General features: G+C 39.1%; 2 protein-coding genes across 6 annotated transcripts; both read left to right on the top strand.

Moving 5' to 3' along the window:
• The first annotated feature begins 22029 nt into the window (after nt 1-22029).
• LOC107765859 (3',5'-bisphosphate nucleotidase AHL) lies at nt 22030-27920 on the top strand. Of its 3 annotated transcripts, none has more exons than XM_075242256.1 (5): nt 22030-22361; nt 25824-26508; nt 26805-27166; nt 27373-27481; nt 27572-27920. In XM_075242256.1, the coding sequence occupies exons 1-3, from the start codon at nt 22202-22204 to the stop codon at nt 27106-27108; spliced, it is 1149 nt and encodes a 382-aa protein (XP_075098357.1). In that variant the 5' UTR covers nt 22030-22201; the 3' UTR covers nt 27109-27166; nt 27373-27481; nt 27572-27920. The 3 variants fall into 3 exon arrangements, with proteins under 3 accessions (XP_075098357.1, XP_075098358.1, XP_016440044.1); XM_075242257.1 differs by having other exon boundaries at nt 27320-27481; XM_016584558.2 differs by having other exon boundaries at nt 27373-27920.
• A 3907-nt stretch (nt 27921-31827) lies between these two features.
• Nucleotides 31828-43722, top strand: LOC107765860 (peptidyl-prolyl cis-trans isomerase CYP37, chloroplastic). 3 transcript variants are annotated; one of them, XM_016584559.2, is made up of 12 exons: nt 31828-32139; nt 33060-33317; nt 33399-33488; nt 34376-34471; nt 34969-35076; nt 35697-35746; nt 40694-40796; nt 41560-41613; nt 42642-42800; nt 42896-43018; nt 43138-43187; nt 43297-43722. In XM_016584559.2, exons 1-12 carry the CDS (start codon nt 31948-31950, stop codon nt 43409-43411), a joined length of 1398 nt encoding a protein of 465 aa, XP_016440045.1. In that variant the 5' UTR covers nt 31828-31947; the 3' UTR covers nt 43412-43722. The 3 variants fall into 3 exon arrangements, 2 of the variants coding, with proteins under 2 accessions (XP_016440045.1, XP_016440046.1); XR_001643523.2 differs by having other exon boundaries at nt 31843-32139; nt 43096-43187; XM_016584560.2 differs by having other exon boundaries at nt 31873-32139; nt 33052-33317.
• The last annotated feature ends 28367 nt before the right edge of the window (nt 43723-72089 follow it).

Below are 72089 nucleotides of genomic sequence, written 5' to 3'. Positions count from 1 at the left end.
ACGCTATTTCTTGATTAGACTTCCGTCTAGATGGTTTGACGGAATAGCAAGTGACATTTGTTGGTCCTTCCCATTATTAACATAGGATGAGCCTTCCAAATGTATTAGTTTGAACCTTAATTAGTATGCATGCCTAACATGTCATGGTATTCATGCCTCTCTTTCAAAAAATGAGGCATTAGTTAAGGGACATGGTTGATGTGATTTCTCAAACAAGACTATTTGCACTGAAGAAACACCTTACACGTGTAAGAAAGTGTCATCCTATACCGTTTTATTAAAATTCACTATTTTTTCTTCTTTTTATACAAAAATTCACTATTTAATATATATTTCAAGTAATATTTTTTGAAAGAACAAATATGACCATATATAATATAGGTCAATGTTGCTTGAAAAGAATATATGATAAACATTAATTTGGGATGAATATTAAACCCTTAAAACCTAAACAACCTTAAACTAAACCTGCATATCAATTGAATTGTGAAAATAAACCGATATTGGTTATATTAGATTCATTGCATATGCGGTTGGCTAGGGTCCCAACTCCCAATTCCCCAGCACGTTGCTCCTACCGGTGGTGGAGTCATATGAAATCAAGAAAATTCAATTGAATTCTCTTTATGAAAAGTTATACGACGCAAATAAAAATTGTTATACATATGTAAACTTTTGAATCCCTTTAAAGTAAGAGAAGTACGATTTCGAATCCCAAATATGAAATTTTGTTTTTTCCTGAACCCCTTATTAGAATCGAATTTTAAGCCGAACATCACACTACTTGAGAATCAAAAGAGTTGTGTAAGGGAGTGCATATAGATTCCTTATAATGTAATTAGAGATGTACTACGTATTGTGTACATTTAATGACATATTTTTCATTCATGGCTGCCTGGTCATTTGCAGCCAACTATAGTACATTATAGTTGGAAGAGGCATTGGTTTGTAACGTGACTTTGTCTGATCAAATGTGGGAATTAATTTCATATCTAATCTTACCGAATTAAATTCTGAAGATTAGTAAAGGAAAAACCAAGACTTTTCTTTTTGCTAGTCAATTTTTGATTGGTTATTTATAGCTGTCCAAGCCAAGCAGTCCTCCATTGCAAAAGTTACTTGTTTAATACCGTGGAAGACCGGAATAGATGATAATTGATAAGCTGATAAAGATAACAATTAATGGATCTACTTACATATAATTCCCTTTGTATTTTTTTCTTTTAAAATATATGATATTATCAAAAGGCGAACTTAAGCGATTTTTTAAATTCAGCTGAACAAATTACTTTCTATTCGATATAATATATATACATGCGTATATGAACTCACTAACACTAATTTTTGAATTCCCAATTATATGACAATTAGCTTGTCCTTTTTGGAAAAGTTCCATTTTAAATTTAAAAAAACCATGTCAATCGGAAAAGTATGATCGTTGGAGAATTTCAAACCAAGCCAACTTATTTTAAATTTGAAAACAATTCAAAATAAACAATAAAGTTACGGTTTAATTTAGTTTTATTTTAATTTAAGGGCTAAACAAAACTAAAAAAAGAGGTATAAAAGCTAAAAGAAATACTTACATAGACACATATAGTTACGTGTGGTTTTGGGAGAAGTGTGAAAATTGATAATAAGTAATTAAAGCCTTTGGTAGCAACACAATTTTCTTAAAATGATTTAAATATCTTTAAAGCTATTTAAAAAATATAAATTCAAAATATTTTTACATGAAAAATGACAATTAGTGGAATTTGATGTCACGACCCAATTCCACGTGACCCAAATCCACGTGAATGACACCTAGCATACTATCTGATCCTCGTTTAAGAATACTCATCTATATGCCTCTTACATGCATACAAAAGCCTTTTAAGAAAATATAATTATTTTAAATGATTAAAACTATGAATGAAACATCATCTTTAAACCAACCATTTTCAATTGAACATACATAAAAATAACAAGGTTTCTTTATGCATGCCACATGAATATCCTTAGATTACAATCCCAAAAGAATTTGAAATGTCTATGGAATCTCTAAGACACAAGTATAAAATAAATAACTGAGACAAGTCCCTATGACTCAAAAACATAAGGTAAATATCTCTCCACGATTACAAACGGGTCTCACCAAAAGTGTAGCTGAAGATATAAAGTTATCTTATCCATGAGATTCAGGTTGTTCAAGACCGATTCCTAAAATCAAAAAATAAAAATTTGGCCAACGAGCCTAAGCTTCACATGCCTAATATGTATCATGAACCGTTTCTCAGAAGTCGGACAAGATTTAAAGAAAATATGAGATATGCATAGACATTGTTAAGAATAAAATATTTATATCAATTCACAACTTAATTAGAAAATGATATGAAATTTTATTAAAATAAAACACATTTCAAAGTCCTCTTTTAGCTTTAAAGCTTAATCTAAAATCAAGTGAGATTTGTTTTTTAATTGTAGCATTATACCATCACTGACACGAATGTAAGGTTAACTAGCTAGGCTATGTACCTGGCGGTAAGTATTATATGCCCTACTTGCTCAGTCATCTATCATTTATCGTATGAATTGACTGAGCCATGATAATCAAGTAGCACAATAGTATCCTCTCATGAGGATTTTATTTTGTAGTTTCAAACTATAAGGTATGCCCTACACCTACACCGACACGTGTAGTTCTATAGATAAATACAAGTGACTCCCAAACTATTTCATTTATCATTTATGGCATTCATAGTCAATCCAGTCATTTGTGAGCATTTAAGTGTAAAATCACAAATCATGTATTTTATTTAGCAAAAATACTACAAGTGGTATTTTCCTTTTATTTAGTTTTTAAAACAAAAACAATATTATATTTTAAAATATAATAATAATATCAATAGTACTTAAATATTTTATGCAAGAGATAGTGCAATCCAACCTGCTCGTCTCCCACAAGCTAGGATCCAAATTTAGAATTTAATTGTAAATTATTTTCTATATGAATTTGGAGAAAAAGCTTCGATAATAAGTCTCAACGTACCTTAAATCATTTTTCGAATCTTACTCCAAATGTAGCAACATCACTAATGATTTACAATCCACATGTACGAGTGATAAGTGGGGATTTTGACTACTTATTAGTGCCTTTTAACTTTTGTTTTAGTTTAAAAGCATTGAATTACGTTCCCGAAACTAATGAAATGTGCAAAATTACAGGAATATTGGTAGTTGGACTCTCGAGATGAAATCCAGCTCAAAGAGGAGTAGTCCGAGCACAAGGCAACAAAAGGGCACTGAAGCATACAAAATGTGGTCCGCAGAAGAAATTACGGTCCGCAGAATTCCATCTACGGCCGCACCCAAAGAAGGAAAATTCAGCAGAGCTTTACGCAAATTGCGGTCCGCACATGAAGTGTACGGCCGCAAGAGTGGGGCTAGGACTCAACTTCAGAGAGTGTGTAAAATTCCAAGTCCAGAGTCCCTGAGAATTGCGGACCGCACAAGAATTGTGCAGTCACAGAAGAAGTGCCTTGAAGCCGCAAACATAAATATGCGGACCGCAGAAGACTGGATTGCGACCGCAGACATTATCTACGGACCGCAAAAATGTTGCCTCGTGGCCGCAACTCAGAATTGTGCGGCCGCAGAATCCCAGCTCCTGCAAGTTGAAGACATCTGCGGACCGCACATAGAATTGTGTGGCCGCACAATCTCCTGAAGGGCATTTTTGTCTGAAATTTCTAGCCTTATATAAATAAACGGGTTTCACAAAATTAGGTCAAGTTTTGATATCAGCAAGTACTGTAGCTGTTTTTCTTTGCATCTTTTGAAAGTTTACTATATTCTGGTGTATTTTACAATAGATTTTATTATTTTAAGCTTACATTATAAGTTTAATTAGTCTTTCTTCTTCTTCTTCTTCTTCTTCTTCTTCTTCTTCTTCTTCTTCTTCTTCTTCTTCTTCTTCAACCCCAAGCATGAATAGCTAGATTTTTACTAGAGTTGTGACCCAAACCTAGTGTGATGACCCCCCATGTCACCATGCCACATAGGCACCATTTGGCATATATTAATACCATGTGAAAGCTTACATAGGAGGAAATCTAGTATTTATAAGAACATTCTAGAGAAGTATGGATATTTCCTTTGGAAGACCCTAGATGCTTATGGATTTACTAGGAAAGCCCTTGAAATCTTCTAGGCTTGTAGAGAATTCTAGAGAAAGCCCTTATCTTGTAAATATTAAGGACTTGTGTAACAATTAATATTTACACTCTAGTCCCTAGGAGACTGGTATATAAAGGGGGCCATTTATTTATAATTCATCAAGCAAACAATTCAAGTTCTCTCTAATACAAAGCTTCCTTTGACAATTCTCTTGTGTTCTTTCTACCATTCTCTTAGTGATCTTGAGTGTAGTAAGGCTAACATGGCACAACAAGAACGTGAGCAATTTGTGCAAGATCGTGAGCGAGTTGTCAAGTGCCGCATGTGTACTTAGTTAACGACTAAGGACGTGACAACGTGATATCAGAGCAAAGGTTGAAACTAAGGGAATGGCAGACGACGGAGAAATTAATGCTGTCAAAACCCAAACCAATGTCATCCAGGATGCTGCTGGCAAGAGCGGCCGTAACAAAAAGAGGAATGCCACCAATAAGAGCCAGGAGGTGCCACCCGAGGTTGTGTCAAATGAAGGGCTTACATCCCAAGGACCATCTACCACTGAGACAAGCGAGGATGAAGTGGAGGTCCTTCCCGAGGACGTCTCGCTCGGTAAAGAGTGGGTGATGAAGATGAACGCGGGGATGGACGCCGTGGAGATCTTTGGCCAACGCTTGGGGAAGGTAGAAGGCACCCTTAGCATTATTGAGGGGCATACTCTTGAAGAGATTGAGAGTATCCGAAATGACTTGGAGGGACGTACACAAACCGAGATGGAAGTAAGGCAAACCATCACTTTCTTAGACTACAGACTCATAGAGGCTTTGAGTACTATCGATGTTATGAAGGCAAAGATAGAGTCACTCGAGGAGCATGTCAATGTTGGCTTGACCGAGGCAGCCGGCAATGTTGTGGTGACGAGAGAGGCCAAGATCGAGGCTCCCAAACCCCGGTGTTCAAAGGTGTTCATGATGCACAAGAAGTGAAAAACTTCCTTTGGCACTTGGAGAACTACTTCAAGCATAGCAAAGTGAGGGACGACGAGGCCATGATCAATACTGCAGTGTTGTACCTCTCAGAGACTGCCATGCTATGGTGGAGAAGGAAGATGTCCGATATGGATAAAGGTCTATGTACTATTAGCACGTGGGATCAGTTCAAAGTTGAGTTCAAGCGACAGTTCTTTCCAAACAATGTCTTATATGAGGCAAGGCGCAAGCTTAGGGAGTTGAAGCAAACAGGGAGCATACGTGTCTATGTCAAGGAGTTCACTATCCTTATGCTTCAAATCTGCAACCTGACCAATGATGACTTGTTGTTTCACTTCATGGACAAGTTACAAAATTGGGCTAAGCAGGAGTTGCAACGCCGGCAAGATGCAGATATAGACCAAGCCATAGTGGAGGCCGAATCATTGATGGATTTCAGGCATGACTAGCACGAAAAAGGCAAAGGCAAAGGATCAAAGGTTAATAATGTCAAATGTGGGGGAGACCATGGCAAAGGCAAGGAGATACAACAACAATACTACAAGACTCAAGATTCCAAAAAGTCGAGTGGTCATTAGGGCTACGTCGAGAAGAAGGTGCAGGCCGAGAAGAAGGGATGTTACATATGCGGAGGGCCGCACAGCTTCAGGAATTGTCCCGACCTAAAGAGCCTCAGTGCCATGGTCTGTGAAGGGAAGGAGCAGCCGCAAGGAGAGAGTTTGGGAACTGCACAGTTGGGTATAATCGGATTATGTGGTGCTGTCATGAAGCAAGCTATCCAACCTACCGAAAATGGAAATCAGTACGTGGATCTCACCATCAACAACAAGCCTGCTCGTACAATAGTGGATACTGGAGCAACTCATAATTTCGTGACTGAGGTTGCCGCAAAGAGACTAGAATTGAATTTTGCTCCCACCAACTCTCACGTTAAGACTGTGAATGCCGAGGTACAGAATGCTCGTGGGGTAGCTAATAGAGTTGGTGTCAAATTGGGAACTTGGAAAGGTATGACAAACTTTACCGTAACCACTTGGATATTTTTGACATTATATTGGGGCAAGAGTTCTTTAGACGTTGTCATACTTTGATCGACCCCTACCTCCAACGTCTCTTGGTTATGGAGCGAGAAGGATCTTGCATGGTACCTATGGTGACTATGCCACATGGACAGAGCCAAGCACAACTTTCAGCTATGCAGGTTGTCAAGGGGATCAAGAAGGGGGAGCTGACGTTCGTAGCAACCATTGCAAGTCTGGAGGAAGACAAGGGTTTTCAAGAGACACTGCCACCTTGCATAGAGAATTACTTGAGAAAAACAAAGATGTCATGCCCGAGGAGTTGCCTAAGCACTTGCCGCCTAGGCGAGAGGTGGATCACAAGATTGAGTAGGAGCCAGGGGCTAAGCCGCCCGCATTTGCCCCATATCGTATGGCACCTCCAGAGCTAGAGGAGCTCAGAAAATAATTGAAAGAGCTACTAGATGCTGGTCACATTCACCCATCAAAGGCACTTTTCGTCGCACCAGTATTGTTCCAAAAGAAGAAGGATGGATCGTTGCGCTTGTGCATAGACTACCGAGTACTTAATAAGGTCACAGTGAAGAATAAGTACCTGATCCCGCTCATTGTTGACTTGTTCGATAGACTTAGGCAAGCCAAGTACTTTACCAAGGTGGATCTTCGCAAGGGCTACTACCAGGTTCGCATTGCAGAAGGGGATGAGCCGAAGACAACATGTGTGACAAAATATGGAGCCTTTGAATGGTTGGTGATGCTCTTCGGCTTAACCAATGCACCGGCCACATTTTGCACCCTTATGAACAAGATTTTTCATCCCTACCTTGATCAGTTCGTGGTAGTCTACCTAGACGACATAGTCATCTACAGCAACACCTTGGAGGAGCATATGGAACACTTAAGGAAGGTTTTCCATGTCTTGCGGGAGAACGAACTATATATCAAGAGGGAGAAATGCGAGTTTGCACAATCAAAGGTGCACTTCTTAGGCCATGTCATTAGCAATGGCGAGCTACGTATGGACGAGGCTAAGATACGTGCTATACATAAGTGGGAGGCACCCATATAGGTAAATGAGTTGAGATCCTTCCTTGGCCTTGTTAACTACTATCGTCAGTTCATCAGTGGCTACGTAGCAAAATCCGCACCATTGACTGAGTTGCTAAAGAATAACAATCCATGGGTTTGGACGGAGCATTATCAAAAGGCGTTTGAAGGCCTTAAGGCAGTTGTAACAGAGGAACCAGTCTTGGCGCTACCTGAATTTACCAAGACATTTGAGGTGCACACAGATGCCTCAGACTTTGCCATTGGGCGTTTCCTGATGTAGGATAAGCATCCCATAGCGTTTGAGAGTCGTAAGTTAAATGAGACAGAGAGGCGTTACACGGTGCAAGAGAAGGAAATGACTGCCATTGTCCATTGCCTTCATACCTGGCGACATTATTTGCTCGGGTCGAGGTTTGTATTCAAGACCGACAATGTAGCTACTAGCTACTTTCAGACACAGAAGAAGCTCACACCAAAATAGGCTAGGTGGCAGGATTTCTTGGCCGAATTTGATAATGTGCTGGAGTATAAGTTGGGAAAAGGCAACGTTGTAGCTGATGACTTGAGCTGGAAAGCCGAGCTTGCTGCAATCACTTCAATAAGATGAGACATTCGTGAGGCTATAAAAGAAGGCATTGCATGATCCAGCATCCAAATAACTTATCGAGTTAGCCAACCAGTGCAATACGAGACATTTTTGGGTCGAAGACGGCCTACTGCTTACCACAGGTTGGCGGGTCTATGCACCTCAGTTTGGAGACATTAGACGGTGGATCAAAAGGGAGAGTCATGACACAATATGGGCTGGATCCAGGCCAACGTCGCACTAGGACCTTGGTTGAGTCAGTCTACTATTGGCCATGTATGCGAGATGACATAGAGTATTATGTGCAGACTTGTATTGTCTGTCAACAGGACAAGGTTGAGCAACAAAAAGCCGGAGGACTTTTGAAGCCACTACCAGTTGTAGAAAGTCCATGGGAGAGCGTGACTATGGACTTTATCACTTGCCTACCGTAGTCCGATGGTTATAGTACTATTATGGTAGTGGTGGATAGATTTTCCAAATATGCCACCTTCATGCCCGTCTCACCAGGTTGCACTGCCAATGAAGCCGCCAAACTATTCTTTAAGAACGTGGTGAAGTATTGGGGCTTACTAAACCATATTATCGGTGATCGAGACCCCTGTTTTACTAGAAACTTTTGGCGAGAGTTATTCGACATACTTGGTACGAAACTGCACTTTTCCACTAGTTTGCACCACATATGGAACGGGTCAATACCTTACTGGAATGCTACTTGAGGCATTATATAAATGTGCATCAAAAAGATTGAGCTAGGCTCCTATATATTGCCCAATTCTCTTATAACTTGTAGGGGAGTGAGTCCACGGGGCGGACACCATTTGAGCTAGTCATAGGCTAACAGCCACAAACTCCACATTCATTACCAGTTGCGTTTGAGGAAAAGAGTTTAGGGGCTTAACATATGGCCAAAGGATGGGAGGATCAGCTTGACACTACTAAGTCCTACTTGGATAAGGCAGCTAAGAAGATGAAGAAGTTTATGGACTCTAAGCGGTGTCCCACAGACTATAGAGTTGGGGACATGGTAATGGTAAATTTTAACCCAAGACAGTTCAAGGAAAAATGGGGCATGCATCAAAATCTAATTCGCAAGTATGAGGGGCCATTTAAGATCGTCTCTAAGGTAGGCAAGATCTCATAAAAGCTTGGCATGCCATCGTATCTTATGATCTATCATGTCTTCCATTCCAGCATGCTTAAGCTATATCATGAAGACAAGGATGATCCGAGTAAGAGCCAATCAAGTCGAGCGCCTATTACTATCACCGCCTTACATGACCGGGAGATTGAAGCTATTATTGATTACCAGGCCAGGCGAAAACAAGGGCAGAAAGCCACCGCAATGTTCCTCGTCCATTGGAAGGGGAAATCTCCGGAGTAGGCCACGTGGGAACGATATGAAGACTTATGAAAATTCAAAGATAAGATCCGAGAGTTTATGCAGCAACATTGCGCCACAGTCGTCGCAACATTAGGTGGGGGGAGAGTGTGATGACCCGCCATGTCACCATGCCACATAGGCACCATTTGGCATATATTAATACCATGTGGAAGCTTACATAGGAGGAAAGGTAGTATTTGTGAGAACATTCTAGAGAAGTATGGACATTTCCTTTGGAAGACCCTAGATGCTTATGGATTTGCTAGGAATGTCCTTGAAATTTTTTAGGCTTGTAGAGAATTCTTGAGAAAGCCATTATCTTATAAATATTAAGGACTTGTGTAATAATTAATATTTACACTCTAGCCCCTAGGAGACTAGTATATAAAGGGGGCCATTCAATTGTAATTCATCAAGCAAACAATTCAAGTTTTCTCTAATACAAAGCTTCCTTTTACAATTCTCTTGTGTTCTTTCTACCATTCTCTTAGCGATCTTAAGTGTAGTAAGGCTAACATGGCATAACAAGAACGTGAGCAAGTTGTGCAAGATCGTGAGTGAGTTGTCAAGTATCGCACGTGTACTTAGTTAACGACTAAGGACGTGACAGTAGTGTGTTAACCTTATGGGTAATTAAATTAGTGATTATTTATGATTGGGTATTTATTATTTAGCCTAGTTCATACTTTAATTTGTGGAATTAATGGTTGCAAACATTAGTTCATGCTTATTTGACTTAGTCTCTACTTGATAAAGAGAGACTTAGTCTAGGAAAACTTGGCTAACAAGGAATTGGGTCAATTGAGAGATTGATTAACCCAATTAAAGGGTTCAACCTAGAGATAGTAATAACCCGGCTTGAGCTTTATCAACTGTATTGTGTAATACCCATTTGGTCTTGAGAAATCCAAATTGGATAAAATCACTCTCTGACCGAAAGGTATTAAGTAGGTAATTGAGAGTTGATAGCTATAACACACTCTGATCAACAAAACAAGCATTAAGTTATTTATCCCATTATACAAACACTTAGGTAATGGTCACAACCCTAGGCTTTTTACCAATTTGAAAAACATCAAAAACAATCATCCTAGTCTTATTTCTTTGTTCTGCAAACTTTAGTGTAAAATTAGAAATAGAAACAAAACCTTTTTGTGGAAGTGCAAATTAAGATAATTCAACTTCACGCATTAGAATATATACCCCTAACTCTCATCTAGCTCCCTGTAGATTCGACCTCGGCTCTTCGTTGGGTTACTATAATTTCAATCGACCGTTTCATACCTTGTTTAGAGGTGTGCATTTGGACGCGATCAATTTTTGGCGTCATTGTCGGGGAGTTAAAACGGTGCTAGATATATATTTGGGTGTGTTTTTGGAATATCTTCTTTTCCTTCCGTGTTACTAACATGTTTGAGAAATTGTAGGTGCAACAATGGCAAACAATTAGCTCAAAAATATTGCTTTGGGGGATGTGGACTTTGATGATGATCAAGTGGATGAGGTTCCTCTTGAACCTCAAGCCAATAGAAGAGGCCGAGTACCTCATGACAATGTGCATGTTCCACCCCCACCTCCACCATGAGCGTCTCCACACCGGGTGTTGCCCAATGAAGGATATGCAAGTGCAGTAGTCCCTCCCCTTATTAGGGAGGGCGACTTTCAAATAACTAATGTGATGCTCACTTTGCTAGAGCAACGAGGCTTCTTCACAGGTGCTCCAGGTCAAAATGCATACAAACATTTGAAGGGGTTTGTGGACATGTGTTGGGGGATTAAACAAACAAATGTCTCCGAAGATGCTTTGAGGCTAAGGCTTTTTCCCTTCTCTCTATGGGGGAAAGCTTTAGATTGATTGGAACATTTGCCGAACCATTCCATTCATACTTGGGATGAATTGGCAGAAAAGTTTATTTCTAAGTACTTCTCTCCGGGGCACATGGCTACACTTAGGGATGAGATTCTAGCTTTCAAGCAAGAGCCCAATGAACCACTATACGAGATATGGGAGCGATATAGAACAATGGTTAAAGAATGTCCCAACAATGATATGACGGAGAACATAATTCAACAAACTTTCTATCGTGGGATCAATACAACCAATAAATGTGTAGTGAATTAACTTGCCGGTGGGAACTTCATGACTACGCCTTATGCGGAGGCGTGTGAGATCTAAGATGAAATGGCGGACACATCATCGGCATGGCAATCCCGGGCTAATGTTCTGCAAGGTGATCCCAATGCGATTCACCTCCATAAAGAGTTGTATAACCATGGGCAAGCCATATCTAAATTTACTACTACCATGAATCAACTAGCAAAGTCTCAACTTCAACAAGTGCAAAATCCTAGGCAAGTCAATTCCATGGAGGGAGTAAACATGATGGTGAACAAACGGAAAACCAAGGGTCTACAAGTGCAACAACGAGTGGATAATTTTGTGCTAGAAGATAGTGGGTTTGATCAAGATGATTCTTACCATGACCAAGAAGAGGAGGTACAATATGTGAACAACTTTCAAGGGCAAAGAAACAACTTCCAAGGCCCGAGCCAACAACAATGGCGACCTCAAAACAATCAAGGAAATTGGAGTAACAACAACAACTAAGGGAATTGGAGTTGTGGAATCAATCAAGGGAATTGGCATAAGAACAATAATCAAGGAAATTGGGGAGGTAACAATTAAGGTGGATGGAGTAACAATCAAGGCAATCGGGGATCGAGTTTTCAAAGGCCCCCGATGTATCAACAACCGAGCAACCCGCCTCCTTATCCTTCCTATGGTCCTAGTTCTTCCAACAATGAAATGGGACGTATTGAGAACATGTTTAAGCAAATGATGGAAAAGAATGCCAATTATGATGCCCAACTTGCCTCACACAACACATCGATCCGCAACTTAGAAGTTGAAATGGGGCAAATCTCTCAAGCTCTAAATTCTCATCCTAAGGGGGCACTACCAAGTGATATGGTGGTGGACCCAAAGGGTGAGAACAACAGGGGCAATACCATGGCCGTTACTACAAGAAGTGGAAGAGGTGGGAATGCACCCACCTCAAGTCAATGGCAACTTGTGGATGATGAGCAAGTGGTACAAGAAGAAGAGGTCCCGAACAATGTGGTGCAAGCAAATGATGAAGTGCGGATTGATATTGATGACAATGTGAAAGAGACTCAAGAGGAGGTGAACCCGTCTAGGGAACACATTATTGACATACCGGAGCCGGTAGTGCAAAAGGCTAAGGTACCATTGCCTAAGCGTCCACCTCCATACCCTCAAAGGCTCGCCAAGAAAAATGGCGAGAATCAATTCAAAAAGTTCATTGAAATGATGAAGAATATCTCAATCAATGTTCCCTTAGTTGAAGCCTTGGAACAAATGTCCGGTTATGCAAAGTTTTTGAAGGATCTCGTGACAAAGAAGCGGTCGATGAATTTTGAAACTATCAAAGTCACTCATCAAGTGAGTGCAATTGTGCATTCAATGGTTCCTAAGTTGGAAGATCCTGGTGCTTTCACAATTCCTTGTATCATTAGAAGTGCCGAGTTTTTAAGACTTTGGGAATTAGGCAACCAGGACCCACATCTATGAGATTACAAATAGCCGATCCTACCATGAAGAGACCGTTGGGGGTGATTAAATATGTATTGGTTCGTGTTGATAAATTTATTTTTTCGGCGGATTTTGTCATTCTTGATTGTGAAGTGGATTATGAGGTGCTAATTATTCTTGGAAGACCTTTCCTTGCTATAGGGAAGGCTCTTTTTGATGTGGAAGCTGGAAAACTCACTTTCCGACTGGGTGATTAAAAAGTGGTATTCCATGTGTGCAAATCCTTGCGGCAACCAAATAGCAACGAAGTGTGTTCTTTTGTGGACTTAGTGACCAATGTGATTGTTGATGATACAAGTGCCACGATCAATGTGGGTGATATATTAGAGGCCATCTTACTCAACTTTAATGATGACGAGACGGATGGCTTCATGGAATATGTGAACTCTTTGCAAGGAATGGGGTCGTACAACTATGCACCCCAGAAACTATCCTTGGACCTTGAAAATAGGAAAACTCCTCCAACAAAGCCTTCCATTGAAGAGCCGCCTACCTTGGAGTTGAAGCCATTGCCTCCACTTCTTCGATATGAATTTCTGGCCCTTGTTCTACTTTACCAGTTATTCTTTCCTCTTGTTTGACTAATGTAGAGGTAGACTCTATATTGGTAGTGCTACATAAGAGGAAGAAGGCTATTCGATGGACATTAGCGGATATTTGGATAATAAGCCTCGCATTTTACATACACAAGATCAACTTGGAGGAGGATGCCAAACCATCTATTGAACATCAAAGGAGACTCAATGAGGCTATGCAAGAAGTGGTCAAGAAAGAGATTATCAAGTCGTTGGATGCCGGGGTTATCTACCCCATTTCTGATAGATCGTGAACTTCTCTGGTGTAATGTGTCCCAAATAAGGGAGGCATGACGGTGGTCACCAATGACAAGAATGAGTTGATTCCCACAAGAACGGTGACCGGGTGGAGTGTGTGTATGGACTATCGCAAGCTTAACAAAGTCACAAGGAAGGATCATTTTCCACTTCCCTTCCTTGACCAAAATGCTTGATAGGTTGGTCGGCCATGCTTTCTATTGATTTCTAGATGGATATTTGGGGTACAACTAAATTCTTATTGCTCCGAAAGATCAAGAGAAAATAACCTTTACATGTCCCTATGGTACTTTCGCATTCAAGCGGATAACATTTGATTTATGTAATGCACCGACGACTTTTCAAAGGTGTATGATGGCTATCTTCACGGACATGGTGGAGGACTACCTTGAGGTTTTCATGGATGACTTCTCGGTAGTTAGGGATTCCTTTGATGATTGCTTGGCAAATTTGGATAAAGTATTGGCAAGATGTGAAGAAATAAATTTGGTGCTAAATTGGGAAAAGTGTCATTTCATGGTCGAGGAAGGCATTGTCCTTGGACACAAGATCTCAAAGAATGGCATTGAAGTTGACAAGGAAAAAATTGAGGTGATTTTTAAACTTCCACCTCCAACTTCGGTGAAAGGCGTGTGGAGTTTATTAGGCCACCCGGGGGTTTACCTGCATTTTATCAAGGATTTCTCTAAAGTGGTGAACCCATTGTGCAAGCTTCTAGAGAAAGACGCTAAGTTTTACTTCAATTATGATTGCATGAGAGCCTTTGAATTGTTAAAGTTCAAGTTGACAATCACTCCCATTATCACCGCTCCTAATTGGAGTATGCCGTTTGAGCTCATGTGCGATGCTAGTGACATAGCGGTTGGAGTTGTTTTGGGGCAACATATCAACAAAATATTTCATCTGGTCTACTATGCTAGTAAGACCATGAATGGTGCCCAAGTCAACTACACCGTTACGGAGAAAGAGCTCTTTTCCATTGTGTTTGCAATTGAGAAGTTCTGCACGTACTTGATGGGTGCGAAAGTTATTGTCCACACGAATCATGCGGCACTTAGTTATCTTATGAGCAAGAAAGATTCTAAAGCTCTGTTGATAAAATGAGTGATTTTGTTGCAAGAGTTTGATATTGACATCCAAGATCGAAGAGGGAGTGAAAATCAAGTGGCGGACCACTTGTCTCATTTGGAGGAGGCGGGGAGGCCACATGATGGCCTTGAAATCAATGACTCATTCCCCGAAGAGCAACTCTTGGCTATTTCAATGAAGAAGGTGCCATGGTTTGCGGATCTAACAAACTTCTTTATGTGTGGAATTATCCCGGATGAGTTCTCTTCAAATCAAAGGAAGAAGCTCAAACGGGATTGTCAAGATTTTTATTGGGATGAGCCATACCTTTTCTGGATTGGTACAAATGAGGTAATTAGAAGATGTGTACCGAAAGAAGAGCAAAGTGATATTATTGGGGCTTGTCATTCTTCTCCATATGGTGGTCACCATAGTAGAGCAAGAACGGCAGCCAAAGTGCTAAGTTGCGATTTCTATTGGCCCACTCTTTACAAGGATGCACATGATTTCGTGAAAAGAAGTGATGAATGTCAATGGGGCGGTGGAATCTCGAAGAAGAATGAAATGCTTCCCACTACTATTTTGGAGATTGATACCTTTGATGTGTGGGGTATTGACTTCATGGGTCATTTTGTGAGTTCTTGTGAAAATACCTACATCTTGGTCGCAGTTGATTATGTGTCTAAATGGGTTGAGGCCATTGCTCTACCCAACAACGAAGCGAAGAGTGTGGTGGCGTTCTTGAAGAAGAATATTTTCACAAGGTTTGGTACTCCGCGGGATATCATAAGCGATGTGGGGTCGCATTTTTGCAACAAGGCTTTTGACACTTTACTTAGCAAGTATGATGTTACTCGTAAAGTTACGACTCCCTATTATACACAAACTAGCGGTCAAGTGGAAGTCTCCAATCGGGAGATAAAAAGTATCTTGTCCAAAACAGTGAATGTTAACCAAACGGATTGGTCAAAGAAGCTTGATGATGCAATATGTGTGTGTGTGTGTGTGTGTGTGTGTGTGTGTGTGTGTGTGTGTTTGACCATTTTGACCAATAATACCGACCGATTTCGATATACCAATAAAAATAAAATGTGATTTGCTTAACTGATATATGTGTGTGTCTATATATGTGTATGTATGTGTATGCATATAAATAGATATTCAATTTAGGATGTTATATATATGTAGATTGTAAGTAACAATAATCTATAAGTGTTTGACCATTTTGACCACTAGTACCGTCCGATTTATATATATAACTTATTAAAAATAATTAAATATTTAGTGCTATAAGTTGTAGTTCTATATTAAAACTTAAGTTTTAGCAACAACAACATATACAAATATAAATATATATATATATATATATATATATATATATATATATATATATATACACACACACACACACACATATATACATACACACCTGAACACAGTTTAAATACACTCACGCACACCACACACGCATATATATATGTGTGTGCGCATAAGTGTTTGACCATTTTGACCCCTAATACCGACCGATTTCGGTCAGTAACTTATTTAAAAACAAAATGTATAGTGCTATAAGATGTAGTGTTATATTAAAACATAAGTTGTAACAATAACAACATATACTTGGTCGAATCACACAATTTGAGAATATATATATATATATATAGTGTATGTGCGCGCGCGTGTGTACTGTGGCATGAGTGTGTGCGCATATGTATGTGTGTGTATGTATATAAATAAATAAATAAATATACAATTTACTATTTTCGACCGATATCGATCGAAAAATTTATAATTATATGATAAATAATTATTTATTATTAAATAAAACAATTGACGTAGGGCGAAAAAAATTAAATTAAATATTCCGACCGACATCGGTCGGTATTCTATATTTTTTTTTATTAATTATTATTTTTGTAGATAGTATGCAAGTCTGACTAGTCTTTGGTCAAAGATTGACTATTTTCGGAACGAAGGTGGTCAAAAAATTAATTTATTTTTGTGGGACCACATAAACTATCACGACCCAAAATTTCCACCTTCGGGACCGTGATGGCGCCTAACATTTTACTTGCTAGGCAAGCCAACGTTAGAATAATCTTAACCATTTTAAAACAAATTAAATTAAACGGAAGTCAATTACAGAAATAAAGTGTGGAAGACCATAACTACCGAATCATCAAAATACATCCCCGAATCTGATGTCACAAGTGCACGAGCTACTAGAATAATACAAATAAAGGTATGAATAAAATTCAAGCTGTTTGAAAGATAATACACAGCTAAGATAAGATAGAAGGGGACTTCAAAACTGTGGACGTTGTGCAGTTATACCTCAAGTCTCGTCTGGGTAGCTGAATCCGAGCAAGTCTATGGTACGCCATTGGGACCAACTCCAAAATCTGCACAAAAAGTGCAGAGTGTAGTATGAGTACAACCGACCCCATATACTCCATAAGTGTCGAGCCTAACCTCGACGAAATAGTGACGAGACTATGACATGACACGTACGCAAACAACTTGTACAAGTATATACAAATATGAAGCAACAATAGCACAATAAATAATAATTTATAAATTTGGGAGGGAACATGGGGGATGATATAGTAATTTTAGCAGAAGAAGTGTCACGTAGCAGCCAATTAATTCATCAACAATAAAATGAGCAACTGATAATATGAAATAGCATGGCACCTCCCTTCGTGCTTTCACTCTCATCCTTCCTATAAATTTATAAATAAATAATAAGATTAGCACGACATCTCCCTTCGTGCTTTAACTCTCTTCTGGCATGGCATCACTCTTCGTGCTTTAACTCTCTTCTAGCACGGCATCACCCTTCGTGCTTTTACACTCTTTGAAAATGGCACGGCATCACCCTTCGTGCTTTTACACTCTTCCTTACCATGAAAATAATAATATAAATTCGAAAGAGTATTTAAATGCGGGGATATATACTTATCAATCAATCTAATACCAGAATACCGACTTCACCTTCTAAAATATTCAACAATAATTAAACTAGCAATAATTTCATGAAAAATGATCAAATAAACAATAATAACTTAAGCATGAATATCTTAATAAAATAGGTAATTATTCACAATAAATAAATTTTACCCGCATGTTTTGACTCAATCACAACGCAAAGTACTCGTCACCTCACATATACATTGTACTCGCACATTTAATCACATAGCAAATAGACAAATAAGTCCTACTCCTTCAAGTCAAGGTTAACCATGACACTTCTCTCGATTTGCAACCAACTCAAGATTCCAATAAACCTTTGCCTCGCGAATTGGTGTCCGAAAGATTCAAATCTAGTCACAAACAATTCAATATACTCAACACGATTCGTAGGAAATTAATTCATCATGGAATTTCTAATTTTCTGAATTAAATTCCGAAATTCATCTCAAAAATCAATAGTGGGATTCACGTCTCGAATCTCGAAAAAACTTACGAAATCCAAATACCCGTTCTGAGACGAGTCCAATCATACAAAAATTATCAAATTCCGATGTCAAATGGACCTTCAAATCCTAAATTTTCGTTTTTGGAAAGTTTTACAAAAATTTCAATTTCTTCCATCTAAATCTGAAATAAACGATGAATATAAGCATGGATTTATGAAATATAATCACTTTCGGGTATAGAACACTTACCCAAGTCGAAGTCGTGAAAACCCCCTTTGAAATCGTCCAAATTCGAGACTCAAAACTCAAAAAATGAGTAAAAATGGCTAACTCTCATTTTTATGAGTTCTGTCCAGGCTTTTTCGCATCTGCGAGCATAAGTGCCGCATCTGTGAGAAAAATCTCGCATTTGCAAAGTGAGGCTGCCAGGCCAAATTCCGCATCTGCGAACTTCAACGTCGCACCTGCGACATCGCAGAAGCGACCAAACGACCGCAGAAGCGCTTGGGCCTTCGCAGAAGCGGTCGCGCATCTGCGCCTCCTTCTTCGTAGGTGTGAAACACCAGAACCAGACCTGCATATTTTTATAAAAATGATCTGAAACATGTCCGAAACTCACCTGAGCCACTCGGGACCTTGTCCAATTATACCAACCAGTACCGTAACATAATACGGACTTACTCGGGGTCTCAAATCACATCTATCAACGCTAAAACCACGAATCATACCCCAATTCAAGCTTGAGGAACTTAAAAAATTTTAACTTTTACATTTGATGCCGAAACCTATCAAATCAAGTCCGATTGACCTCAAATTTTGTACACAAGTCATAAATGACATAACGGACCTATAAAAAAATTTTATAACTGGATTCCGACCCCGATATCAATAAAAGCCAATTTGTGGTCAAACTTTAGAATCTATAAGCTTTCAAACTTCCAATTTTTAACAAATGGCGATAACTCAAATTAGGGACCTCCAAATTAAATTCTAGGCATACGCCCAAGTCCCAAATCACGATACGGACTTACCGGAACTGTCAAAGTACTTATCCGGGTCTGTTTGCTCAAAATATTGAGCGAAGTCAACTCAAATAAGTTTTAAAGCACTATTTCACATTTTAATCAATTTTTCATATAAAAACTTTTTGAAAAATTTACGAACTGCGCACGCAAGTCGAGAAAAGCTAAATGGTGCTGTTTGAGGTTTAAGAACACAAAAATAATTATTAAATTTAAAGATGACCTATCGGGTCATCACATAAACCGACCGATATCGGTCGGTATTTTTATTTACAATTTTTTATTTGATTTTTTTGACCATTTTACTTTGTTTCAGACCAATTTCGATCGGTATTTATTTCCGACCGAAAGTCAGTTGGAATGCCTTGGATGAAATTTGCCAATTTTCTAGTAGTGATAATTGGAGTTTGCTGGAAATTAATATTCAGCTTATTAGTATATTAGTTTCTATGTACGTATTTCATACGTAACAACCCAACAAAGAGGAGAAAGATGAAATTAAATAAAACAGTAAAGTAAGTACAATACAATAGACACGACTAAAAATAAACATTGTTAAATTCATGCAACTTATATCTTATAAAATATCACTTGTTTAGCTAATTCATACCATATAGGAGTTTGTTTTATTATCACTATTGCATTTTAATTATTTATATAAACAACGCGGGTAAGGAAGATTGTGGTGTGCATTCATTTACAGATTGGATTATAAGAACTTGTGTTTTGTTGTAGCTTTCTACTATAGGAATGATCAGAGAAGCTTTTAGTCTTTTAAATATATAATAAATTTATAAATAACATGACAACAAACATGTGTGATGAAAAGCCATCTTGCGTTAAAATATTCTAGTATGTATTACTATCATCTTTTATAGAGTCAAAATAAGAAGGATTTTACTTTCACAAAATAATTTGACAATCGATATCTCATCTAGTTGATTGACATATTTATTTTTTCTAGTTATTATAGTTGTTGCCATAATGTATTTTGGAGAACTTATATTTTTATTTAGTGATGAAAATTATTAAAAAAATCTAGCACTACCATGACTGCTGTAATTGACAACCAATTATTTTGAAAGGAGGCCAAATCTCTTATTATACGCTCTTCCATATTTGTCATGAATGCTGAATCTTTTTTATTTGATGCTAGAAGTATTCTTTTTACCATACCTCTATTTACAATCTTCGTTATTGTCGATTTTGGAACTACTTATAACACTTGATGAAATTTACCTCCAAATCTTATTACTTTTCACCAAACGATACATCAATACTCATTATACCTCCAAAGCTTTTGTTAATATTTCGATTGACTGACACTTAACCATAGATGCTTATGTTCCTGTTTAGAGGAATCAATACTTAAGCTTTATACCAAAACCATTAACTATTTCAGGACAAAACTAAAAACACGTGCATCTTGGAAAAGATCCAAAAGAGATATAAAGAATGCGAATTAGGAGTAACGATTAAACAATATAATAGTTAAGCCAAGCGGAAAAGATTTAAACATAAGCGAAGTGGAAGAAATAATACATTTTGATACAGAATTTTGTTATGGAGTAATATACTTCTCAAAAAGCTTATGATGGAGAATACAAAATAGTGGCTTCTTTTATAGAAGTGCTTGAGTCTTTTTTCCTAATGGATGGATTCAGTAATATAATAAGTTCTCAAATTATTAAATCTGTAATAGGAATGGATTCCTAGAGTTATTGGTATTAGTTTAGGATTTGGACAATATAAGTAGAGGTTGTCAAATATATGAATTTTAGGAAGTATAACGTGTTCCTAGGAGGAATTGATATTATGTTTAGGGACAACTGGATGTATTCATGTATTTGTCCTATGGCTAATAGGATTAGAGGACCGACGTTGGAATTCCGGTTATGACCTTTCCTTAAAAGTTATTATATTTAAATTTTAAGGCTATTTTGGTAAACCAATATTATATTCATGCTTTTATAATAATATAAATAGATATAGATTAGTGCCGCTAGAATATTTGCGCAATCTGAATGTTGTTAGTGTTTTTTATTTAGTTTTGAGGTCTAGTTCTAGAGTCCAGATGCACTAGCAATTATAAATTGCTTATACTGGCTGAGTAAAAATATTTCCATTTCGACCGAAAAAAATAAATTGAACCAATCAATTTATATTCAGTACTTTTGGATGTTGCTAGAAAATTTCAGTCACAGAAGCATTATTATAACTCATTTCTAAGCCCAAATTATTTCCTGATCAAGTCGATCTAAATCGAGAACTAAGGATCGCAAAACTCAAATCTACAAGCTTCGCACACAAATAGCCTTCAAAATAAAAGAAATGAGAGAACAATATGTAAAAATATGCAAAATCTGATCAAAGCAACGATACCAAGAAGGATTGAACCTTGGATCACAGTTCTAAACTTTAGTTGCTCTAACAGCATGTACTCTTTCTGTTTTAAGTTATACTTTTTTCTTTGTTTGTACTAAAAGAATGTTCGTTTTATATTGAAAAGTAATTTAACTTTAAAATTATTCTTTTACTAGTAGTGAGATGATTTATGGTCAAATTTAAGAAAATAATAGGCAAGACATGGAGAATAACTTGTGTGTTATTCCAGCACGTGGGAGGTATATATACATATGCAAGGAACTCTAGTTAAAAAAAGCTAAGTAAGAAAAGAATCAAAAGAAATCTTATATATCCTTAGACTATGCACATTACCCTAAAGATGACTACATTCATTCTGTAAACATAAATCTTTAAATCAATAAACTAACATTCAATTTATATTAAAAAAAGATTTATATGTGTTTGATGGTAGGCGGCGAGTCAAAAAAGAAAAAGAAAAAAAGGAAAAAACAAAAACAAAAAGAAGATGCGAAAGGCAAGTGACAACTTTGTGGAGTACCGTGGCTGTGCTTCTCATTTTACTTTCACGAAACCAAAACAAATACCAATGCCATATAAAGCAACCCCCCACTTTCCCAAATCTACAGGTGGGATTTCTGTTTTCTGAAATTTTTTCTCCATCTGGGTCTGATCCAAATTTATTGGAATTGTCATCAAATGGATAATAATGAGAAATACTCGGAGGAGTTAAATGTGGCCGTCAGGGTTGTGCATATGGCATGTGCTCTCTGTCAAAAGGTGCAAAAGAGTTTGCTCTCTGCCACTTTTGATGATGATGTTAAGTCCAAGGATGACGATTCTCTTGTTACTGTTGCAGGTGCTTTTTTGTTTTTTCTTCATTTTTCTCGTATTGGGTTTCTGCAGAATGCTTTTGTGTTAATTTTTTTTTTTTTTTTGGTTATAATGGGGGTTTGAACCCCTTCCCCGGCCCCAAAGGAAGTAATGATTTTGGTTTTTAATGCGAAACTCTTTGAGCTAGACTCTACTGCTCATTTGTTTCACTGGAAATTTAGCAGCTTTCTTTAGGTGTTGAAAGCACACCCTGGAATATGGCATTTTCTTTTTATTGCTTTCTCATGTACTGGGAGCTAGAAGTAGGATTGAAGTTATAGTGGGAAAAGGGTGTTAATGCCGAAATTTGAGTCGTCAGTTGAATTGGACGCGCAATTGGGCCATTGTCCATTAAGGGATAGACGTAATGTTTGTCTTGTCAACCGATATTATCCGATGCATAGTAGGCTACACGGATAATTATGCAGAGTGAGCGAACAAAGTCCACATTGAAAGTTGATAAGAAAACAAAACTACATATAAGGTGTAGGCAAACTCTTACTACTAAATAGTTTAGAAAAATCATGCGGGCTTGACCCAAAGCGGATAATATCTATCATTTCTGGCCTGCTAGCCCAACTAGTGGTATCATTTCTGGCCTGCTAGCCCAACTAGTGGTATTAGAGCTGATGGTTCTGTGAAACGAGTATAAAGATGACATAGTGATGCATAAAACGACCTGGCTTGACATATTTGCCCATCTACGAGCCGATTTACTACTTTTACTGTTATGTGGATATGCACACAAAAGAAGAAGCTTGTGGGCTTTGGTGACCATAAACACTCAGATGATGGATGACACACATCGACTCTCCATATAAGTCCATAAATCTTGGTGATGGTCCATGCGGTACTCTTAGTAGTGTGAGGCTCTTTGTGGGAACCGTGTGAGCTTGATCCAAAGCGGACAATATAATACCATGTTAAGAGTATCTTAGCCTGACATATTCTGCTTGAAGCTTGTAATTACTTTTATACAAGCCAAGAAATTACTGCATTTGATTATGTCTTTTAGCACAATGAAGACCTGGTCAACAAAGCCTATGCAGGGATTACGTAGAGATTGTTGGCCTATTGTCATAATTCGGACTTGTATATGTGTTCGGCCAGTTGGGTCTTGGAATGTGGTTGTTTAAAGGGCTTTACCTCTATTCCCAAATTAATATTTTTTCCTTATTATTTTTAAGTGGTATCCGCCTATTTTATATATTAAATACTCCCTCCGTTTCAATTTACGTGAACCTATTTCCTTTTTAGTCCGTGTAAAAAAGAATGACCTCTTTCCCTATTTGGAAACAATTTACTTTTATGCAATGATTTATAGCCACACAAAATATATGTGCCTCATTTTACACCACAAATTCAAAAGTCTTCTCTCTTTTCTTAAACTCCGTGTCCAATTAAATGGGTTCACATAAATTGAAACGGATAAAGTATATAATAAGTGTACATAAAAGTACACATTTTTTCTAGTTAATAGTTTTTGCCTTTTTCAAATGTAATGGTTATACATTTAAGTTCGACTGAGCACAAAGAAATCTTGAGTTCAAATCTTGCAGTTACTCATTACAAAAAGAAAATTTCACGTGTAATGCCATCTACAACACGATCCATTAACGTGCAATAGGAGTTGGCTGAATGTGTCACAAGCCATGCCGCTTCCATAGATCGTACCTTGTTTTTATGGATAGAACTCATGACATGATTGGATAGTCTGTTGAGTCTGTTAAGACTTCTTGTATAAATAGCACATATTGCACTACGATGGATATAATGCAATCATCACAGAACCAGTCAATCAACTTCAGTTCAATTATCCTTTGTCTTTCAGTCTTGTACTTGCATTATTTACAGCATGCCTTATACTACTTTTGTCGCTTCTACCTTAGCCAAATGTTGTCTAGTCCGCTTTCCAGGGACAGATTTAACTTGTGACTCCTTAGCCAGGACGCTTTCTTGAATAAGTTTGGGAACCTCCATAGGAGAAGCAAAGTTCCCTTCTCTACGTCAATCATCTGATTACAAATGAGAATCATGTGGAAACGAAGGGTTGGCTACTTCTAAATTTTGACGCAACAAAGAGAAAGTAAGAAGTAGCACAAGAATGAGATAAGAAACAGAAGAAGCTTTGATTCAATACTCATTACTCTGAGATAATTTTGACTTTACGTTCCGTGTATTTATATGTCCCCTTATACTAGCTTAACCACATGAGCTACATTGCTGTTGGTCTGATAAAATTTAATGTATCTTTGTCCGGTGACGATGTTCTTAATTTGTTGAAGGAGAGACTTCTTTTTCAGAGGCAAATACATGCTTTAAAATAGTTGGAAAGTGGAAACGGACCTCAGATTGGTTAAAGTTATATCCTTAGATAATATAAAAGATTGCCTATTCTTTTTTCATTAACTACAGAGATGTGGGTTTCACGTGGAAATTGAAAATGCTTGGATGGTCAGATAATTGACAGTATTGTTAGTTCGACATGGGAACTGTTGGTCAGTTTCAACATGTTTGGTTTAGGGGTCTAACAGAAGAAGCTTTGATTCTCTGTTGTTTTTTTAATTATTATATAAAGGTGGTTTTCGGGGAGCTGGCGCACACCTCTATTGTTCACCAGGTAATCATTACCTCCCACCAGCACAAATAGTGAGTAACTGTACCTATGAAAACTTAGGCAGATGAAAAAGAATCACTTAGACTTTTTTGCCTCTACTGGGATCTGAACCTTGTCTCCTGTGGTTTCATTTCACTTCATTGACCGCTGTACCACACCATTGGGATTCTTACCAGACACAAAAACTTCACTCGACAAAAGCTTCAGTCTGTTGTCTTCTGCTCTATACTTATTAACTGATCTTTATGCTTAAAAATTACTTTAAGTTCAGTGACATTGCATGTCTAAGATCAAAAGATTCAAAGTGTATTTTTGGTATGTTATACACACTTAAGTTTAAGATTACAAGATTCAAAAGTCTTTTTTACAATCTTAACCTTTGTGCCTAGTCAAACTAAAACACATGAAATGAAACAGAGTAGCTTTTTTCTTTTTCTTTCACTGAATAGAAGAAATTCAGATGCTTTAGTTTTTATTTTGGCTGCTTAATAATTTAATTTTGGATGATTTTCCAGTAAAACTACTCCGGCGTCTGATGTCTCTCGATTATGACTTTGTAGGAGAGCGAAACAGCATCTCTAGATTGTTTGCTCAGGCTTTCTAGAGTTGTTACTGGATTTTGATAGTGTTTAACAGAAACCTGACACCTATAACGTGTATATTTGTCTGGATTGTTTGTTTCTACTCCTTAACATATTCAACGTGGAAGTTCTCTTACTGTTTCTACCTGCAATTCTGCATTAATATTTTCAAATGTTCACTTTTTATAGAATATCCATAGATTGCCTCCATGTCTGCTAAGTGTTTTCCTCGATTTGTTTGTACGGATAGATTGGAGTGTGCAAGCAACTGTAAGCTGGATCCTTTCAGATGCTTTTGGCAGAGAAAATGTCTCCATAATAGCTGAAGAAGACGTGCAAACTCTCTCCAAATCTGACTCAGCAGGTCTGTTGGGTAAAGTTATTAGCACGGTCAACGAATGCTTAGCAGAAGCTTCCAAATATGGCCTAAAAAGTCCTGATGAAGCCCTGGGGCCTTCAGAAGTTCTTGGGGCTATTAGTCGCTGCAGTTCAAGTGGCGGTCCTGTCGGTAGGCATTGGGTTCTTGACCCGGTTGATGGAACATTGGGGTTTGTGCGTGGAGGTCAATATGCTGTGGCACTAGCATTGATTGATAATGGAGAAGTTGTAATGGGAGTGCTAGGTTGTCCTAATTACCATGTGAAGAGGGACCGGCTTAATAACCAGAAGCAAAATCATATCGCATCAGATATTTCAATGCACTCATCTCATGTGTTGGAAGTAGGATGTGTGATGTACACAAGGAAAGGTACTGGTGAAGCTTGGGTGCAGCCACTGGTTTATGGCGATAGGAAATTTGAGTGGCCAAATTTTGCAAAACAAATTCATGTCTCTTCAATTGATGATGCCGCATTGGCAACTTTTTGTGAGCCAGTCGAGAGAGCCAATTCAAATCACAGCTTCATCGCTGGACTTGCTTGCTCTGTTGGGCTTAGGTTTGTTGACAATCTGTCTCCTGTAAACTATTGCCTGTTTAGAGCCAGTCTCCAAGAATTCACTTAGTTTCCAAAAGTTAAATTTGCAGGTTGACTAGGTCTTTCATTAACTGCAATACTAAGTTCCTTCCGTCTTCATAGACTTGTTCCCAATGTGTTTTTGGGTCAACACATTACCCTTGTTTATAAGAAAAATATGTTAATATGTTACTCAAGAAGAAAAATAAATACATGTTGATATATTATTTAAGCTTTGTGTGAATAGTGTTTTCTAACATTTTAATATCAACTGGCAGAAATAAGCCCCTCCGTGTCTATAGCATGGTAAAATATGCGGCCATAGCACAGGGAGATGCTGAAATTTTCATGAAATTTGCAAGAGCTGGTTACAAAGAGAAGATTTGGGACCACGCAGCTGGTGTTCTCCTTGTACAAGAGGCTGGCGGTGTTGTAACCGATGCAGGAGGGCGCTCACTTGATTTTTCTAGAGGGATATACTTGGAAGGTCTTGATAGGGGAATAGTTGTTTGCTCCGGCGTTAAGCTGCATGAGAAACTAATTGGAGCTGTTTATGCCAGCTGGGATTCCTCTAATCTATGAGCCTCTCTTATCTGCTAGACAGTTGGTGATGGAATCCTATTTTATTACGTGCTTCCAGGTAAAGTCCTTTTCTATAATTTAGCGTCTCACTGGATTGCATCTGCTTCTCTAAATTAAATTTCATAAAACCAAAGATCTCAGATTGCCAATGCCCAACCTGAGTTTAGATTCCTACTTGTAGTCTCATTATTGGGAAATTTTATGACTGCAGGTGGTAAACTTTTGTACTATTCACATTTGAATTTAGAAGTGGTAATATTTCAGGTGACAAACCTTTGCAAATGGAGTTCGCTTTTGCAATGGTTCATGAAGATCTGTGTTTTCTCTGGGATGATATTCTATAAAATTGCGGACTGGTTTATTAAAGAAACAGGTAAATCTGAGGCTAATGTTGCAGAGAAATGTTTCCTAAATGGCTGGTTGATTTACCAAGAAGCAGATAAAACTGTAGTTACTATTGCAGAGAAGAGTTTGCTTGTCGTTCTGGGACTGTGGAGGCGAAACTTCATGCTTCAACGACCAAGTTAAAAGTACATATATGTTCCGCGCTTCTGCCCCCTCCCTTAAAAAAGATGCAAGAGGACTGATGCTGGCTTCTGATACTATTGGTAGATATCTCAGTTTTAAAATGGATTGGAATGTCCAGTGACTCAATTTGACTCGTGGGAGATGTTTACCATACAATAATCCTTTAATGTATTCTATTGATATACAAATACTTTAATTTTATTACCAAACTACAAATTGAAACTTGTATCATTCAAGAACGCCTTTAGAGCTTTATTCGATTGAAAGTCAGAGGCTCCTCAAAATTTTTATCTCCTCCCATGTCCCATGGTTTTAGGATGTTCAAGACCAACCATATTTACAAACCTATTTTAGTAAATGAGTTGAATACTTCTTTTGTTCAAATCCCAGTTGGTCCAGTTGTCACAGAAAGCTGAAGTTTTATTGTGTCTAGAGAAATAATAGGCACTGAGGACACAGAAGTTGTAAAAGTCTTTTGGTGGATGAATCGAGAGAGGCCCCGTTGATCTTGTGTTGTAAATAGAGTTCGCCTGTGAGTTTTGAATATTATGGCTTCATGCCATGCTGACCGAAAATTAATAGACATATTTTCTTACTGTGGTGTCCAGACCAGTTTTCTAGCATCTCGACTAACCTGTTTGACAGACTGTTACTCGAGAGGCCTGTTACCTTCCAGAAGCACAAGTGTTGGGTAAATTTATCTCAATATTGTAGAAGATAGAGAGAGAACAATATTGTAAATAGAGCTCCATTGTGAGTTTTACATTTTATTATAGCTGCACAACTGCAAAGGTGTCACGACCCAGAATTCTCACCCTCGGGACTGTGATGGCGCTTAACATTTCACTTGCTAGTCAAACCAACGTTAGAATAGTTTCTAGCCATTTTTAACAATTCAAAGTAATTAATAACCAAGAACTGAATAAAGTGAAATATAGTGAGAAAATCATAATAACGATATCTAAATACAATCCCAGATCTGGTGTCACAAGTGCACGAGTGATTAAAATAATATAAATAATGGTCTGAATGAAAGTATAACTGTCTAAAATGAAGTAAACAACTAGAATAAGGTAGAATGGGACTTCAGAGTTGCGAACGCCGAGCAGTTGTACCTCAAGTCTCCGTCAGACAATCAATCCGAGCAATCTACTTACCGCCGCTAGGACTGACTCCAAAATCTACACAAGAAATGCAGAGCGTAGTATGAGTACAACCGACCCCATGTACTCTGTAAGTGTCGAGCCTAACCTCGACGAAGTAGTGACGAGACTAAGGCGGGTCACTTACAATAACATGTACGTAGTATAATAATAATAATAATAATAATAACAAGAAAGAAACACATGAAAAGTAAGGCAGTTAACTTATGAAAATAAACTCAATCCTCGAAAATCAGTAAAACTAGAAACATCAGTCCTCAAAATCTCATGTGAAAGCACTAAAAGCTAACACAATGCACAATGAATACAAAACACAAATCCGTTGCGGCGCGTAACCGGATCCCACCGTACAAATATAATCCTCCCTTATTTCACCATATCAATAACAAGAATAACATATAAAATCCGTTGTGGCACGCAACCCGATCCCACCATATAATCATAATAAATATCACAATCCTCCCTTATTGCACCATATCAAAATCACATATAAAATCCGTTGCGGCGTGCAACCCGATCCCACCATATCAATATCAATCCTCCTTTATTCCATCTATCGCGGCGTGCAACCCGATCCATAAACAAATTCAATAAATGTGATCAACTCAACAACTCAATTCACAAGAATTTCTACGACTAAAGAATATGAAAGCAAAGCAATAAAGAACCCCGTACCAAATCAAGGAATGCTACAATTAATACAAAGCAACAAGACAAAGCCAAATATAGGACAGTTAAGGTGTACAAGTAAGACAATTAAGGAAAATAGCAATTAATCATGAAAGCATGGAAGAAACTAACATTTTAATACCAGAATAATAAGTGACAAATAGCAAATTAAGGCATAGAAAGCAATTAAAGCATGTAATAGTTAAGACATGGAATAAAATAATTAATGAAATACGGAAAAACATGAAAATAATTATTTTGACGGCGTATATGCACTCGTCACCTCGCATATACGCCGCTACACATGTAATTCACATGAAAACAATTATATGTGATTTTGATATGGTGAAATAAGGGGGGATTGTGATATTTAATCTAATTATATGGTGGGATCGGGTTGCGCGCCGCAACGGATTTTATATATTATTCTTGTTATTGATACGGTGAAATAAGAAATGATTGTATTTGTACGGTGGGATCGGGTGTCGCGCCGCAATGGATTTGTGTTTTGTATTCATTGTGCATTGTGTTAGCTTTCAGTGTTTTTACACGAGATTCTGAGGACTTATGTTTCTGGTTTTACTGATTTTCAAGGATTGAGTTTATTTTCATAAGTTAACTGCCTTACTTTTCATGTGTTTCTTTCCTGTTATTATTATTATATTGCGTACAAGTTATTGTAAGTGACCTGCCTTAGCCTCGTCACTACTTCGTCGAGGTTAGGCTCGACACTTACAGAATACATGGGGTCGGTTGTACTCATACTACACTCTGCACTTCTTGTGCAAATTTTGGAGTCGGTCCTAGCTGCGGTCAGTAGATTGCTCGGATTGATTGCCTGACGGAGACTTGAGGTACAACTGCTCGGCGTTCGCAGCCCTGAAGTCCCCTTCTACCTTATTCTAGCTGTTACTTCATTTCAGATAGTTATACTTTCTTTCAGACCATTATTTGTATTATTTTAATCGCTCGTGCAATTGTGACACCAGGTCTGGGATTGTATTTAGATATCGTTGTTGTTATGATTTTCTCACTCTATTTCGGTTTATTCAGTTCTTGGTTATTAATTACTTTGAATTGTTAAAAATGGCTAGAAGCTATTCTAACGTTGGCTTGTCTAGCAAGTAAAATGTTAGGCACTAACACGGTCCCGAGGGTGGGAATTCCGGATCGGTGACAAAAGGGAAGTAAGGAGGCATGTTGACGCAAAATTACTCATATGTTCTTTTACAGTTGTGCCCGAACCAGTTTTCTTGCATCTTGACTTCTTTTTGACGACTGTTGTGTCGAGTGGCCTGTTACAATCTACAAGCACAAGTGTTGTGTAAATTTGTCTGAAGATTGTAGTAGATAGACACACTAAATATTCACAGAAGTTAGAATTTAGAATCCTCAAGTTGTTCCTGTACCTCAACCAGTGTAAAAAAATAGTACGGGCTAACCATTTTTCGGATTGGTAATGAAAAAATAGCCAGCGTTTGCGAAGTCATTGAAAAATAGCCACTCTTTTACTGAAACAGGAAAAGTTCCAGCATAATATGCGGGATTATGGAGCTAGCACATTATAAAATTCCAGCATATTATGTTGGAAGCTTATATGTAAAAAATTCGAACTCTAGCATATATGCTGAAATATTTCCGGATGTTTAACAGTATTTTTGTTCAGATTTTATCTTTATATGAAAAATGACTAAATTTCGATTTTTTTTAAGCTGTGACTATTTTTCAATTAACAATTATAAATCCCGCTATTTTTGAATTTCACCCCAACCAGTCAGTCAGTCCCTTATCAAATACTAATGTATTTTCTCATGAAAATCCTCAGAAACTACTACTGTATATGTTGCGCATGTTGGGGTGATGATTCTTATCATCCATAGATGAATACTGAAATTACGAAGAGAAGTACTTAAATAAATCCAAAAATTTTGACTAATTTGAAATATCAGTTTACTAAGTATTAGTTTTGGTAATTGATAAGTAGACCTTGTGTCAAACATCTGCGAATATTTTATATTAAATATTTGTAAATGAAAGTAGCCGTCTGTCTGCTTCGTTTTGGCGGTGTTCAACTGTCGTTCGGAAGTTAAATTTAAAAATAAATTTTGAAGCGATTATCCAATGTCGTTACATTTAGGAAATGCAATACTTATACAATTTTTTTGGGACTGAATATCTTTTTCCCATATTTTATATTTTTGTCAATAGATCGCAATACCACTCAGAGATATGGTGAAATAGTTGAATTTCCTTTTGCCGAGCATGGAAAATGAATATTCTTTTAGTAGGAAAGATGTTTATTTCCTTGGTTTATCTGCCACTAATATGAATTAATTGGATTAGAGGGGTTTCATATAGGGAAATGTCTAAATCAAATAGAAAAAAGAAGGAATAAAGAATAGTCACTAGAAAGATAAAGGATAAGCATTGGACGAGGCGCGCCAAAACCTCATCTGACAAGGAACTCAACTCACTATCAATGGCGTTATCCTGTTCCACTATATCTCACAGGGCAGGATCCTGTGGTTATCTTCCTCATTCTTTTCAAAACAAAGCCTTTTTCCGTACCCACCTCCTACTTCCGGTCAGCCCACTTGGTATTACAATTCCAGCAAGACCAAATTTTGCTAGACTTATAACTCGCATTGCCGCAAAGAAGAATGCTTCACTGGTTAGCTCAATTCTACTCATAATTTAGCTATTTTCAAGCTTAAAAGTTTGTGAAATTTACATTCTTCTTTTGTTGCCATCTGCTCCTGACTCATAAATAGTTTGTGATTTCTTCTTTTGTTGCCATCTGCTCCTGACTCATAAATAGTTTATGATTGAGGAGTAGTTGGTGGATTGAATGTACTTATTACTCTTTACTGATATTTAATTTTAGCAAATAAGGCTTTGATCCCGATCAAAACTTAAAAGTCTTTGGATTATCATATTATTTATCAAATGTAATTCTTGCAATAGTTTAGCCGGGGAGGAAAGGCTAGGAGGTTAAGGGATTATTTTTAATTTTTATATGATGATGGGATCCACGCCAGCTTGTACACGCCTCTTACTATTCCACTGGGTATCTGTTATCTCTCACCAGCACTACTATCGAGTAACTTTCCCGCCAAGGCTGCTACCTCCCACCAGCACTGGTATCGGGTAAGTCCCACCAAGGTTTAGGCAAATTAGAACAAGATCACCTAGTATTGTTTTTGCTTCACTGTGATTTGAACCCAAAACCTCACGGATCTCCTCTCACTTCATTGATCACTAGGCCACGCCCGTGGGTGCAATCTAATTTGAGCAACTGGTATTCTTTGGTATAGATTGATACCAACCCAAATCCTCTTAAGTGTATGAAAATGTTAATACTCTGAAGATTCTAAATAAGGCATGTGACACTAGCATATGCATTTTATCTTTCTTTTTGTCGTCTCAAACAGAAATGTAGACATCTCTCTCTCTCTCACACATACATACATACTCGTACATATTTGCACCTGCGTGCACGGTTCAGAGAGCATTTATGTATGTGATTCAAGAATGATGAAAATGCAATTTTTATAACCCTCTCAGCTCCTTAATGGGTTTTCAGTTATGCAGGAATTGACAAAGAGGCCAACTACTCCGTCCATTTTGTTAACACATTTGGAGAGTACAATGAAGCAATTTCAGAGTTTAATGGCTGTGATGCTTATCTTTATTGAAATTGCATCTCCAATACCTTTTGATGGTTGGCAAGTTTGGCCCATTTCTCCTGCTGAGGCAGTGCTTTATTCCCCTGAAACAAACATCCCAAGAACAGGAGAATTAGCTCTCAGAAGAGCTATCCCGGCCAACCCAAATATGAAAACTATACAGGTGACTTATTTTTGTCTTGCCAATATATTTTGGTTGAGCCAGACTCATGCAGTATCACCATTCCTTTTTGTTTAAATGCAGGATTCTCTTGAGGACATCTCATACTTGCTCAGGATTCCACAGCGGAAACCATTTGGAACAATGGAGGGTAATGTGAAGAAAGCGCTTAAGGTATTGCTTTATTTGTTTGCAACCAAATTAGATATAAGATAAGGTTTGATCCTCTACCAAGGTCCCCACTCTTCTGACATATTCCACAGCCATCTAACAGAAGTATTGGGTGTAAGGCCATTTCCAGACAATAAAGAATAGAAGAGAACTTTTGGGATGATACCCTGCATATAATAGCTGCTTAGTTATGTGGACGCTACATGCCAACTGATTGGAACAAGTCGTTTGGTTCTGCAAATAACAAATAATGCCTCCACTTATAATGAAAAGATGTGAAGTTATGAAATACTCTTATTCTGTGTCTGATTCAAATTAAGTATATGATTGTTCATTGTAGTTATATTATCTTCTCTCAAAATTATACCCTTAATTTAGATAATCATAATTGAAGTACATATTAAAATGAAAAACTAGTTGGGATGGTGAGGTTGGGTAGGGGGATTGTAGGAGTTAGGTGTGGGGAGAGGAGAGGTGATAGAGCTGGGGGAAGTAGAGCAAAGATGGACATATACTTCTTTGATCTCATGTCGTCACAATCTCTCATCCTCCAATGGGATGAAATGATCCCCTTGGTGTTGAAGCGAGATAATAATATGGACTAATTGGTCTGAATTGTAACCATTAGAATAAATTTCAACCAAACGACGGATATTGATCTGGCTCTCATTTCCCCACCCCATACCCTCCAGAATAAATCTTGTCCCGTATATTAGAAGTAAGAAGCCACTAAGAAATAAGCTGGCAGGAAATCCTTCTGCCATTTTAACATATAAGTACCATTCTTTTTCATCTCATGTATCTGAAGGTATTACGTTCATTAAATGTGAAAGTGGAACTATTTCTGGTGTGTTAAGTGCATTATTCTTAGTGCTTCAATATCTCTTCAGATTGCAACAGATGAAAAGGCATCCATCTTGGCGAGCATACCAGCTGAACTGAGGGAAGAGGGTTCAGTCTTGTACGCATCTCTTATAGACGGCAAGGTAGCATGAACTAACTTAGATTGTTCAATTTAGAAGTACTTTAGGTTAGATGATTCATTTTACTTTCCAGGTTGTCACAAACCTGCGTCAATGTCGAGGTTCATTGTGTACTAGCTACGTTTAGATCCCAAAAGGGGGAAAAAAAAGAAAAAGAAACTGGGAACTATTACATGTGATCCTTTAATTGATTGTACCAATGGCAGTGATGGCTATCTGATCCAAGAGCACATCTATGTTGCTTTACGGTATTGTTTTGTTGCAGAAGTTTGTGAAATCTTATGCATTTGTGATAGTACATTTTCTGATTTGTATGAATATTCCAGCGATTCTTTTATCATGCTTTGATGTATGATGTGATGTTAATGCAACCAGTCAGGGATTGATGTTTTGGCTGTCTCACAGATTTCTTAATTTCCTTAGAGAAATTATTAAACAGATGATATCTCTTAACATAACGCCTACTGCGATCAAGATGACTTTCTCTATTATCTTGTCAGGGTGGATTACAAAACCTTCTACAATACATAAAATACAAGGATCCAGATAAAGTATCAGTTGGCCTTGCATCTACACTAGACACTGTTGCACAGCTGGAGTTGTTACAGGTATTTATGATCCCCTTCATGCATTAGGCACATTTATTACTATGTCGATAACATTTATAGATGGTTCCGTAAACCAATAATTGATCTTACCTAAAGGATCAATAGTATTCTCGTATTTTCTTATACCTAGATTTGTATTATTACCAATTGTTTCTTTTGCTTCAGTTTTCTTGTTATCTTGTTGTTGTTGGTACTGTTTCGTGTTACCGTTTCCTTTCCATGGTTTATACATTATTGTTTTTCTTTTCAACAATGCTATGACTATGCTTTTCCTGAGCCGAGGGTCTATCGGAAACGGCCTCTCTACCTTTACAAGGTAGAGGTAAGGCTGCGTACTCACTATCCTCACCAGACCCCACTTGTGGGATTACACCGGATTTTTTTTTTGTTGTTGTTGTATTAAGCAATAATAAGGTTAAAAATTTTCACTTAGGAAATGTTGTGCTTTGAAGAATATAACGAAGGACAGCTTGAGGCGAATAGCCCGTAGCATCAAACTATCCAAATCTCTCATGCATTACGATTTTCACTCTAAGTCTATAATACATTCTTTAATAAAATTACCAGGGTAAAGTTTTTAATGTAGTTGACAATTTCTCAAAGGCATAATCTCTCTACAGGCACCAGGGCTATCATTTTTGTTGCCGGCACAGTACTTGAAATACCCAAGGTAAGTCTTCTCATGATTTCTCTTCTAAATATAGCATTTATACTTTAGACACATAGATTGCTCTCGTTCTCCTCCTTTTTTCTATATTTTTTCTATAATGTTGGAGTCTAAGCAAGCTTCGGTGCACCTTGACTAATACCTTCCCACCTTCTTTACTCTGTGTGCGTGTTTAGAGAGGGAGAGACATCTGATTCTTGTTATATATTTACTGTGATACCAATGTGTGGATTGGCAGAAGTCCTGTACACGGTGCAAAGTGCAGGCACGTTGCATATGCACTTGTGTAACTCCTTTTTTACAAGCAGCAGCATGAAGGAGGTACTGCATATGCATAAAAGTTGGCTGGAAGTGGATTCTTTAAGTATCTACGGATTCCAAAAGTCCCAGCACCAAAAGAAGCCTTGCACCAAAATTTTAAATTTGAATGCACCTGTAGTTAACAAAAGTTACATATTCTGATTTCTCCTTAAAGAACCTATGGTTTCTTTCTGACCAGTCTGTCCAATATACAAAGAGGATTGATCTTCCAGATCTGTTTCTGCTCTTTCCTCAGCCTTCCCCCTGCCAGTTGCACACAGCTTACACCAAGTTGCCAGGCATTACCACACTACCCAATAAAGGCTCAAAAACATGCATCAGATTTGCTAAACATATTTACAGTGTAGCATAATGTGATTCACTGTTTCTGAGTGTTCCTTGCACAGAGTGCACCAGCTGTACAAATGGAAACCTCCTTTTTGCAGGTTATCTTGTATCAACCATGCATCATGTATGGCTGTCCAGTCAAAGCATGTTGGTTCTCCAGATCATATTCCATGATTGTCTGTAGTCCCTCTTGTTTCTGCTCTTAATAGGTATGACTTCACCAAGAATTTCCTGTCCTTTACCATCCATAAGAAGGAATCTTTTTGTCGTGCATCCAAAATTACTCCTAATATTTCGAGTACCAAATAAACTCTTTCAACATCCCAATCATTAAATTCATTGGGACTTGGATGTTCCAGCCCTTTCATTTACAGCATTCAGCAATAGTACTGTTTTTGCTGATTCCCAAGTTCTGGAAAGATTTCTGCTAGAGTGTCCTCCCCATGCTGTTTGTGCATCCACATATTAACTCTTCTACCATTTCCAATAGTGAGTCGTTACTTTATTCTGGAATTCACTCCATAAACATCTGATTTGTTTCCAAATTTTCACACACTGAGAGGAAGTGACAGGGTTAGTTTCCAGCAGTTCTGCATCCCGGACCCATGCTTGATCATCTGCTTCCACAGTTTATTCCTTTTATCATTAATTCTCCAAGACTGTGAACAATAAGCTTTTGTTATGTAATCTTAGGTATATGTAAATTTAGGTATTTGACACCTGGTTCCCACCGACCTTGTCTTGAATCAATCTTTGCCATTAACCAGAGGAATCTTCCTTCCTTCCTGATTTACTTCTCACAAGAGTTCCTCTTCTGATCTTGTTCAATTGTTTTCTACCTTTCCTGGGGTAGATGTAAGTGAAATCAAGTAGGCACGGATGCCATCAAGTGCACTGTTCGCTAATGTCTGTTTTCCACCAAAGGAGATACTGCTTCTTCCATGAACTAACTTTCTCCACATTTTTCTATAACTCCTCTCCAACCACTTTTTTCTTCATTTCTGGATCCTAATGGTAGTCCAAGGTATACTGTGGGGATATTCTTTAAACACATCGCCATTGTCTCTGCTAACTCCTGAAGGTTTTCATCTGCGTTGCTTGAAAAGTTAAACAGTGTGCCTATAGACCACGGGTTCGAGCCGTGGAAGCATCCACTAATGCTTGCATTAGCGTAGGCCGTCTACATTACACCCCTTGGGGTGCGGCCCTTCCCCGGACCCTGCGTGAATGAGGGATGCTTTGTGCACCGGGCTGCCCTTGATTGAAAAATTAAAACAATATACCTCTTCAAATGTAATAGCTGCTCCTCGTCTGCATCAGACAAAACCAAAGTATCAACATAAAGAATATGACAAACATGCACTCTGTTGACTTCTCTGTTCCTAATATCTTGATAGGTAAGAAGAACATTTTATTGATGTAAACCAGCAAAAAGAGAGTGCCAGTCAAAACCACATCCAAAAGTTGAGGTCATTATAGGTTGTGTAGAAAGCTAAGAAAGTCAATCATGTCTTCGGCTTCTAATAAATTGGTGGATGTCATGTTGCACCAATAAATAAGCAAAACTTCTATATTCCTGATAAGAAAAACTAAGCAATCCTTTCTGTTGAAGACATAATTAAGTAAATAAACTATGCTATCTCTGACAACTTAAGCTTTTAGATGAGTTTGTCACACTTCAATATGGTACCGGTGCAAGTAGAGATCCAGGGATCGAGTCTCACTGCCACCCATCATGAAAAAAAGGAGTTTTTCACGGCCATTAATACCTACATTAGGGTAGGCTGTCTGTATCACACCTCGACCCTTCGTGAACATGGGATGCTTTGTGCACCGGGCTGCCCTTTTTTTCTCTTAAAGTATACTCTCTCTAACAAATTAAGTTTTTAGGTGAGTCACACAGTTCAAAACTTTCAACCAGTTTTAGGCTAAAGTTTTCCATAAGCACTATAGATGGAAAAGATGATAATGAATCACCTCTTCTCAATTCTCTTTGTGGTGTGTAAAAGCCTACGGGAGAGCCTTAATGATTATTGAGACCGCCAGCTGATATTGATTCACATTGAACAGTTTAAACCAGACTACACTTCAGTTGAGACCGTCAGCTGATGTTGATTCACTTTAGAGAAGGTTTCGGTGCCAAGATATTTGCAAGAATAACATAGGAGGGCAGGCGTAACTTAAAAGAATGATTTTTGAAATGTTGCAACTCCCAGATATGAGTGTTTAATTAGATAGGGAGTGCAGACAAAATCACTTAACGATACACATGGTATGGCAAGAATAAACATATTTCTGCATATGAACAAATCTTCCTGTGGAAAGATGACAAATTGTATATATTGTAGGAGATGACTTTCAATTGCTGTTCAGCAATCCCCCCCTCTCTCTAACAAATTAAGTTTTTAGGTGAGTCACACAGTTCAAAACTTTCAACCAGTTTTAGGCTAAAGTTTTCCATAAGCACTATAGATGGAAAAGATGATAATGAATCACCTCTTCTCAATTCTCTTTGTGGTGTGTAAAAGCCTACGGGAGAGCCTTAATGATTATTGAGACCGCCAGCTGATATTGATTCACATTGAACAGTTTAAACCAGACTACACTTCAGTTGAGACCGTCAGCTGATGTTGATTCACTTTAGAGAAGGTTTCGGTGCCAAGATGTTTGCAAGAATAACATAGGAGGGCAGGCGTAACTTAAAGAATGATTTTTGAAATGTTGCAACTCCCAGATATGAGTGTTTAATTAGATAGGGAGTGCAGACAAAATCACTTAACGATACACATGGTATGGCAAGAATAAACATATTTCTGCATATGAACAAATCTTCCTGTGGAAAGATGACAAATTGTATATATTGTAGGAGATGACTTTCAATTGCTGTTCAGCAATCCCCCCCCTCCCAGGACCCAGGGGCGGATCTACCTTATGAGGTAGGGGTACCACGGCACCCGCTCGCTTCGCTAAAATTCTTACTATGTACATAATATCTCTGTGAAGAAACGTATATATGAATAGAGTGGCACCCAAAATTCACAAAGTGGAAGTGGGTGCCATTGGTTCAGCCTTCCCTTTGGAGGCTTTCTTTGGCCTCATGAATGTAAGTTTGATTCCCTGTTGGAACAGCTCCTTTGATTTTTCATTTTTTCTACTTATTAAAATTTCCTTTATTTTCAGTTGAGCCTAAGGCCTCACCTCTTTTCATTCTTTTTCGGCTCTTTCCCTCATTTTCTTCCTTTTATTACTTGCTAAGTCTCTTTTCTTCATTTGTTTAACTTTCAGTCCTCATTTTGTTTCTATCATTATACTTTACTTTATGAACAATTATTTTCTATAGGTAGTTTGAATTGATTTTAATTAGCATATAATTTTTTTTATTTTTAATGAAACGATATTAATTTATATATATTGGAATATAATTTGAGCAATATCTTCTATTGGGTTTTGAAAAAAAAAATTAAATGGCTTGATTGATAGTCGTTTTGAGTCGAATATCATATGCCGAATGTTGAAGGTTTTTCTTTGAAAATAATTGTCATATAACTCAACAATTAAGATGGAAAAATAAACAAAGAACAATATAAGTAAATTAATCTAGTCAAACAAAGAATATATAGTGTAGTTAAGCTACTCTTTAAGCAAATATTTATATTGGAGTCGCTCTTTCATGAAATGTTATTTTTTTTTGTATTTTTATTTAGAATGTGTTTAAATTAAGCGTTAAAAATTTAAACTAAAATCGAACTTATTTGCTTTGTGAATGAAAGGCCTATTCAAATTAACCAAAAACTAAGCGAACCGATCCATTATTCCTAATCTGTCTTTGTAACTACTGACATGTATACTGTATGCATAACATGCTGGCACCCGCAACCTTCGAATCCTGGATCTGCCTCTGCCCCCCCCCCCCCCCCCAAAAAAAAAAAAAAAAAAGAGAAAGAACGTGAATCGAGATAATAATTGAGTAGGTTGTGTCAAATTATCGACGAGACAATAACATAAGAACTTTGAAAGAAGATAAAGCAACATTTCCACGATTCATTATATAGCTAGTTGCTTAGACAACAAACATGTACAGTAGTTGACACTTATGGAGCCTTTGTATAGCCGGGTGTTCACATTATGGTTTCTTAGCACAACAGCAATATTATTGCATCCCTATGGAGGAAAACTTGAGTTGGGGTGTTCTTTTGAAAGCACACTGCACGTTCAAGTTATAAGCAACCATGTTAAAACAACAACTTAATAATTTCTTTGGGGAAGATGGTTTATTTTACATTCTTCTACTAAATGCGTCAGGCTCACAGGAAGAGGAATAGTTGAATTTACAGTTGAGAAAGTAGATGGTTCAACATTTTCTCCTGAAGCTGCTGGTGTAGCCAAAAACACTGCAAAAATTCAGGTATGTCGGATCCTTTACTTGAGAGTCAGATTAAATATGGTACCTGGGTAGATGTCATGAAAACCTCTGGCACTGCCCATTTCTTTGTTTGATACTTTATTCTGAATTTGATAATATGCACACGGGTGCTTTGCACTTCACTATTCCCATTCTTTTGGCATACACCCTGTAGATATCTGATGATGCTATTCAATTGTCCAGAACAGCCCCATTCTTTCAGCAGATACACTAAGGGAAAGTTTCATCTATTTCTTGCTTTGTCTTCCAGAAGAGTTACTGAAGATAATATGAGTCATCTTTTGCAGAGTGAATGCATATCATTGTCATCATCATCATCAATTCCTAGTACTTTTCTTAAGCATGTTCCTTTGGATGCTACAATGCATCATCTATATACATTAGTATGTTATCTCTCCTTTTACAGGAAATTGATTATTCAATCATTTCAAGGGATCTTTTCCTAATTAAAGAGTTCATTGTCCTCAGAACTCTCAGGATGGGGAAATACTATAGGTTTTCTCTTTCTTTGAATGCCTGTCCTGTAATGTGTTTTTGAAATAAAAAGTATGTTGCTTTTGTATGATGAAGTATTCCCCAATTAAACATTTGCTTCTGCTTTTCTGAGGCGGTTAACAATTTCTTTCATATGATAGAGCCTGCACCAGAGGAGAAAGTTTTATATTCTACTATTATAACTTGTCATATTCTTCAGATGGATATTCTGGCCAACACAAAGTATTAACTGTATAATGACACAATGCAGGTGGTTTTAGATGGGTATTCAGCACCACTGACAGCAGGGAACTTCGCAAAACTGGTAAGGTAGTGGAATCTCACTTCATCCATGTAAGTACTCAGTATGCAACAAAAACAACTATGCTTCAGTCCCGAATTAGTCAGGGTTAGCCATATGATCCTCGATATCATTGTGGTCCATTTGGGTCCGTGTCATTCCGATATCAGTAAGTAGTCTTTTAGGACATATTGGAGGATTTTAAGTATTCATCATGATATATGAAAAATATTTCAACCACCTTTAAGTGATGAGCTGAGCGCAATGTTCTTCTTGCATTTTTGGCTAGTATCGTTCTGTGAGCATGTCGTCCTCAACATTTTCTTTAGCAAAAGACTGGTTTGGTTCTTGCATGTGTACATCTACTTTCTAACCTCGACATGTTCGTGTTTTCCTTTGTGTCCATCAAATGCTTTCCATATTGTTAGTTCTTTCTCTGGGAGAGCTCCTTTTCTCTATTGGATAAGAAACATCTACATTACAAGGATAAGGACCTTCTTTACTACGGCTAAAAAATGGACTTTGGGCCTAAACTCAACCCAGAAAGCTAGCTTATGAGGTGAAGATTACCCAAGCTCCATCTCACACCGATGTGGGACTCTAATACCCCCAAAAACGCCTGAGAAATAAATAGTTGGAGCATGAACAGTATAACACGGGGGCCCAATATCGGGTAGCAAATTGGGCTTAACTCAACCCGAAAGCTAGCTCATGAGGTGAGAATTGTCCAATATCATATAAGGAGGCAAACAACCCCATTCCACGCCAACGTGGGACGGACTACTAATAATTTTCTCCATTCTTTTTCCCTTTGAGAAAAACTCTGTACTTCCATTACACATACTGATCAGACTTGGGTATTTCTTCACTTGAAGCAATTTCAACATGTAATGGTGGTTTTTTCTCCTCTCTTTTCCTACATCTTTCTTGTTGGGCCTGATAACTACTTTAGTTGAAGAGTATGGAGGTTATAGTTTCCTTGAGACTTCTCATCTTTAGATTTATTTCAATAAGAATTACTGTCATGGTAACAACAAATCTATATTCTGTAGGTGGTTGATGGGGCATATGATGGGATGAAGCTAACTAATGCCAACCAAGCAATTCTTTCAGACAGCGACTTGGGGAAGGCCACAGGGTATAGTGTTCCCTTGGAAATTAAGCCATCCGGACAATTTGAGCCCCTTTATAGAACAACTTTAAGCGTCCAGGTATGCATAGGTTTCATGGATTTTAACAGATCACTTTGGCATTTATTTCTGCTGTGCTGTGCTGTGCTTATGGTATATTCCTTTTGTTATGGAAGGATGGAGAGCTGCCTGTCCTTCCATTGTCCGTTTATGGTGCAGTTGCAATGGCTCATAGTGATGTATCGGAGGAGTTATCATCACCAAGCCAGTTCTTCTTTTATCTTTACGATAAGAGAAATGTAAGTAGCATTCAGTATAGACCATTCTTTCCTTTCTTCTTGTTTATTCTTAAAGTTTCCACTTGAACCTACTACAGAATATCGCCACCCAACTTTCCAATTGAAATGTTGTTTTTCAGTCTGGCTTGGGAGGTTTGTCGTTTGAGGAGGGTCAATTTTCGGTTTTCGGGTATGATTTCTTCAAAAATGTTGTCAGATATTTGTGAAAATTTATTGTGTATTCAACAAACCAGTGATTGTAGATGCTCTAATGGTAAATCGTGTCTTATGATGCATAGATATACAACTATCGGTAGAGATATCCTTCCCCAGATCAAAACTGGTGACATAATTCAATCTGCGAAGCTGGTGGACGGCAAAGAGCGCCTCTTCTTACCACCACAGGAGAACTGACCTTCTATCCTCAATTCTTTGGCAATTCTATATCTCATTCATTGTTGCAGGTCATTTTGTACCAAAAATGCTGCTGCTTCTTGTAAAACATAACGTACATAGTGTATTTCATACCACTTCCACTACATTTCTGTGCAAATTAGATAAGCTTTGCTAGAGAATGATAATGTTTATTGGATACAATATGCATTTGTCAAACTTAAAAGTTGTAGTAGTTTAGTTCAGACTGAAGAAAAAAAATTTGAAATGGCTAGCAATGTTGGGAAGTCCAGCATCATTTATGAAAAGAATAAATAATTGATATTCTGATCCATTGAGTTTCTTTTGTACATCACATCTTATATCCAAGTAGCTACATAAGAACAAAACTAAGCAGCGGACATATTACAAAGGCGACTTGGAGTTGGCTTAAAATCCAACCATCTCAAGGTTAGTCGACGAGCCGGTGGTGTTAATGCCCTCTTTATAATCTCTTTGTTTGCCGATCCATGTAGTTTCCGCAGACTATAATGGCTTGTTGCTGTTGCCCTGACTGTTCTTGAAATGCGTGGCGATGAATCTCTGTGTTGTTGAGACCTTGGTGATGATGGAAACCTATTCTTGCAATTGCATTTCCTGTCTGCCCTGTTGGTTCTGCCTACTGGTGGTGACTTTGCTGGTAGAAGTGAAAACTTTTGAGTGATGGTTTCCATTGAAGGAAGAACCTCCATCTTTCTTGTGAACCAAAAAGGAAGTATTTTCAAGAATTCTAAGAAGAAAGAAGGATGATGGTTTGTTTTCTTTGAACAAAAGGGGAATTGTTTTGAAGAATTCTTAGGAGGAAAGATGATGGGTTTGTTTACTTTGCTAAGAAACTTTTTATAGTGGCGTTGGTATTTAGGGGTGTGTTGACCAGTTCGTTTGAGTGGGGGAGACTTTGTAAGCGACAACACTTTGGAATATTTTGACTTTCTTTGCCTGGGAAACTTCTACCAGTACTAATTAGTATGTACGTAGCAGTCTTAATAGTATGAAAATTGATAAAATATTTTCATGGTCAAAAGTTGCTCCTTCAGCAGTCATATGTTGACTTTTCCCTTTGAATTGCCTTCAAAAATTGAACGTACCTAATGCCACTCTAGAACGTGAAATCCACACGATCTATTAGAGGGAATTGTTTACAAATATCTTTTTCTATTCAGGTTACTTTTAGTTATCCAGAGGGCGAAGACGAGGCAGAGGCCAAGACAGGAAAAGAAAATTTATAGATGAGAATCAACTGAGACCGAAACTTTCTGTTTTGTTTGAATAGTTATTATAATGTAGATTTCGTGAAAAAATGTCCCGGTTAAACTAAAAAGAGAGGGAAAAAATGTTGCTACCTAATTTACATTTTTGAAGGAAAAAAGAGATGTTTTAAAGCAAGGAAAAGTATTTATATTTTCTATGTTTTTTCCATTATATTTTGAAGAATGTCTAAAGAATAGTTTTTTTTTAAAAACGATAGTTTCTACAATAAAAAATCTAATATTTTTAAAACATAAATACTATTATTTTTCTTTTTGTGAGAAAATTGGCTAGCCGGAATTTGATTTAGTTTAAAACGAGCAGGGTACTGTTAGTAATTCATATGTTAAAGTTAGGGGTGTCAATGGATATTTAAAAACCGACTAAATTGACCGAACTGTACCGTACCGAACCGAACCGATTTTTAGGTTTCTTTTAATAAAACTGTAGGTTTTTATATAAATCTATAACCGTACCGATAACTTGGGTAGGTTTTATTTTACAAAAATAAACCGAAAAAATACCGAACCGTACCAAATAAATTTACATGTGAAAAATATATTTATATATTAAGTTTAAGAATAATAATGTATTAAAATTTTCCTTGGGCCTTGGAATTATGAAAATGATTACAAACAAACAAGTAATTAAACTCAAAATCTTAATTCCCAAATCTATAATGCTACTCCTGTTGAAACTAAATTATTTCTAACATATTCACTAGCAAGACACAAGCTATTCCAGCAATTAGTAGCAAACTACAATATATTTAATATGTTTCCTTTCATATGATTTAGATTTATCTTTTTGAATATTTAATCTTCTATAGACTTTATTCTTCAGTTCCAACTTGGTTAATATATTTTCACTCGGTTAATATTTTTGATTAGTTTCTTTTACACTGCTTTAGAATAGTTTATGGATATATACTATGACCATATTTAATATTTTCTTAATTCATCACCCTTTAAAGAGTAAAAATATCTAGAGAGTTTGCTAAGTCCTATAAAAGTACGTATGTTATTGCATTCTACTTCTACTAGTGACTTTTACATGACATTTAAAAAAATATCGAAAATTAACCGAACCGTACCGATACCGAAGAGAAACCGACATGATTGAGACGGTTTCGAAAAGTCTAATTTTGGTTATGCATAATAGAATAACTGAAAAATTGGTATGGTACAAATTTTAAAAAATAACCGTCCGAACCGAACCATTGACACCCCTAGTTAAAGCTCATTGGCTTTCAAAAACTCATTAGAGTTCATATTCTAAATAAGATCTATTAAATTATTTTTTCTTAAGAAAGAGATGCAGTGTCGTGCGTCTATTTGAAAGTAAGAGAAAAATCTTAAGTGAGAAAACTATTTTCTTCAATTTTTAAGTACTCTTGTAAGGTTTAATTTTATAAAAAAAGTATTTCTTAATAAAAAAGCCAAGTCGCATTCTTTATAATTAATTAATATAGCACAATGAAACAAAAGTCAAATTTAGAACACAATTTAGTGCGACAGGCGGTGTTGAAATTGAGGTAATTATAACATATTGAGGGTAGCGTGTATAAGCACAGTACTAAATAAGGTGTATTAGTAGTGCTGTAATTAGTTATGTTGCGATTAGTTATGTTGAGATTATTTCTTATCGACTGTTTGATTTGATGTATTAAAGATTTTTAAAGAGTAATTGTGTCTTATGCTTATTCATTTATTAAAAACTTTTTTTCTTTCAATCAAAGCATCCATCGTGGCAATGGGGGGTTTTAGGCACGAATCCCGACTTGTAAATAATCGAAAAGAAGTAAAATAAGGGGAGGATGTATCCTTCAGTCCCATACATAACGAAAGAATGATATGCATCATCCTTGAGGTCTACTGCTCAAATCTGATCTGCCTAGTTTGGGAGATCCTTTCCATTACATTTTGACTACAAAATATTCCACAAAAAGATGATAATCCTACTAATGCCGGGACTATACAAAAAAATATTCTATTCCATTGAAAACATCATTAACAACAAACTGATTCCTTTTATCGCTTGTTTGGATGGTTGTTATGTATTGTTTTATAATGTATCTTATAGTATTGTATTGTACTATATCGTTTTGATGTATTGTTACACCCCACACCTTTCCACGCATAGAGTGGAAGATTGATAAGTGGGGCTTCTAACGCGGCCAATCGGCCGATGACACATATGGGGATAGAAGGGCCAAAAAGGGGATTACACGTTTTCTTAGATTTGCGCTAGCTGTCCCACCGGGTGCAATGACCGGGGTGGGGCGACCCATTTTGCATATGGAGCGGCAGAATTCTCTAGTATAGTATAAAAAGGGCACTAAGGATCTTTCTTTTTCATTCTAGGAGTTATCACCAATATTAGTTCTCCCAAATGCTCTCAACACCCCTTTAGAATTCCCAAACAACCTAAGACAAGATCGATGGTGAATTTAGGAGGATCTAGCATGAAGGAGCTTGGAATAGTCGCTATTATATCTATCATCTTGTTGTATTGATTCTGGAAATTCGTTGGAGGCATGGCTAACCATCATAAAATTGTAGCTAGTTCTTCAACAAGGTCTGTAGGATAATTGTCCTTCTTGGCATGATTTGATGTAAGTCTCTCTCTCTCTCTCTCTCTCTCTCTCTCTCTCTCTCTCTCTCTCTCTCTCTCTCTCCCCCTTCCCCCTCCATCTAAAGTATTTTTGTATTGTAAGAATTTGGTTGATTCTGAGTCCCTCTCAATGCATTGTTCTGTTCTTGTATATTCTTGCCAGTAGCATTTATTTTGAAGTCTATAATATTCCCAGTAGATATCCCGTGGTCGGAGTGCATGATTCATTCTGAGTTTAAACTTGTTATCCCTTGAAACCGACATTGCATTGCACTTATATATACATATCTATTTTACTTTATCGAGCCACATTATAGTCGGCCGGGTAAGGCACCTATTGTGCAACCACTGATCAATTGGATATGATGAGACATTATATGAGATATTATCGAGCCCTTATGTGGTCGGGTATGATGATGTGTGATGTGAAGCTACAGACTCTTCTTGATGCCGATTACGCTGAGTCTTGTTGAGGCCGGGTATAGTCGAGACCTCCTGAGTCCGGGTATGACTGAGTCCTCTATGAGGCCTGGTATGTAGTGGTGTGATGTGAGGCTACTGAGTCCTCTTGTGGCTGACTATGCTGAGTCCTGTTGAGGCCGAGTATAGTTGAGACCTCCTGAGGTCGGGTACGACCGAGTCTGCTATAAGGCCGGGTATGGAGTATTAAAATGTGCCCCAAAAGTGGCTGAAAGTATGTATACATATATATTATCATTAATGCATGGCCCAAATGAGTGGTTTTATTTTGCAAAAGCTTGCATACATTTATGATACATGGTTTTTAACTTTCACAGTTTACTCCCCCCGTGGCTTGGCTTCGGCATCTAGGTTGAAATCGAGTACTCATATCTCTTATGCTATATCCCTAAATTATATGCTCTCTTAGTCTTACATATTCAGTATATTTTTCCGTGCTGACGCCCTTTTTCTTAGGGCGCTGTGATTATGCCCTCAGGTACAGATAGACACGGCGATATCCTTCTCTAGTAGGGTGTTGTTCCAGCTGATTAGTTGTTGCTCTCTACTTCTCCGGAGTAGCTGTTCAGAATTCAATAGGTAACGAAGCATGTGCTCTAAATGTTTTGGGTACAGTGGGGCCCTGTACGACTAAGTCATGTATATGAATATTTCTTACCCTTAAAGCCTTGCAGACTGGAGTTTGGTTGTATGTAAAAATGGTGTGCTATAACGTTGTTGGGCAGCGTTATGAATATGTATAAAATGTCAATGTTTCCTTGCAAGTCAGTTGTACATATTTTAACTTTGGTATTAGTACTTGGAGGCCTCGTAGGCCCAAGTTTCATGATTGGAAATATGTAAGCATGGACGTTGGTTCGCACGGGCCTTCAGACGTCGTGTGCTGGTCGCACCTCCCAAGGTTGGGGTGTAACAAACTTAGTATCAGAGCAGGTTTGTCCTAGGGAGTCTACAAGTCGTATCTACTAGAGTCTTTCTTATGGGTTTGTCATGAACCATACTTATAAACAAGAGTCTACATGATATCTTAGATAAATGCCCTTCTTTCTGATCTAGATCGTGCGATAGAGCTGAGTCATAAGCATTCATTTCTAATCCCCATCTTGTTTAAGTTTATAGCGATGCCTACCACGAAGCATCAAGCACCTTTTCAAGGATTGAATGAAGAAGCAGGAGAAGGTAACAGTCAGTTTCCACCTGCCCCTATGGGTCAATATAGACCATACAATGAGGCTGGTACTCAGGTGTCGGGGATAACAACACCACCCCCGGAACATCATAGAGAAACTAATGTACCTCTTATTCCTTCTCCGATTGTTTCTGAGCAGGATTCAGATATGAGAAGTGCAGTACAGTTGTTGACACGGTTGGTGGCCTTCCAGGCTCAATGACAGGACCATACCACTTCAGATGGAGCAGTCAGTACGAGAGTTCGGGACTTCATAAATTTGGACCCCCGGGTATTCACAGGAATAGATCCAAACAAAGATCCTCAGAACTTTCTAGATCAAATATAGCGGATCTTACGAGTTATGCATGCCACTGATACCGAGTCTGTAGAGATTTCCTCTTACAGATTGCGGGATATAACTGTGACTTGGTATGAGACTTGGGAATAGTCTAAGGGATCTCTTTCCCCAGCAGTAGGATGGAAGGAATTTTCGGAGGCATTCTTGTAGCGGTATTTGCCCGTTGAGCTCCATCGACCAAGAAAAGATAGATTCTTGCGTTTAGAGCATGGTAACATGAGTGTCGTGGAGTACAACATGCAATTTAACTCCTTGGCTAAGTATGCTCCTTTGGTTTTGGCTTAGATGAGTGATAAAGTGCATCGATTTTTGGGTGGTTTGGGACCACATTTGATTAACGAGTGTACCACTGCTTCTCTGAATCTGAACATGGACATTGAACACATTCAAGCCTATGCACAGAGCTTGGAGGAAAGAAAAAGGCAACAATGAGCTGCTCAAGAGCACGATTGGGGCCAACATAAGATAGCCCGATCTACAAGTGATACGGGTGAGTCTCGAGGTGAGTTTAGACCTCCGTTTCCTCGGCATCTATCTTATCTTGTGGCTAATGCAACAACATAGTCCCAGGGTCAGCGTCATGATCGTACCCCTTATTCCGGTCAGGGTTAAAATCCCCTCACAATATGGTGGAGACCCGAGTAATATGAGGCCCCCGACGCCGCATTATGTCCGATGTGGTAGGAATCATTTTGGCATTTACCGCTAGGGTTCATATGTATGCTATTCTTGTGGGCAGCCCGGTCACATTATATATATTTGCCCAACGAGAAATGTGGGTAACATGATGCCGCCAACGAGATCTGTAACAACTTCCTCCTTATCAGCACGACCTCATGAGAAAAGTATGCAACTGCCGATGGGTAGAGGTAGAGATAGAGGTGGAGTGACTGGCTCAGGCGTACAACAGAGCCGCATTTACGAATTGTCAGGCCGTCAGAACCTAGAGTCCTCTCTATACGTGGTCACATGTACACTATCTGTATTTTCTATTAACGTGTATGCTTTGATAGATCCAGGTCCTACACTATTGTATATTACTTCATCTGTTGCTAGTAAATTTGGTAAAGAACCTAAATTGCTACAACAACCATTTGAAGCGCCCATGCCCGGGGGGTGAGTCCGTGGTAGTTTGGCGGGTATATCATAGTTGTGATGTGATGATTCATGATCACCATATCTTGGCTGATTTGAAAGAATTGAAAATGGTGAAATTTGATGTTATTGTGGGAATGGACTGGCTGGCCTCTTGTTATACTACGTTGGAATGTTGGAAGAAATTTGTTCGCTTTAACTTTCTGGGAGATCCAATTATTGAATGTAAGGGCGATATTGCAACTCCAAAAGGGAATTTTATTTCTTATCTTAAGGCTCAGAAGATGATTTCGAAGGGGTGTATTCATCATTTGGTGTGGGTGCAGGATACGGAGGCGAAGCCTCTAATACTTCAATCGGTTCCGGTTGTTAGTGAATTTCCCGATGTGTTCCCTGATAAGCTCCTGGGTATCCCACCCAACAGAGAGATCGAGTTTGCCATCGATGTGCCATCCGATACGCAACTGATTTTCCTCCGTACATGATGGCTCCTACCGAGTTGAAGGAATTGAAAGCTCAATTGAAGAATCTCTTAGATAAAGGAGTCATTCGACCCAATACTTCCTCGTAGGGAGCTCCAGTACTATTTTGTTCGAAAGAAAGACGGTTCGTTGAGGATGTGCATCGATTATCGACAATTGAACAAGGTAACAATCAAGAACAAGTATCCGCTCTTGAGGATCGATAATTTGTTTGATCAATTGCAAGACGCCAAGTATTTTTAGAATATTGACCTTAGATCGGGATATCATCAATTAAGAATCAAGGAAAAAAATATTCCAAAGACATCCTTTCGGACCAGATATGGCCATTATGAATTTCTCGTTATGATCTTTGGCCTAACCAACGCATCTACAACATTTATGGACCCGATGGGTCGAGTATTCATACCATTCTTGGATATCTTTGTGATTGTATTCATTTACGATATTTCAAAAACTCATTAGAGTCCATATTCTAAATAAGATCTATTAAATTGTTTTTCTTAAGAAAGAGATGCAGTGTCGTGCGTTTATTTGAAAGTAAGAGAAAAATCTTAAGTGAGAAAATTATTTTCTTCAATTTTAAGTACTCTTGTAAGGTTTAATTTTATAAAAAAAGTATTTCTTAATAAAAATCCGAGTCGTATTCTTTATAATTAATATAGCACTATGAAACAAAAGTCAAATTTAGAACATAATTTAGAGTGACAGACGGTGTTGAAATTGAGGTAATTATAACTGTTTACCATCAAAATTGGATAACAATTGAATTTGTTAGGGGTCTAAAGGATATGTGGATTAACTTGATACAAAGCGATAAATTAGATTGCAATTGAAATAAATAGCGATGAATTAACTGCAAACCACACGAATTGAATGGTTTCAGCTTAGGAAAGCAAGTCACCTTTGAGTTGAATGCACTTTTATTGGCACAAAGATAACAAATAGTAAGAACTTAGAGAATGTATTGCTTATCAGTGTATGTTCCAATGTCCCTAATGAATTGTTAGGTCCCCTTTATATATTAGGGGAGATCTACCTTTTTAAGGTATTATTTTATTATTCTATAAAAGGCAAAAGTCCTTGATTTGCTAACCGTTGGTTCCCTTTTTGAGTCGTTCTATAATTTCTGCCATAATGACTGGTTAATGGCGAGAATTACGGACCCCTGTCGGATGAGTTGGCAAAGCTTTCTTCGAGGCCGTTGGAAACAGGACCGGTTACGCCTTCGGTAAACTCGAGGGCAAATATGATGGTTTCGATGGCTAACTTTGATAATGCTTTGGGTTCGATCATAATCACCATGTGTCGATCTTGGCTGATGGTGTTAGACATCAGATCGATCTTCGAGCTCGACTTCACCCGATCACAGATATTTCGACCCTGGTCTAATTAGGGAGTTCGGAAGCTCGATCGAATATCAAGCTCGGTTTTACCCTTATACAGATAGTCATCTCGTTCTTCAGAGAGTAGATGACGAGGAACGACATGAGCCTCAGATTCTAACTTCAATATATCATGACGCAAGTGATAAAAACATGACGTCAAAATCCCTTTGTTTTTTGGAGAGTAAATGATGAGAAACGATACGAGCTTCCGATTCTTACTACGATAAATCACGACGACGAATTCATGACATAAGTGACAAGAATAGTTGAAATGTCCTGTCGGCCCAGTCTTCAAGGCATTAAATGTGTGTTAATTAACGGTCGGCCTCTAAGGATGCGAACCGCCGTTTGAGAAAACTATAAATACCCCCTTTCATCTATTCATTAGAACTTTTACATTGGGTTCTTATGTTTTAAGAAAACTTCATTACTCTCATCTTCTGGTCTTCTGAAAACTTAAATTTAAAACTTCTTCCCTTCTGGTTTTCTGAAAGCTTTCACAAGTTATTTGTTAATTATACCTCCTCTTTTATCAGCACCTTCTTTTCTCCTCTATTTAGAAGCAATGGCAAAGACTTCAAAATCCGTTCCTCAAAAAGAAAATCCCTCTTCTTCGAGATCGTCTGAGAATGTTTCGACTACTGTTACTGAAGAACCGACACCAGAACCCCCTCCAAAGATGTTCGTACCTGCGGGGTGTCCAACCAGAGCCGATTTCAATATTGAGAAAACCTCCTCGGTATCGGGTGCGAGACGGTCTCGATGTATATATGTTCGGTCACCGACAGTGTTCTCGATAAGCTCAAGGAGGATTGCAACTGTGACGATAAACTTGTAGTGGTCCCTACCCCTGAGGAATCGATCACCACCCACGTGGAGGGATTTTTTAAGTGTTTACACTTACCCTTTCACGCCGGTTCCTTTAGATCCGGTCATCATCGCCTTTTGTAAGAGGTATGAGGTGACCCTCAGTCAGATTCATCCTTCATTCTAGAGGATAGTAATTCTTCTCCGCTTCTTTGTGAGTAAGGTCGAGGAATGTCCCTTCATCATCGACCACCTTATGCGCCTATATAGCCCCTGGCTCTACCGGGGGGGATTAATCAAGCTTGCACGTCGGGCCACTAAGGCCCATTTTTTGAGCATCGACTAGGATCAGGACCGAGGCTGGTTGGCTCATTTTGTTCAAGTGAAGACCTCGGATTTGATCCCAGCCGAGCATATTCCATTTCCTGAGAAGTGGAATATGAAGCGTAAGTATAATCTTGCTTTTAAGATTTCGTTTGATGTTCTTTTCTTTCCCTCCCCTTTGATCTATATTTTACGGCGGTGAAGCTATTGCTCGGATGCTAGATGCGGTTCCTTGACTCAAGGAATGGGTCGAGGGCATCGTGAAACAAAGACCTTATTCCGAGCATTTGTGGTGTGAGCTCTCGAAGGGCCGACGGGAGGCCCGTTCTCATGGTAAGAGTTTCTTTAAGTGACTTTGATTTCCCTTCTGCGTTATTGATTTCTAACTTGCTTTTACTTCTTTTTTGCATGTTTACCAAAAGATATTGAGATGAGGCCTCTGTCCGGTGATGACGATATCTTCACCGAGCCCCCTGCCTCGGGACAGGATAAAGAGAAGAAAAGGAAAAAGGCTCCGAGTTCTCCCAGCCCTGAGAAGAAGAGGCCAAAGAAATGATTGGCTCGTAAACCCAAGGGAAGCACCAATGGTCGAGCACTGTCCCTGGACTCACTCTATCGACTGAGGGATGAGTCAGAGTGGGAAGGAGAATCCTTTGATCTCGTGGCCAGTATGCCGCAACTCGAAGGGAAGGGGCCTCTGAACCAGGGGGAGGCGAGGCCGGATTTTATCATGTCAGGGAGGACGAGGTGGAGGCAGGAGCTGAGGCTTCCCGAGATATGGGCAAAGCCTTGCAGGAAGAATTCGGTCTGATAGAGATTGCTTAGTCGCCCTCGTTCACAGATTCAATGTTTAACGAGGCCCAAGCAACAAAATAATGCCCCATCGAGGGATCCCATAGACCGAACGACCTTTTTTATGATTTTTTCGATGGCGTGGATTCGACGGCCACGAAGGATGCCATTAGATTTAGAGATTTAGAGATACCGAGGAAGGGCTCACCCTCTGAAGCAAGCGGACCTTCCTCGATCCCGGGTCCTTTTCTCCCCCGTAGGGGTGGCCAACTATCTTCGGTGCTTGGTGACCGAGGATGATCAAGCTAAGATGAACGAGGTGGATGCACCCTGCCTGTTCAACGAAGCTCAATAGGCGTTGAATCGGGTAACTTGGAATATCCCTTTATTATGTACTTGCAGGCCTCGATAACATTTTCTCTTCATTAAATAATCGTAACATTTTCCTTTGTGCATGCAAGCCTCGGTACTTCATCATGAGGCTTTTCTCCGATACTAGGAGAAGTTGAAATATTACGAGGTCGAGACTCGGGTGCTCACTGAGAAGAAGGATGCTTACAAGCTTCTTAGTGAGAAATCCCAAGCTGAGCTAGAAGCGGCTCAGAAGGAGCATGCCGACTTGATAGAGTAGGTAAGAAGAGTTTTTAAAGTTATTCATGATGAGTTAGAAATAATGGCTGACGATCCGAACTCGCAGGTTCAAAAAAAGCTTGACCAGATCGAGCAGCTTCGAGGAGAGGTGGATACGGTCAAAGTCGTGGCCGAAGAATGGAAGAAAAACATGGATCGCCTGGCCTCAGAGAAGGAGATTGTCCGGGCCCAGTTGGCTGCGACTGAGGTTCAACTTCGGGCTGCAAAGGAGAAAAACTTGGTGTAGGCCAAACAAATCAAGGGGCTTCAGTCTCAGCTGAACTCGACTATCTCCGGTCAAGAGAATCTGGCCAAGGACCTTGAGGCGGTCAAGTCAGAGGTTGTTGTGGTCAAGGCCGAGGCCGATGATAAGCTGGCCCAACATAAAGCTGATGCCATGGCGATTCAGAACCAATCGAGAAACATGGTGAAGCATGCGCGATGGCAATCCCGAAGGGAGGCCCTCGAGGGAGTCCATGCTCAGAATTTTGATGTATTGGCTGAAATTGAAAATGCCAAGATATACAAAGCGAAGGATAGGAAGTTGGCTTATCCCGAGGAAGATTTCGAGGGGTCCGAAAAGTCAGGTAAGTCCGATGGTGGAGAAGACCTCGTAGATGATGACGTGGCCCCCAATGAAGATTAGTCCATTTAGGATCTTTTTAGGCATTTTTGCCTTTTTTATTTTTTGTACTATCTTTATATTGAGTCCGTTCGGTCTTTGTAAAAATATGTATCGGGGCTATCAAGCTCTTGTAAAAAGAAATTTTGGTATATATCTAAGGCTTTTCCCTTTTCACAGCTTTTGATTTTTTCCTTTGCTTTTTATTTGTATTCGCAAAGGTCGAAATGACTTAGCATGAAATAATTAGGTTGTGTTCTAAGGTTCGAACAAACCTTGACTTTAACATTATTTTGTGTTTAGGCGTAAGAGGGATTCGGTGTTACCGAAAATATTTCCCCAAAATACCTATGCTTTTTAGGGTATGATTTGCCGAGAGTGTGTTTTTGTAAGCTTTTGTAATCTCGGGTTTTGTTAACTTGGAATGGCCTCAGCCTTTTAGTTTGGGCAATGCCAAATAAGCTTCATGCCCTCGGGCATTGTTAACCCGGAACGGCCTTAGCCTTTTAGTTCGGGCAATGCCAAATAAGCTTCATGCCCTCAGGTATTGTTAACTCGGAATGGCATTAACCTTTTAATTCGGGAATTTCCAAATAAGCTTTGTGCTGTCGGGTTTTGTTAACCCGAATGGCCTTAGCCTTTAAATTCTGGCATTGCCAAATAAGTTTTGTGCCCTTGGGTTTTGTTAACCTGGAACGACCTTAGCCTTTTAGTTCGGGCAATGCCAAGTAAGCTTCATGCCCTCGTGCATTGTTAACCCAGAATGGCCTTAGCCTTTAAATTCGGGCATTGCCAAATAAGCTTTGTGCCCTCGAGTTTTGTTAGATCGGACCGCCCGAGATTATTTTTGGATGGCACTCCCTGAGTGAGAGTGAATGTTCGAACTCGGATTAGGGTAGCCCTTGGGCTCGATACCTTTAGGGGATTGGGTGTAGGAAATTTCAAGAGAAATGCAAGATGTTTATGTGCAAGGAAGGGTTTTTTTTTATTCTTGTGCATAATAGTTATACATGTATACATGTTTCGCGCTAGGGCGTAGGCGGTCTGTGTAGGCACGGTTCATTTGACTGTTTGGCCCTTACAATAAGTTCTATTGATCGAGACCCTTTAATCACGAAGTTTCTTTTCTTGCTAGAGTCGATATCCGAGGGTATTGCCCCCATGTGTTCGGGGTGATCAAAGAGAGGCCTTGAATGCTTTTGTGGTCATTGTCACCGATTCGTAGACGTCCTTTAATTCTAAGTAAGCACTATTTACTTGTTGCCTAGTTAAAAACCTTGCCGGAAAACCCATTTGGGATAAATCCGGTTCAAGGGAAAAAGAGTACAACGCGTGCTTTCAGACCTAGGATCTCGTATCATCCCTTGTTGGTCACCTGCAAGTGTTAGTTTGAAATGTAAAATAAAAGAAATAACGGTGCCGGACCTTAGCAGTAATATCACTTTAAGTAAGTTATATTCCATTTGCTCGGCAATTGCTCGCCGTTCATTGTTCCTAGCTTGTAGGATCCTTTTCCTGTGATATTTGGTACGGTCCTTCCCAGTTTGGCCCCAATTTCCCTTCGTTCGGGTTTTGGGTATTCAGTGTGACTTTTCTTAGTACCAAGTCCCTGGTATTGAAGTATCAAAGGTTGGCCCTTCGATTATAATATCTCCGATCCGCTATTTTTAGGCGGCCAACCAGACAAGGGCAGCTTCACGCCTTTCATCTAATAGCTCCAGGCCCGTACTCATAGCCTCATCATTCGATTCCTTTGTTGCATATCAGAATCTGATGCTTCGTTCTCCGACCTCGACCGGTATTAAATCTCCGGTGTCGTAAACCAAAGAAAACGGGGTGGCCCCGGTACTGGACTTCAAGGTTGTACGGTATGCCCATAAGACCTCAGGTAGCATTTCCTTCAATTTTCCTTTAGCATCGATCAGCCTCTTTTTGAGGTTTTGGATTATGGTTTTATTGGTGGATTCTGCTTGTCCGTTCCCACTAGGGTGGTAGGGAGTGGATAAGATCCTTTTGATCTAATAGTCTTCGAGAAACTTGCTTACTTTGCTGCCAATAAACTGTTTCCTATTGTCGCACACAATCTCGGCCGGTATTCACAATCGACATATGATGTGGTCCAAGATAAAATCAATGAATTTTTTTTATCTGACCTTTTCATATGCCTACGGTTCCACCCATTTAGAAAAATAGTCAGTCATAAATAAAATAAATTAAGCCCTACCGGGTGCCCGTGGAAGGGGGCCAACGATGTCCATCCCCATTTCATGAACGACCATGGTAACAAGACCGCATGTAGCGGCTCTCCTGCTTGATGAATCATCGGAGCATTATTTTGGCATCCATCGCATTTTCGAACGAACTCCTTTGAGTCTTTTTCCATGTCGATCCAGTAGTAACCGGCTCTGATTATTTTTTGAACCAGTGATTCGGCGCCCGAATGATATCCACATGTACCTTCGTGGATTTCCCTCAAAATGGGTGGCCCCGGCCCTAGAGATATTGCAAGTGGGCCATCGGATGTCCTTCTGAACAGGATTCCTATTCGGATAGGCTAAATCGGGTTGTCTTTATATGCAGGGCCCTCGATTCTTTCTGGTTCGAGGGTAGTTTTCTGGTTCTGAGATATTCCACGTACTTATTTCTCCAGTCCCAAGTTTGGCTCGTTGAATTGATCTCGGCGTGGCCTTCTTCCACCACCGATCTCATAAGCTGTACAACTTTTCCCGAGTTGATCTCGCTGTCTTCGACCGACGATCCCAAGTTAGCGAGGGCATCAGCTTTGCTGTTCTAATCCCGAGGTACATGTTGCAAAGTCCATTCTTTGAACTGATGTAATGTCACATGTAACATGTCCAAGTATCTCTACATTCATTCTTCCCTGACCTCGCATGTCCCATTAACTTGGTTTACCACAAGGAGTGAGTCGCACTTGGCTTCGATCACCTCTGCCCCAAGCTTTTGGCTAATTCAAGGCCTGCAATCATGGCCTCATATTCGGCTTCGTTGTTAGTCAATTTCACAATAATAGATTGCCTAATTATATTACCTGTTAGTGGCTTTAGTATGATGCCATATCCGGACCCCTTTGCGTTTGAGGCGCCGTCCGTAAAGAGGGTCCATATTCCCGAGAAAGTCCCCGAGTTAGTCAATAACTCTTTTTCGACCTCAGGTATTAAGGTCGGCATAAAATCGGCCACTAAGTCTGCCAAAATTTGGGACTTAATGGCGGTCTGGGGTCGGTACTCAATATCGTAACCACTTACTTCCACGGCCCATTTGGCCAATTGGACCAAGAGTTCGGGCTTATGCATTACGTTCCTTAACGGGTAAGTTATTATGATACATATGGGGTGACATTGGAAGTATGGTTTTAGTTTCCTAGAAGCTCTTAGCAAGGCAAGCGCCAGTTTTTCAAGGTGAGGGTACCTAGTTTCGGCCTCACCTAAGGTCCTATTAACATAATAAATCGGAAATTGCGTACCTCGTTTCTCCCGAACTAGGACTCCACTTATCGCTATCTCCGAGATAGCCAAGTACAAGTACAATTATTCATCTGTCTTTGGTGTGTGAAGTAGCGGCATGATCAATAAGTACCTCTTTAGCTCCTCCAAAGCTCGTTGGCATTCCGGAGTCCATGAAAAGTTATTCTTCTTTTTCAATTGTGCGAAGAACCGGTGGCTTTTATCGGACGACCTCGAAATAAATTGCCCGAGGGCGGCTATGCGCTCGGTTAGCCTTTGCATGGCCTTTACGTTGTCCACGACTGTGATATCTTTGATGGCTTTGATCTTGTCGGGGTTGATCTTAATTCCTCAGTTGGATACCAAGAATCCGAGGAATTTACCTGATCCGACTCCGAACGCTCATTTTTCCGGGTTCAACTTCATATTGTACTTCTTCAATATGCTGAAGGTTTCCTGCAAATGTTTTAAATGGTCCTCTGCTCGCAGGGACTTAACCAACATATTATCAATGTAAACCTCCATCGATTTTCCTATTTTTTCCTCATACATCCGGTTTACTAGGCGTTGATAGGTGGAACCGGCGTGTTTTAATCTGAATGGTATCACGTTATAACAATATGTGCCATATTTAGTGATGAAGGAGGTTTTTTCCTGATCACCCGGGTCCATCCGTATTTGGTTGTACCCGGAATAGACGTCGAGAAAATAGAGGATCTCGTGGCCGGCCATGGCATCGATCACACGGTCGATGTTGGGCAAATGAAAAGAGTCTTTGGGGCACGTCTTATTCAAATCTTTGTAATCTACACATATTCTTAGTTTATTCCCTTTTTTAAGAACTACCACTATGTTTGCTAACCAATCCGGGTATTTAACCTCCAGAATGGACCCTATTTTAAGGAGTTTAGATACCTCGTCCTTGATGAAAGCATGTTTGACCTCGGACTGGGGCCTCCTCTTCTGCTTGACCGAATTGATTTTCGGATCCACGCTTAGCTTGTAAGTGGTTATTTCCGGTGGGGTCCCTGTCATATCAAGATAGGACCAAGCGAAACAATCTATGTTAGCTACAAGAAATTGAATAAGGTTTTTCTTGAGCTCGAGAGTTAGCCCCGTGCCCAGGTATACCTTCCGATCGGGTGTATACTCGGTCAATATAACCTGTTCCATCTCTTTGACCATCGATTTGGTTGCGTTGGAGTAATAGGGGATTAAAAACGATTGGGGAACCCCGTAACCATCGTCTTCATAAGTCTTTTGCGTATACGGTTGGGTCGTGGCCGGTATCGGTGAATGCTATTTGGCCTCTTGTATTGCACTCGAATTTGGTTCCTTTGATGTTGTGAGCATTGATATTGGAATCACTTCTTCGACTATAAACATCTCTTTTGCGGCCGGTTGTTCCCCGTAGATTGTCTTAATCCCCCCGGAGTTAGGAATTTTAACACTTGGTGAAGAGTTGAGGGCACTGCCCTCATGTTGTGGATTCATGGCCTTCCGAGAAGGGCGTTGTACCTCATGTCTCCTTCGATCACATAAAACTTGGCCTCTCGTATGGTTCATGTGGTATTAACCGGTAATGTTATCTCCCCCTTGGTGGTTTCATATGCCGTGTTGAATCTATTTAGAACTTGAACTGCAGGTACGATTTTTGTCTTGTAGACCGAGCTGCTCTATGACCCTTGACCGAATGATGTTGGCTGAGCTACCTGGATCAATCAACACACGTTTAATTCAAGTTTTATTTATAGTACAAATATTACCAGTGCATCATTGTGAGGCTGTACGATCCCTTCCGCATCCTCGTCACTGAAAGATAAAATTCCTTTCGGTATGTAGTCTCGAGTTCGTTTCTCCCTAGTAATGGATACTTTGGTGCATGTCAACGTCAGCCCCTGTGGGATATCGACTCCACCAATGATCATATTAATGACGTGTTGAGGTTCAATATCCTCTTGTTCTATCTATTTGTTAGAATCCAAGTTCCTGAAATGATTCTTGGCCCGGTCGCTCAAGAATTATCGAAGGTGCCCATTGTTGAATAGTCGGGCTACTTCTTCTCTCAGTTGTTGACAATCTTCCGTTCTATGATTGTGAGTCCCATGATATTTGCACATCTGGTTAGGATCTCTTTGGACTGGATCAGATTGTTGAGGTCGAGGCCATTTGTTATCCTTGATGCGCTCGATAGCTGATACGATGGCAGCAACATCGACATTAAAGTTGTATTCTGATAGCTTCGGGGCTTCTTTAGGCCCGATGGACCTGTCAAAGCTATTTTTGGTCATGAGCCCCTGGTTGCTTCGACCTTGGTCATTTCTCCTTTCATTTCTTATGGGGTTACGCCCGGACCCATTGCTCATCCGATCTCCATTATATGGCAGATATCGATCCCTATTTGATCTTGGTTCACGATTGATGTCTTTGTTAACTCTGTCAAGGGTTCTGACGGGATAAACAGACTCCGAAGGGGCCCCGAGTTGGTCATCTTTGACTCTGAATTTTGATTGATACCGGTTATGAATGTCGGCCCAGGTAATAGTAGGGTATTCTATCAGATTCTGCTTTAGTTGCTGTGAAGCCACCGAGCTTCGAATATTGAGCCCCTGAGTGAAAGCTTGGACAGCCCAATCATCAGCGATTAGCGGCAGATCCATTCGTCCCATTTGAAAACGGAACACAAATTCCCTGAGCATCTCGTTATCCTTCTGTTTGACTTTGAAAAGGTCCGATTTTATGGTTTCGACCTTGATGACACCAGCATGTGCTTTTACGAAAGAGTCTTCCTTTGACATGGTCTCTCGAAATTAGGAGGTAAGTTGTGATACCATATCATAGCTCCCTTTGACAGGGTCTCTCCAAATTTGTTCAGTAGAACAAACTCGATCTCGTCGTCTTCTAAGTCATTCCCTTTAATGGCACATGTGTAAGAGGTTACATGTTTGTTTGGATCGGTCGTTCCATTATACTTAGGTATTTTGGGCATACGGAATTTCTTGGGGATCGGCTTCGTAGCCGCGCTCGGAGGAAAAGGTTTTGCACGAACTTCCTGGAATCCAATCCTTTTTAATATGGGAGGTTCTCCTAGGATTTGATCTACTCTAGAATTGTAGGTTTCCACCTTTTTGTTGTTCGCTTCGATTTTCTTTTCCCCTGATTTTATCCGCTTTGTCAGCTCCTCGAGCATCTTTATAATCTCAGGGTTAGTACTCGATTTTTGTTCATTTGACCTTACTACGATCGGTTCATTTCTGCGGGTGACTTCACGGGGCGGGTCGGGCTCAACCCTGCTTGGCGTCTGGCTTTGGCTCTACAACTGAGCTATCTCCACCTATTGAGCTTGCAGCATTTTGAAGATCATTCGTAGGCTGATCCCGTCTTCTTCATTATTTTGTGTGTTTCGAGCTGGCGATCGGTCCCCAACACGGATGCTATTTTCGGGGTCGGTAGGCAAGTTTGCGTCGATAGCCATATGTGAATTAACATCAATCAGACCTGTGATCGGAATTCCAATGGGATCAGCGGGTGGCCCTAGGTTACCAGGTGCCATGTTGTTATTCTCACCCTGATGACTAGACTCGTTGTCGATATGTAGGGTTGCTAATTGACAGTTTGGCATTTTCAGCCTGAAATCAAAGATACTTCAAAGAGCAAGTGTAAAGTTGTGTCTGTTATGGAGATTTGTATTAAATAACTACTATTATCCTTAGTCCCATGGTGGGCGCCAAACTATTTATCCTCAAAATTGGATAACAATTAAATTTGGTAGGGGTTTAAAGGATATGCAGATTAACTAGATACAAAGCGATAAATTAGATTGCGATTGAAATAAATGGCGATGAACTAATTGCAAACCACACGATTTGGATGGTTTCAGCTTAGGAAAGCAATCCACCCTTGTGTTGAATGCACTTTTATTGACACAAAGATATCAAAGAGTAAGAACTTAGAGAATGTATTACTTATCAGTGTATGTTCCAATGTCCCTAATGAATTGTTAGGCCCCCTTTATATATTAGGGGAGATCTACCTTTTAAGTTATTATTTTATTGTTCTATAAAAGGCAAAAATCTTGAGTTGCTGACTGTTGGTTCCCTTTTTGAGTCGTTCCGTGATTTCTGCCATAATGACTGGTTAATGGCGAGAATTACGGACCCCTACCGGATGAGTTGGCAAAGCTTTCTTCGAGGCCGTTGGAAACAGGACCGGTTACACCCTCGGTAAACTTGAGGGCAAATCTGATGGTTTTGATGGCTAACTTTGACAATGTTTTGGGTTCGATCATATGGGCCAATCTTGGCTGATGGTGTTAGACGTCAGATCGATCTTCGAGCTTGACTTCACCCGATCACAGATATTTCGACTCTGGCCTAATCAGGGAGTTCGGAAGCTCGATTGAATATCGAGCTCGGTTTTACCCGTATACAATAACATATTGAGGGTAGGGTGTATAAGCATAATACTGAATAAGGTGTATTAGTAATGCTGGAATTAGTTATGTTGCGATTAGTTATGTTGAGATTATTTCTTATCGACTGCTTGATTTGATGTATTAAAGATTTTTAAAGAGTAATTCTATCTTATGCTTATTCATGTATTAAAAACTTTTTTTTATTTCAATCAAAGCATCCATCGTGGCAATTTGGGGAGGGGGGGGGGTTAGGCACGAATCTCGACCTGTATATAATCAAAAAGTAGTAAAATAAGGAGGAGGATGTATCCTTCAGCCCCAGTACATAACGAAAGAATGATATGCATCATCCTTGAGGTCTGCTGCTCAAATCTGATATGCCTAGTTTGGGAGATCCTCTCCATTGCATTTTGACTACAAAATATTCCAAAATTGTTCTATCCACTGGAAACATCATTAACAACAAACTGATTCCTTTTATCGCTTGTTTGGATGGTTGTTATGTATTATTTTATAATGTATCTTATAATATTGCATTGTATTGTACTATATCATTTTGATGTATTGTTACCCCCCACACCTTTCCACGTATAGAGTGGAAGTTGGATAGATGGGGCTTCTAACTCGGCCAATCGGTCGATGGCACATATGGGGATAGAAGTGCGAAAAAGGGGATTACACGTGTCCTTATATTTGCGCTAGCTATCCTACCGAGTGTAGTGACCGGGGTAGGGCGACCCATTTTGCATATGGAGCGGCAGACTTTTCTATGCTTGGTATAGTATAAAAGGGGTAGTGAGGATCGTTCTCTTTCATTCTAGGAGTTATCACCAATATTTGTTCTCCCAAATGCTCTCAACACCCCTTTAGAATTCCCAAACAGCCTAAGGCAAGATCGAAGGTGAATTTAGGAGGATCTAGCATGAAGGAAATTGGAATAGTCTCTATTATATCTATCATCTTATTGTATTGATTCTGAAAATTCGTTGGAGGCAGGACTAACCATGATAGAAGTGTAGCTAGTTCTTCAATAAGGTATGTAGGGCAACTTTCCTTCTTGGCATGATTTGATGTAAGTCTCTCTCTTTCTCTCTCTCTCCCTCTAAAATATTTTTGTATTGTAAGAATTTGGTAGATTATGAGTCCCTCTCAATGACGTTGTTCTATTCTTGTACATTCTTGCCAGTAGCATTTATTTCGAAGTCTATAATGTTCCTAGTTGGTATCCCATGGTCAGAGTGTATGATTCATTATGAGTTTAAACTTGTTATCCATTGAAACCGACATTGCATTGCACTTATATATACGTAGCTATTTTACTTTATCGAGCCACACTATATTCGGTCGGGTAAGGCACCTATTATGCAAACACTGATCAATTGGATATGATGAGACATGATATGAGATATTACTGAGCCCTTGTGTGGGCGGGTACGGTGATGTGTGATGTGAAGTTACCGAGTCTTTTTGAGGCCGATTACGCCAAGTCTTGTTGAGTTCGGGTATAGTCGAGACCTCCTGAGGCCGGGTGCGTCCGAGTCCTCTATGAGGCCGGGTGCGTCCGAGTCCTCTATGAGGCTTGGTATGGAGTGATGTGATGTGAGGCTAGCGAGTCCTCTTGAGGCTAACTACGCCGAGTCATGTTGACGCCGGGTACGACCGAGTCCGCTATGAGGCCGAGTATGGAGTGATGAAATGTTCCCAAATGTGGCTAAAAGTATGTATACATACATATTATCATTAATGCATGGCCCCAATGAGTGGTTTGGTTTTGCAAATTCTTGCATACATTTATGATACATGGTTTTTAGCTTTCACAGTTTACGCTTGTGGCTTGTCTTCGGTATTCAGGTTGAAATTGAGTATTTAATATATGTTATGCTATGTCCCTAAATTATATGCTTTCGTAGTCTTACATATTCAGTACATTTTCCGTACTGATGCCCTTTTTCTTAGGGCGCTGTGATTATGCCCTCAGGTACAGATAGAACCGGTGACGTCCCTCTCCAGTAAGGTGTTGTTCCAGCTGATTGGTTATTGCTCTCCACTTCTCCGGAGTAGCTGTTCAGAAGTCAATAGGTACCGAAGCATGTGTTCTAAATATTTTAGGTACGATGTGGCCCTGTCCGACCAAGTCATGTATATGAATATTTCTTACCCTTAAAGCCTTGCAGACTAGAGTTTGATTGTATGTAAATATGGTGGGCTATAACGTTGTTGGGCATAGTTATGAATATGTATAAAATGTCAATATTTCCTTGCAAGTTAGTTGCACACATTTTAACTCTGGTATTAGTACTTGGAGGCCTCGTTGGCCCAGGTTTCATGGTTGGAAAGATGTAAGCATTGACACCGGTTCGCATGGGCCTTTGGATGTCGTGTGCCAATCGCACCTCCCAAGGTTGGGGTGTGACAAAATTGGTATCAGAGCAGGTTTGTCCAAGGAAGTCTACAAGCCGTATCTACTAGAGTCTTGTTTATGGGTATGTCGTGCACCATACTTATAAATAGGAGGCTACAGGATATCTTAGATGATTACCCTTTTTTATGATCTAGATCGTGCGGTAGAGCTGAGTCATAAGCATTCATTTCTAATCCCCATCATGTTTTTTTTATAACAATGCCTACCAAGAAACTTCAAGCACTTTTTCAAGGATTGAATGAAGAAGCAGGAGAAGGTAACAGTTAGGTACTACCTGCCCCTATGGGTCAATATAAACCACATGATGAGGCTGGTACTCAGGTGTCGGGGGATAGAACTACCACCACCAGAACAACATAGAGAAACTAATATACCTCTTATTCCTCCTCCGATTATTTCTGAGCAGGATTCAGATATGAGAAGTGCAGTATAGTTGTTGACATGATTGGTGGCCTCTCAGGGTCAATGACAGGCCCATACCACTTTAGATAGAGTAGTTAGTACGAGCGTTCGGGGCTTCATAAATTTGGACCCCCGAGTATTCACAGGAACAGATCCAAACATAGATCCCCAGAACTTTCTAGATCAAATGTGGAGGATCTTACGAGTTATGCATGCCACTGATACTGAGTCCGTAGAGCTTGCCTCTTACAGATTGCAGGATATAATCGTGACTTGGTATGAGACTTGGGAACAATCTAGGGGATCTCTTTCCCCAGCAACAGGATATAAGGAATTTTCGGAGGCATTCTTGCAGCAGTATATGCTCGTTGAGCTCCGTCGAGCAAGAAAAGATAGATTCTTGCATTTAGAGCAGGGTAACATGAGTGTCAGGGAATACAACATGTAATTTAACTCCTTGTCTTAGTATGCTCTTGGTTGTGGCCGAGATGAGTGATAAAGTGAATCGATTTATGGGATGTTTGGGACCACATTTGATTAACGAGTGTACTACTTCTTCTATGAATCCGAACATTGACATTGGACACATTCAAGCCTATGCACAGAGCTTTGAGGAAAGAAAAAAGCAACAGTGAGCTGCTCGAGAGCACGATTGGGGCCAATATAAGATAGTCTGATCTACAAGTGATACGGGTGAGTCTCGAGGTGAGTTTAGACCTCCGTTTCCTAGGCACCCATCTTCTCTGGTGGCTAATGCAACAACATAGTCCCAGGGTCAGCGTCGTGATCGGACCCCTTACTTCGGTAAGGGTCAAAATCCCCAAGGACAGAGCTCATAATATGGTGGAGACCCGAGTAATATGAGGCCCACGGTGCCGCATTACAGTCTATGTGGTAGGAATCATTTTGGCATTTGCCGCCAGGGTTCAGACGTATGCTATTCTTGTGGGCAGCCCAGTCATATTATGCATTTTTGCCCAACGAGAAATATGGGTAACATGATGCCGCCAACGGGATCTGTAGCATCTTCCTACTTATCAACACGACCTCATGAGCAAAGTATGCAACCACCAATGGGAAGAGGTAGACATAGAGGTGGAGTGACTGGCTCAGGCGTACAACACAACCATATTTATGAATTGTCAGGCCGTCAGAACTAGAGTCCTCTCCATATATGGTCACAGATACACTATCCGTATTTTCTTTTAATGTGTATGCTTTGATAGATCCAGGTCCTACTCTATCGTATATTACTTCATATGTTGCTAGTAAATGTGATAAAGAGCCTGAATTACTACAACAACCATTTGAAGTGTCCATGCCCAGGGGAGAGTCCGTGGTAGTTAGGCGGGTATATCAGAGTTGTGATGTGATGATTGATGATCACCATACCTTGGCTGATTTGAAAGAATTGAAAATGGTGAAATTTGATGTTATTATGAGAATGGACTGGCTGGCCTCTTGTTATGCTACGTTGGATTGTTGGAAGAAAGTTGTTCGCTTTAACTTTCTGGGAGAGCCAGTTATCGAATGGAAGGGCAACGTTGCAACGCCAAAAGGGAATTTTATTTTTTACCTTAAGGCTCGGAAGATGAATTCGAAGGGGTGTATTTATTATTTGGAGTGGGTGCAGGGTATGGAGGTGAAGCCTCCAATCCTTCGATCGGTTCTGATGGTTAATGAATTTTCCGAAGTGTTCCTTGATAAGCTCTCGGGTATCCCACCCAACAGAGAGATCGAGTTTTCCATCGATGTACCATCGGATACGCAACTGATTTTCCTTTATACATGATGGCTCCTACCGAGTTGAAGGAATTGAAAGTTCAGTTGAAGGATCTCTTAGATAAGGGATTCATTTGACCCAGTACTTCCTCGTAGGGAGCTCCAGTACTATTTGTTCGAAAGAAAGACGGTTCGTTGAGGATGTGCATCGATTATCGATAACTGAACAAGGTAACCATCAAGAACAAGTATCCGCTCCCGAGGATCGATAACTTGTTTGATCAATTGCAAGGCGCCTAGTATTTTTCAAAGATTGACCACAGATTGGGATATCATCAAGTAAGAATCATGGAAAAACATATTCCAAAGTCAACTTTTCGGATCAGATATGGCCATTATGAATTTCTCGTTATGATCTTTGGCCTAACCAACGCACCAACAACATTTATGGACCTGATGGATCGAGTATTCATACCATTCTTGGATATCTTTGTGATTGTGTTCATTTACGATATTTTTGTGTATTCTCGAGCAGAAGCAGAACAAGCAGAGCATTTGCGAAAGGTCGTACGCACACTAAGGGATCACGAGCTGTACGCCAAATATTTCAAGTGCGAGTTCTGGCTAAACTCGGTGGCTTTTCTTGGGCATATAGTATCATGTAAAGTTATCAAGGTTGATATTCAAAAGGTTGAATCGGTTAAGAATTGGCCAATACCCACAACGTCTACGGAGGTACGCAATTTCTTGGGTCTAGTCGGTTACTATCGAAGATTTGTGGAGAATTTCTCATCCATAGCTGCTCCCTTGAAGAAGCTGACGTACAAGTAAGCTAAGTTCCGGTGGACCGATGTTTGTGAAAAGAGATTCCAAGAGTTAAATACCAGGTTAACTACATTTATCTAAGTCTAATCCGCACTCAATAGTGAGTGAAAACGGCTGTTGAAAGAATAGTACCCAACAAGAGCGGGGGTCAATTTTCACAGGGAGTTTAATATGGGTGTTAGGAGTATACACTTGACGAAAGCAAATGGAACAACTAGATTGCATTTCCAAAATAAAGGGTTTTGATTTATAATTCTAATTATACTCTAACAATTATAAGCTAAGATAAGAAACTAGAAAGCAAATGATTGTTTTTGGTGTTTTTTCAAATAGTTAAAATGCCTAGGAATGTGACCTTAACCTAGGTGTTTGCCTAATGGGTTAAATACTTTAACACTTGTTTTGTTGATTGGGCTGTATTATAGCTCTCAACTCTACGTTACCCACTCAATACCTCTCGGTCATAGAGTGATTTTGCCCAATATGGCTTTCTCAAGACAAAATGGGCATCAAGCTAAATAGTTGATATGAGCTCAGGTCGGGTTCTCACTATCTCTAGTTTGAATCCTTTAATTAGGCTAATCAAATACTTAATTAGCCCAATTTCTTATTAGCCAAGTTATCCTAGATTAGGTCCATCTTCCTCAAGTAAAGACCAAGTCAAAAAGGCATGATTCAATATTTTCAACCATTAATTCTAAAATTAAAGCATAAACTAGGCTAAATAATCAACACCCAATCATAAATAAGTATTAAATTAAATACCCATAAGGCTTACACGCTAGGGTTGGGTCACAACACTAGTAAGAATCTAGCTACTCATAGTGAAAAATGAAGAAAACAAAGAATAAACACTAATTAAACTAATAATCTAAGATTATAATGATAAAATATGTTGTTAATTCCTAAAATAGTCACAAACTTCCTAAAATCAACATACAATGGTTACAACAGCTCAAACTTCGAAACTTTTACCTAAAATATGATTCTCATATATTTATAGTGCCCCAAAATTCAATGACAAAAATGCCCTTCGGGAGGTTCTCCGGCCGCACAATTCCATGCGCGGTCCGCAGATTGCTTAAGCTTGCAAGAAATTAGATTTTGCAGCCGCACAATTTAGTCTACGGCTGCAATGCATCTTCTGCAGCTTCACAATTCTTGTGCGGTCCACACTTTAGGCAAGGTTTCAAGTCTTGGCCATTTGCACACTCTCTGAACATTTGAATATCTGTCAGTGCAAACCCTGTTCTGCAGCCGCACAATTCATGTGCGGTCCGCACATTGGCTTAAAATCTGCTAGGTATCTTCACTTGTTCTGCGTCGCAAAGGGAATTCTGCTGTCCGCACTTTCTTTTGCGGCTACAAAAATCCTTCTGCGGACCGCACTTCTTATGTTTTGCGCCCCTTCTTGCCTTGTGTGTCGGAACACTCCTTTTTGAGTTGGATTTCATAACCTTCAACATTCTTGAAATTTGCACACTTTCATTAGTTTTGAGAATTTAAATCAATACTTTCAGACTAAATCAAAAGTAAAAAGGTGCTAGCAAGTGGTCAAAATCCACACTTATCAACTCCCCCAAACTTAAGTTTTTGTTGGTCTTCAAACAAATAAATTAGTTCCCACCTCCTCAAAGTTAAAGGTCAACTCAGCGAGTCAATGGTGAGCCATTCATACATCAGTTGGGACCAATAATTACCCACACTACTCATGCATTATTAACAAGATGACAAGTCAAATATTCATGCACACATAGCTCTAATGTGACATTTGAGCTTCAAGAATTGACTTTACTCATCAAGGACTCTTGTTCTATCATGTAGGTCATGGTGGACTCCAAACTCTTCCTCCTCTACTTTCTATTTTCCAAGATCACGTAAGAAATTAGCACTAAATCTTAAGATTCATGAAAGGTCCACTCATCTCTCACAAGAGAATGTTACAAGTACGGCTTCAAGTACCATAGGCTTGCCCCTCATGTAGATCGCCACTAATGTAAGCTCATATAGTTCGAAATCAAATAGGACTTTTTTCGGGTTATAATGAAGGCTTTTGGATTAGGGTAGGGTACCATATGGGTAAGTGGTTACACCTTTCCTTAAGCACTCCACATTTTCTTTTTTCAGCTAACAATTACCAATTCTTAGAGGAATTTTCTTTTTATTGAGGGCTAGAGAAACTTTACATCACTCTTTCTTGTTCACTTGATTCTTTTTCTCCCTTTTTGATTGCTCATGTTAGGGATCATTACCTATTTTTGAATCCATCAACCCGCTTATTCACTTAAGAGCGTTAAGGAAAGTCCGGGTGCCAAGAGAGGGTCACGACAAAACGGGTAAAGGCTTATAACATGGTTATCAAATGAGAAGGGCTATAGGCTCAAAAGGGGTTTGACTAGGGATAATGACATTGGTTGGCAATATAAAGCTCAAACGGGCCAAGGAAAGCCTACAATCACTTCTCAAACCAAGAAAAACATAGGATTTTGCCTTGGAACACATTCAGGGAAAGTTCTAGACCATTCGCACGGATACTTGGACTAGCAACAATTTATCTCACCCCTCACGCAACTAGATTGTAAAAGAGGATAGAGTCGAAAGCCTACAACGATCACATTCAAGTTTAAAGATCACTATGATCCGATAAACCACTCAATGATCACCAAAGTCAACTCAAGAGGCACAAAGTCACTAACTAGAGCTATTTTCTTTCGAAAACCTTGTCTCTAACCATAAGCCCGTAGTTAAGTGTGTTGGTACCAAATGAAGCATGATTAACTACTACTACTACTACTACTACCACTACTACTACTACTACTATTACCTAAACACAAAAACAAATCCATTCTCTTAAGAATGTTTTCACGCCATCCATCGTTGGGATGAGTCACCCGGTTCACACAAAAGACTACCTTTGGAAAGAACTGTGGCGTTAAGAAAACCAATGGCTTATTATCTACTAAAGCATAAAAAGAAGCTACTTAATAAAACAAAAACAAAAGTGGAAAAAATAAAGAAGCTAATGAGCAATAACTACTAAAGATAGATAAATATACAAATAAGAAAAGAGAGAGAAGATATATAAATATAAATAAGAAAAGAAAGAGTATCATCAAATTATTACAGATCAAATTGTATCCAAAATGTGCCAATGTATCGAATAAACTCCACCCTCCACCCCCTCCCCCCCGAATAAAAGTAAGCATTGTCCCCAATGCTTAGAAAAATAAGAGTAAAAGGAGAGAGGGTGAAGAAAAACTCCCTAAGGATCCTTGGACATCTCAGTGTCCCCATCAATGTCATCTCCCTCAAGATCAGCCAACTATATCTCATCATCATCATCAAATCTAGGCGTGGCTGGGTTGTCGAATATTGCACGCATTGCCTCAGTAGTGTCGGCA

The sequence above is a fragment of the Nicotiana tabacum genome, chromosome 21, assembly GCF_000715075.1.
Source record: "Nicotiana tabacum cultivar K326 chromosome 21, ASM71507v2, whole genome shotgun sequence".
Taxonomy (NCBI): Eukaryota; Viridiplantae; Streptophyta; class Magnoliopsida; order Solanales; family Solanaceae; genus Nicotiana; species Nicotiana tabacum.
This window is presented reverse-complemented; position numbering and strand designations above follow the sequence as displayed.

What these genes read in the sequence shown, in the direction of transcription:
- LOC107765859 (XM_075242256.1), top strand. Translation starts at nt 22,202, where the DNA reads ATGGATAATAATGAGAAATACTCGGAGGAGTTAAATGTGGCCGTCAGG. An exon ending in TTCTCTTGTTACTGTTGCAG is followed by an intron (nt 22,362 to 25,823) that starts GTGCTTTTTTGT and finishes TTGTACGGATAG; the next exon opens with ATTGGAGTGTGCAAGCAACT. An exon ending in GCTTGCTCTGTTGGGCTTAG is followed by an intron (nt 26,509 to 26,804) that starts GTTTGTTGACAA and finishes ATCAACTGGCAG; the next exon opens with AAATAAGCCCCTCCGTGTCT.
- LOC107765860 (XM_016584559.2), top strand. Translation starts at nt 31,948, where the DNA reads ATGGCGTTATCCTGTTCCACTATATCTCACAGGGCAGGATCCTGTGGT. An exon ending in CAAAGAAGAATGCTTCACTG is followed by an intron (nt 32,140 to 33,059) that starts GTTAGCTCAATT and finishes TCAGTTATGCAG; the next exon opens with GAATTGACAAAGAGGCCAAC. An exon ending in CATCTCTTATAGACGGCAAG is followed by an intron (nt 34,472 to 34,968) that starts GTAGCATGAACT and finishes TTATCTTGTCAG; the next exon opens with GGTGGATTACAAAACCTTCT.